Raw genomic sequence first — 72,089 nt, forward strand, 5'->3', positions numbered from 1 at the left:
CTTCCTTTCAAATTGCATTTTTCCTTCTTATGTGCTCTATAACCTATTTCCAGAAAGAATATTTATTACACCAGTCTTTACTAGTTAAGCGTTACTTTTTCTAGCCAGCTGTTTTTGTTCTGTTTTCCTTTTAGCAGAAAGATGGACCAATTAAAAATGAGTCAATCCACATTGTACTTTTTTTGCATCTTTTCCAGAAATGTTTAGTAGGTGTTGCTATAGGAGGCAGAATGCTGGACTCAGATCTGATTGTGTCAGGGCATTTCTGCTTCTGTAAGATAGTTTCCAGTGCCCACTATTGGATAACACCAATGTCATCCTAAATACTAGGATGTATTTCTAGGAATACTAGGAAAATACTTCTCTGTGTAAAGGAATCATGCAGTAATGAAACAAGCATGCATTTGGAGGTGCTCTGATACATCATAAGCAAATGGGAAATCCCGTTTGTTTCCACTCAGATTCCAGTATGTTTGATACTACCTGAAACTGGTAGAAGGATAGTAATGGTATAGTTTGCAAATTTCCCTAGCAGTGGCTTTTATTTAATCACTTTCATTATTTTCAAAGGCTTGATTACATTCTTAATTATTAGTGCACACACTTCCTCCAACTTTCCATCTGATAAGATCAGCAATATTCGTTAGTGTGGAAATTTCAACAGGTAATGTTAAAATGCTAAAAAAGCCCAGCTCCCCCCTTCCTCTTTGTTTTTGTGTATCTCAGCCTACACTGCTTTCCAATCTGTGATGAGTCATTGCATCTACTTTGTACTGATACTTTTCACATTTCATGCCTGAGCAGTGATTTTGATTTCCTTGTTTTCTGATCAGAGAAAGCACCATTTTTTTCCTGTAGGTAATGCTGGATTTTTGCCAGATCAGAGAAACCCTCTTTTCCGAGTTATGATTGCACAGGATGTTGTGAAAATGGCATGCAGGTGTCTCTGGTCACTTTTTAAGATCTTGATGCTGTTTTCTTAGTGGCAGTCCAGGTCCCGAGGGGATGTTGCTTTATAATGAAGCTGAATATTATAAGATCTAAAACATTAACAGTATAAAATAGAACAATCAACTATGAGGATATAAATGAACATTTCAAATACCAGAGACTCCCAACTATGCAAATTTAAATTCCCTTCTACTCCTTGTCATGGCCATAGGGTGGCACAGAGTATTGCCAAGCATTGATGTACATCCTAGGAGTAGTACAACCCAGTATTTCAAGTTTAGCAGGCCATTTTTAGAGGCTAGGGTTCACAAACTGGCCCATGGTTTGTTCACTCCTGCAAGCAAATAAAACAGTGGCTTTCACCTCCAGATAAAGGACTGTGATAGTACCAGCTCCAGCTCTCCACCCTGCTCCTCAGCCAACTACTGCCACTCATGGCAGAGAGAGTGGGAAGAGATTTCCTTCTGCACCTTCTCTGACCTCTTCCTCCTGCTCTGCTGCCTGCCTTGCTACCAGCGAAGGGAAGCGTCAGGCAGCTGTAAGATGAGCGTGATCTCATGCCCTGCAGCTTCCTCCTCTGGGTGGTGATGGGTTACCCCATACCTCTTCTTAGCGATCTCACCAGCTATCAGACAGTGACACCCCCTCGACCTGTGTTTCAGCCTTGCCAGTGAAGCAGCCTCAGGAGGAGCAGTGTGTTGGTGAAGGGGATGTTGTCTTTACCCACCTGCTGCTGCTACTTGTTTAAAAAGGAAAAAGAAAAACCCCTACATCTTTTTATTTCTGAGTTTTCTTTTCTTGGGGAGCTCAGCCTCCAGAGGTGGATAATTAAAACCTGCTGAGCCAGCAGACTTGGCACAAAACCAAGTAGAACCTCGAAATTTTGAACGGCGTTGTAAAAAATTGGAAAGCTTTAACCTCAGATGATTTTTTGTGATTATGAAAAGATGAAAGTTGGAAACATGTAACTGAATTATCATTTGGAGAGATGTGGCACTTCTGAAGTTAAATCAAAGTATCGTGTTTGCGGTACTTGAAGTAGTTAATATTTGCCAGATTAGCTTGAGGTATTTTGATGTAGTGTGAAGATAACAGTGGCACAGTGTGCTTGCACAGATGAAATGAGGCATACGCACATCCAACTCTTTTTACAGAAGTACACCATCAGCACGGTTCCTGTTTAACCTGCAGAATCTTATGCTGCATTTTACTAATACCTTCTACAGATGCTGTTGTAACAGTGCAGAAAGTGATTTATTTTAGACATAAAATGTAGTTATGCTTTGAATTGTCTTATCACTTGCCTGTTTCAACTTTACGTACTGGGTAACTGGGTAAAAGTTCAACAAGTATTTAGCTGTATGAATTAACCTCATGGATTATGCCTGCTGTGGCAACAGAATTATTTGTCAGCATAATTTCTTTTCACAGCCTCCCCTTATCAGAAGACAGCCACAATTACTAAGCTAAATTGGTATGTGAAACCATATGGTGTTTTGGAGCTGCTTGGTTACTGTGGAGGATAAATAGCTCCTGACCCTAAACAGGATCTTTTTAAGAAAAAAAAGCGGTGTCCCTATGCCTTATAAGGCATGGGCAGGCTTACTCCAGTGCTGAAGAAGGGGCGGTAACGGGTTCATGCTGCTGAGTTTTCTCGGGCAGCGGTCGCAGGCGACTGAAGAAGTTGCGCTGAAATTGCAAACGCTTCGTCCCCGGCACTTAGCAGCGAAACTCAGTGAAGAGAGGAGGCAGCAGGTGAAACTAAAAAAAACCAAACACCACTTGATCATGGGAAAATCAGGTGAGCAAATGCCTTCGTGCAGTTGGCTGCGTATTCTTACAATGTCCGTGCCTGGTTTTGGGCTCAGACAGCATTGCTAAAGCGTTAGTGGCTTTCCTCAGAGAAAACTGCTTTCATTTGTGCATGGTACAGCCTGGGAGGAGCTTTCTCTCTGACACAGGGTTAGATTTAAAAAAGCAAAAAAGCCGACCCCCCCTCCTCAACCTGAACAATGTAGAGGTAGTTGTATCATATACGGTTTACATTTTGTAATTGATAAGAGCTTTGCTTTGCGGGGTGAAATAATTATAAGCCCTATAGCTTTAAAACTGTCTTGTGTCTAGCTGTCTGACAAAACTTACCTGCGTTGCAGATAGGCAGCAGGATGCTTTGAGGGGGGAAGCTTTTTATCATCCTTCCTGTCGGGAGGGTTTAGATTTAAGATTTGTTTACTGTTTAACCAAGGATAGCCTTGCTCAGCTCCTAAGTCTCTCGCCAGCTGTGCAGATGTCTGTGAAGCCTCTCTCTGCTGCTGGCTGCATTGTTGGTCCTTTCCCCACCGCCGCCAGCTGCCTGCGTGCCGTGCTCTGACAGCCTCGGCTGCGGGAGACTCCGCCGAAGCTGCCAAGGAGCCGGAGACCTTAAGAAGAGAGAACTCGTGCCCGGGGCTTTCTCCATCTTTGTCCTGTTACAGTCACGAGCGAAAATCTGTGCCAATCTTCTGAAACGGCTGTGAAACTGGATGGTTTATTTTTGTTCTTGTGGTGAGGATGTTATTTCTGTGAGCCTGGCAGCGTATCGTCTGTCTGTCCTGTGCATAAACAGCACAAATGGGACACGCTCAGCAAAACCTAGTACTTGATTCACTCAAAACCATAGGCCTCTTCCAGAGAAACTTGAGGAGGATCTTTGTGCGGGTAACACTTTGGGCCTCAGCATGGGTGTGTTGAGTTTTTTTCCTTTTTCTTTTTTAAAGGTCAGCATCCTAGATGAGATCAGAGCTGCCTGCAAATGTGACTGTAAAGGGCTTACTGGTATGACACCCAGTCCAGGCAGAGCACCATATAGCTGTCAGTGGGTGGTTTTGGCCCCGTGTCCTGGAAGCTGTGTGGGTTTTCAAGTGGATTGGGATTTAGTAAATAACCTTACAACAATTTAAATAACTGTAGTCGCTCAGAAGTATCAAGTTCAGCATTTTCTTGTTAACAGCATTAAAATCACAAATACCAGAAAAGTCTAGCAGCTGTACATTACATTAGCAAAGTTAATTGGACAAAAGCAGTAGAGATGTTCCAGTGTGCTCCTCCCAGTCCCAAAATGATGAAAATCTCCTCTTGTTTTAATATATGCAAATTGCTAATACAGTCATAAGGCAATTACTGTCTTTGTTATTTCCTGCCCATTTCGTTCTCCACATTAGTTGGTTGTTCCAAGCTTAGGAGCAACGACAGACCAGAAACTGCTTTTGCCAAGGCTTGGGTATTGCTCGCGTCCCTAAGTAGTTACACAAATAGAGCTTGAGATCTAAGTACAGGTTAAAAATGTTTTGTCACTTGTGTCATGCTTTTCAAATCAATGGTAAACGGGGTCCAGGTTACTGTCTTTGAGCTGCATGCGGTATGTTCCGATGAATCATAAAACTGAGATCCTGTCCTGACAATTGGTTTATTGACTAAATCCCATCTGCCCTTTCCAGTGCATTGAAGTCTTTAAATTGCTGTCTGAGATCATTCAGTGTGGTTTGCCTTTGAATGAGAGCAGCTATTTTTTTAAAGAGTACTGCTTCCTCTGTGTTTTGTGTAAAATACCTCATGTTCCTGCTGTAGTACTCTTGAGGACACAACGCGGGCAGGTTTCTCTATACTAGGATGTATGAAATTTAACAGGCTGGGATCTGTCTGACCTCCACACAGAGTGCTTACTCCTCTCCTGGGTCAGAAAGATTAAGGTGGAGATTACCTGAAGGTATAAATTTCGGGTGCTCTAGTTCATGTAAAGTGGGGCCACTATTTTAGAATAAACATCTTTAGTTTCTTTAAGTTTTTATCTTCGGTAAATGTACCTTGAGGCCTAAGTATACCCAGGCAAAGAAATCCTGCTGTTGAAAATCTCAGTTCTTTGATAAAAGCTCCCTAATAATGTGTTGTTACTAGCTGTTGGATTATTATGGATACTAGCAATGTTCACTGCAAGTATCAGAGCTGGAGACTTAGCATTGGTTTTGCTTCACTGAGTAGAGCTGAGTGTTGGAAGACATCAGTACGTCTGACTCAGCTTTCTTCCTTGGAAGCTGCAGGCTGCTAAAACCAAATTCATACTGAAACTCCCTCATCAGATCTAGAAAAACGCCTCCCAGGGCCCTAACACCTGCAAATACTTAAGCCAAACACGGGGACCCCCTCTGTCCTCCCCCGGTCTTCTCTGTTCGGACAGCATTTGGATTAGCGGGTGGCGCAGGCTCCCCGCCCTGCAGAGCCCGAACCAAGGAGCCTGGGGTAAGCATCTCCTGCGGGAAATGAGGCGAGGCTGAGCTGGCGGCTCTTTGTTGCCCTGTTGCTGAGAGTGCCGTGTCGGCAGGCTGTGACCCCCTCGCAGCTGTGCGCGGAGGGTCGGAGGCCGGGGTCCTGCGGCCAGCCCTCGCCCCAGAGGGGATATCCATGCGAGCAGCTGCGGGAGATGCTCGGGGAAGCGGCTGGCTGCCAGCTCCGCTCTTCCGCCCTGGAGCACGGGGATTTCTCCTGCGTGGTGGGAGTCTCCGAAAAGGCCGAGACGGTGGCAGAAAAAGGCTGCTAAAAGTCTCATTTCTTCCACTTCCCCCCCGGCCCTGCCTGTTGGGGGAAGGGAGCTCGCCCCGCTCGCTCCCTAAAAACCAGGCGGAGGTGACGGCAGGGGAATAGCCCTGTTTATTCTGGCTGGTGGGTGCGGATGCTATCAGACAGAGACAAGGACGGGCTCAGTAAATATTGGCTATCTTTTTACAGTGTTTCTTTTTCTTTCTTTTTCTTTTTTTCCCTTCTGCAAATGTGGGTGGGACTCCAGAGAAAGGGCTGGGAGTTCCCACTGTGCTGCTTGTTGAGTCAGTACAAAAATAAGGGCCGAGAAAGGGCTTTGACGAAAAGAAAAGAGACAGGAACCAAACTCGGTGCAGTTTTCCGTGCTGTTTTTAATCTTCCTTAGAAGCGTGTGCCAGTTTTAACTCTTAAGATGCACCTTCGGAGCACAGTAAAAAGGGCTGTTGTGTTTTCTGCGGAGCGAGCTACATCTTCAGCTGATCTGAAGGGCAAACTTGTACTCTAGCATCTCGGTAGGAGACAGCCATAGCAGGTTATAACAAAAGTACAGGTATACTAGAGAAGTGACCTGTTTGCTTTCTGAGAAATGCGATACTCACAAGCTGCCAAAATTACAACGTGTTTCGTGCTGGCTGGTTTTACAGGACCGGTGAGAAGAGAGGAAATCAATTAATCTAAACTGCTAGGAACTGAGCATTCGTGTTTGGTAACAGCAGGGTATTCGCAGAACTTGTTGTTAATACAAGTTACTGGCTGTTTCTCTTTACACCAGAACTGAACTGGAGGTGTGGTAGGAAAAGGGCCTTTCAAAAATCAAGTTAATTCAATTAAAACCCCCACACTTCTCCAGTTTTTGTGTGTAGAAGACACTGATTACTTGGTTCAAGTTCAATAAATGGCAAATAGAGAAGAATCTGCCAGGAAGGCGTCAGGCTTTGGCAAACAGTATTCTGGGCCCAATTTTTACCTGTCTGTTGAACTATCAGGGTTTCGGTGTGGGAGAGGAGGAGAATGCAGCAGCCATCCCATGCAACAGTGGTTACTCCTGTTGACTGTTAGATTAGTAGCCTTAGCTCCTCGTGTTCAAGGCAGATAAATACCAAAACAAGGGAAGGGCTCACAAAGAATAAGATGGAATGTGATGGTCTGTAGTAACCCAGATACCTACCAAGGTTTCCCATGCCATAGAGCTGCACATCAGAAAACGTCAGCTCTCCTTTCTGAATCCTCCCAAGAAATCTTTCTCAAAAAAAAAAAAAATTAAGTAGGAAGAAAGCTTTTATTACTGGAATTCAGTGAAAACATTCAAACCCTTAGTTTCTTCTCAGTGCACTCGATAGTATCTATCTTGTCTAGATTTGAATTTGCCTTAGTTGCTGCTCTATGTGCAAGGACAGAAAGTATGAGAAAATTAGTCTCTTGATTGTAACTGCTTTGTTGTTTATTACATATCTCAACAGACCAGAAAGCTATTTCAGATCGCTATTTTGGTAGAGGCCGCGCTGTTCTCCAAAAGATTAGCTGGAGCATATCTATGTTATGTTTTTACAGGCGGATGTAAGCAAGTTCTGCCGAGTCTCTGAAGGTCTGAACAGCAGCTCTGCTAGAGCTGGGCTGGGTGGCCCTGCAGAGGAGGGCAAGGTGAGGCCAGGCGGGTGGGCAACCGCTCTGTGCAGGCAGGTATGAGGAAACGGTAGCAGTCTGGGGTGTTGTGGAGGAAGACAATATGGGCCTGCTTAAGGCCACCACAAACATTATTTAATACCATTTAACGTTGACTGAACTGAGTTACCAGAGCGAATCTCAGCTTTGAACAGAAATCACGTGGGCTTTGCCCGGTCTCAGCTTTAAGCGTGATTGCTGCAGAGCTGCATGAAATGCTAAGTTAGCTGTCCTTCTGAAGCTTTGCCGTGCCACCATTGTAGCGGTGGGGTTTGGGAGCCAATTTAGATTGTGAGGGCTGTCCCTGGATACACACCTGTGCGTCACAAAGCTGAAATGGGGTTGCACATGTTGCTGAAGTCTCCATGCCCTGTTGTAAACACAAATAGGGGGGGCAGGCGGGCTCTTTTCCATGAGACAGCTCTAATGATAGTTTGTGATAGGCAGGTGTTAAGAAGTTATTGAATACATGCTTAATTATGCCCTATGTGTTTGTTTGTCATACTTGTAAATTCTGTGGGCCATTGGCACGTGTTGGGCACTTAATAAGTGATCCTCAAAAAGTGGTTTGGGGTGAACTATGGTAGGGTATAACCTGTTCTTGAATTTGCCCTTATGAAGGCCCATTACTAAAACAGGCCTCTCAGCTTGGAATCACAGAATGGTTGAGGTTGGAAGGGACCTCTGGAGGTCATGTGGTCCAACCCCCCTGCTCAAGCAGGGCCACCTAGAGCTGGTTGCCCAGGACCATGTCCAGATGGCTTTTGAATATCTCCAAGGGTGGAGACTCCACAACCTCTCTGGGCAACCTGTGCCAGTGCTCCGTCACCCTAACAATGAAAAAGTGTTTCCTGACGTTCAGACTTTGATAGTTCTTCTATAGCTTCTACAGCTCCACTGTATGAGGACTTAGAACTGTGAGGAGTTTATTCCCCTGAAGTGCCCCCATGGCAGGTCACAGGATGGGATGTCCATGACACAATGTTGTAGGTGTGGCACTGGCTTTCTGGAGAGATGCAAAGGGCTTCCCTTTGGAACTGTAGTCCCTGGGTGCAGGCATGTACGTCCCTTGCATATACTGCATATATCTCTTTTTTTTCTTTGGCTGCCGAGCGCTGGGCCAGTGCATAAGCAACAGGAGCTGCAGAAGGAACATTGAAATCAAGAGGTTTAAAGATTTTGGGGTTTAGGTGGAATTTTACCTTGCAGGGGGTGGTGTGGGGGCAATATGCCTATTTGATCCTTTAAATATATTATATTCAGACTAGGTAATAAGGAAGAAATTTTTTACAATGAGGGTGGTGAAACACTGGCACGGGTTGCCCAGAGAGGTGGTAGATGCCCCATCCCTGGAAACATTCAAGGTCAGGTTGGACGGGGCTCTGAGCAACCTGATGTAGTTGAAGACGTCCCTGCTTTTTGCAGGGGGGTTGGACTGGATGACCTGTAAAGGTCCCTTCCAACCCAAACCATTCTATGATTCTATGAAATAAAGACCATGTTTTTCAAGATTTTGAGTTCTGAGAACTGGGGTTTAGCCTGTTCAGGAGGGGGATGAGAATGAGATGATGTAATTGATAGTAAATACAGGTAAAGAAAGCTTCCTGTGTCTCCCTGCCTGGTCTGGGCTACTGGATAGGTGAGTTTACACATCAGTGATCAGAAGAAATGTGCATGTCTCTATTTCCATGCCTCAGGGAGGTGCATAAATAAACATACTTTGAGCATTGCCCCAGCTAGCTTGGATGTCCTTGGCAGAAAAGCAAGGTGGGAGGGTATTGGAGCTAATGAGATGAAAGCTAGTTCAGGTATGGCTACCCCAAGCAATGGCAGAACATAAATGGTAGAGGTATAAAATGGCAGAGCATATCCCAGCAGAAGTAGGATAGTTCTTCTACCTTTCTTCAGTTCTTCTTTGCAAAATTATTCACTTTGCAAAGACTTGGGTTGGCACCAGACAGCTAACAGTGCTATGTAAAATGAACTTGGCACTGGGAACCAACAGGGTTCTCTCTGTTTGCTGCCCTTCGAAGCACCACATCCACAGAGCACAAGAATATGCAGCATCCAAAATATGAATAAGTGACCAGCAAGAATTACTCAAACTAAACATGCAAATGACTTACAGAGGGCTTAGAAGAGTTGTTACTTGCTGAAGAGTATAGTATCGTGCTGCTGTCATGCAAACATTGTTATAAGGTGGAATCACAACCTAATGGCTGAAGCTCAGATTTGGTAGTAGGGGAGTTCTGATTTCTGGTGTTACTCATTAGTGAATACAATTGCACATTATTTTCTTCATTAATAACTGTAATTAGAAACTCTAAGCAGATATGATGTTGGGGAGGGAGGAAGAGAAGAAATGGAGAAGATTGCTTCACTTTCTCCTCCTGCATAGCGTGGCCAGTTCTAACACATTCAGGTTGCTTGGGGCTTTGTATTTTGAAGTGTATATACCCTAGGAATTGTGTGGTGATTAGATTTAAGAATACAAGGCCTTACTAATGAGAGGGTATCCTTAGCCTTTTTAAAAGGGTTAGCAGCTTACTCACTGTCTGCCAGGGTTATCTGTGTGGGTGTGGGGCATGATTACAATATTTAGTTGTCCTCCATGGCAGAATAGTAATAAAAATAATGCTTTTGATTGTCTCTCATGCAAAGCCAACTCTGGCTTCTCTAGATATGATGAGCAGTCAGTTCCAACCTTATGCAAGATGACCACTCCGGGGTAGTCACTACTTGTTGACAGGCTTGCTGGTCTGATTGTTTGGAGGAGAGAGGGGCTGCAAGCAGAGGACTTCTGCCCCCACCCTTGCCTCCAGTGAAAGTGAGAACTTGGTTGTGTCAGTGCTCAAGACTGCTGATGAGTGTTGCTTGGTTTTTTAAATGCTTGTATCACCGAAGGCTCTGCTGCCTCTCAGAGCTGTGCAGTTTCTAGTTTACCAGGTGTTCCTTTTTAATCAGGGCAGTCAATTGCCTAACAGTTTATAAAAGGCCTTAAGTGAGGAAGTAATCAACACTGTCTATTATAGCAAGAATAGGATTTGCAATCAAATAGTGACATGACTAATGTCATTGAAACATTATTACACTGGTGGCTTCATATTCTCAGGCAATATGCCTCAAATTGGGTATGGGGGAAAATAGTGTGTTACGTCATATGGCACAGATAATGCAAGGTTATTAAGTTGCTGGTTTGCTGTAGAGAAAACCCACACAATAAAATGAGTGGGGACTTAGTCCATCAGATTCAATTAATTCAGACATCTTACTGTTGTCCTGAACCTCACCCCAGCAATAAGCAGGTGTGTAAGAAAAGTTCAGGCAAGACTGAATGCTGGAAGACATCAGAGAATCTCCTCCCTGAAGAGGGATCTCCTGAGCTGAAGGGAAAGCTATTTTGAGTAGCCTGATAAACACAAGAACATTCCAGGAAACTACTCCCATTCAAACTTGTGTCTAGTTATAGCCCCCAATTCTTTTCATTCCCATAAGGAATACTTCTAACTTTTAGTAGGGTCATAGGATAATTAAGGTTGGAAGGGAAATAGGGTACCAACAATTATGATATCTCCCATAAATGCCTATTGTATGGGATGGAGGTGTTGCCCCTTTATTGAATTCTTGGTTCAAAGGTGTAAAAGAAGACAAAGAAACCCCATCCAGCATACAATGCTTTCTGAATATAGTATAATTTTATCTTTTTATCATAGTATCACCTTCCCTCCAGGATGTATATGTGATTTAATTTCTTCTGTATGTTTCCAAGTAATCAGCCAGTTTTGTTAGAGTACAGGGGAATTTAGCACTGAAGGAAGTCAGTTTTTATGGCTGGAAGTGATTCACAAATTGGAGCATCAGATCCATGCTCCCAAATGACATATTTGGGAATAGCATTAAGGGCCAGTCTTTGAAGATGTTACTATTCCAAACGGGGAGCAAGAAGGTGCAGTCAAATACATAGAGAAAGACATTCCTTGTGGCACTGCAGAGGCCAGCCTGTATAAGACCATCCTGGAGTGTTTGTGACTTCAAACCAAAGTGCTGAGTCAAAATGCAGTAGAGGCATAACTGTCCTCTTGACGATTCTCATATCAGTTAAATGTCCGTTACTTCTCCATTGAAGGAACTTTATTCTCAGAGTGTGAAAGATTCAGCTGGGGCTAGTTTCCAGGGAATTACATTTCAAGTGAGGATAAAGATTATTAATAAGGATTATTAATAATAAATATGTCAGGTCTCTTAGAAAGGTCTAGATGAAAACGTGGTCATTAGAAGCTGGGATGTCTTTTACTCAAGATTTTTTTTTGTTTCCAATCTATTAATATACTTTGAGAAGTTTGTCGAAATAGAGGCATCTTCAGTTATCTGGGACAGTAGTAACGGACTTCTTGATGTAATTGCTTTGCAGTTCCCTGAAGCCTCTAATGAATTTTTTCACAAAGCTGTTGGGCATATTAAAAGTTGTATTTGCTGCATTCTCATTCCACGCCCCATTGCTGCTATCAGAGTAGGGTAGAGCAATTCTGCAGAGTCAAGGGAGACTGACGGGATTTCAGTATTAAAGCAGAGCTAAACTCAGTGTTTAAACGGTTACCTCGTTACCTTTTTATGTGTTTTCTGTCCACTTTGCATTTGTGTCCTCTCCATATATTCTGGCGCTTGGCTTCTTTCTGCCTGGGTAACTAATGTTCCTCCCTGGGTTCTGGGCAGGAAAGAGTGTGGAAGTAACATGCAGGATCCTGGGTAATATGAGTCACATTGCCAAGGTTGTTGGTATCAGGCTTTTGCGTTTCTCTCTTTCCAAAAGGGTGGGTCCTTTAAAGTGTATTTTGTAGCTTTCTTCAGATGCGTTGCTCTAGCCATCATATGAGGACATTTCTAATTATTTATTTTGGGGCAGAATTGAAAGGTGAGGTCATTATCTCCACTTACCTGTAATGCACACATTGGGTGAAGAGTTGAGGCCTATGGCATGGTTCAAAGAGGGACTGAGACAAACGCAATGGTATACTTCTGTGTAGGATTCTACATCAGGTCCATTTCTTGTTGACTGCATTATATGTTAATTATGTGAAGGCTACACAGAAAAAAATAGTATATATGGAAAATACAGAATTGCCAGTGAAGATTAATCCGTAAACAATAGGACAGAGAATACTGAGAAGACAATGGTACTTCTAGAAATTTATACTGTGCTCTTTCCTGAATCACTGGGGTGGATACTTAGTCATAAAAAAAGTATGCCTTTTTTGTTAGTCAAGTTAGTCGAGTGCCCGGTATAACGTTGTGCGTCCTGAGTGGTGACTTAAGGGCTGCCCACAGCATTTCTGTTGTGTCAGTATTGGGTGGAGAGGTTTCATGTTTGGTTTTTGTGGAATATTTTACTGTTACTCTTTCCGCATATCATCTTGGAGCTCTGCAAGACCAGTGGAGTAGGTCCAGTTGACGGCTGCAAAGATGATGTAGAGCAGCTAGTATTGTGGAAGACATGTTCAGATAACTTGCTTCTGTTTTGATGTCCGAACTAAGGGAAGAACAGAGCAGGAGAAGACAGGGTTCGAAGAAGATGCAGGAAGGATTCAGGCATGAAGAGCTCTTCACTTGAGAAAGACTGAATAGATTGGTACTGTTTAGAGAGAGTAAGAGAACAGAGAAATAGAATACTCAGAAAAACAAATCTGATGGGAAAAGGCAACCTAGATGCCTCTGCTTACTTTTCCATGGTCACACAAAGTTGATCAATGAAACTGAAAGTCCAAAAACATAACAACTGTAAGGTGTGCTCTGTACCACATCATAGCCTGGAAATTCATTGTCATGTGCTGTCATTATCTTAGCCAATGTTCCAGAAGAATCCAAAATAGAGGTAAATAGTTGAATAATGAGAAGCAAGCAACTGTATCTAATACCTTTAGTTGTTTTACTTATAAAGCTGTGTAATGATTCATGACCAAACCTAACTTCCTGGCAGTAGGAAATACTTTTTTCTGGCAGCTTAAGCAGCCTACATGAAGGGAAAAAAGTACGTCTCCAAAGCTGTTTGGGAAGCTGTTCCCATTTGGGTGGGAGCCTGAAAACTCCCCTTAACTCTCACTTTTAATGTCTGGCTTCTCAGTGTATGGAACATTGGTAAAATGGAAAAACTTAACATGTCTTCCAAAACAAATCTGAAATACATTTGGCAGTTGGGCGTCCCTCTCCACACGTCAGCATGCACGGGGAAGCTGTGCAGAGGGAGGCGGTTAGCACATGAGCTTGAGTCACAGTAGATAAGTGTTTCTATAGCAGCCACCTTTGAGGGAAGGGGAGGATGGAGATTCTCTAGGGACAGCATAGTGGTGCCTGCTGTGGCTAGAAGAAACTCAATTTTGTCCATGTCTTGTTGGTCTTTGTAAGTCAAAATGTTAGTACAGAGCTGGATTATGCAATACTTCTGTTAATGGATGGGCTGACAATTGACAAAGCCTGTATTTCAGTTGACTTAATTTTTTTTTTTTAGAATTTCAATTTGTTATTGTCATTGAGAGCAAATAATTTGAATAGAAACTTTCACACTTGCAGGTCAGATATTGTTTATCTACTATTTAATGCTGAGCGGATGAGATAGTAAGTCTAAGTTATAACAGCCACAAGCTTTAACATGGTCTCATGCAGAAAAATGCAGCCTGGAGTATGTGATGCAACTTCCAAAGCCGTGCATTTCAACTTTTTTGATTTGCAGGCTGTCTTAAAATTTCCCTACTGGAAGCATGGACCCTTGCATCAGTGAAGTTAAGTGAACTGGCTGTAGGCTTGCTTTCCTCAGTAGCCTATGATAGATGCCTTAGAAACAGGCCATGACTCACATGATGCAGCAGATGAGAGGTTTAGGACTCTGGCCTGACAGAATCAGTGAGCTGTGAGCAACGGTAATAAGAGTGATGGGACAGGTTTCTTAGCAAAATGGGCTGTGGGTGCTTAAACACCAGACTGGAGGTGCCTGTTTTGTTTGATGATATGCAACTTGTGACATGCAAAATTGAAGGAAGCCCTAAGAGGAGGAAGGTGGTGGGCAGATCTCATCTCACTCTCAACAGGGTTCCTGTTGCTGTCTTAAGCCAACAATTTTATACCAAAAAAATTGAGCCTGAAGGCATGTTGATGGAGAATATATTAGATATATGTCCACAATGACACTTTGGTCTGGAAAAGGTCAACCCAACTTCAGACTGTGTTCAAAAGGTTTAAGGTACTGCGTGAAACAGTAATGGCTTTCCATGTGCATTGGATATTGAGATTATTTTAAGCTGCCATATTACCCTAAAGCTGTTGGGGAAACTGGAGAGAACTCTAAGAACAGCTTAAAGCATGAGCGTGGGTTGGGTAATCACTTCAGGAAAAAGTTACGAGAGCAGTATGTGCAAACTGACAGCTCTACTGTGGGAAAATGCATCATTACAAACAGCAGAATAGTATACACGCTAATAAAAGAGTGAATGATTGATTATGGTTGTTAGGATCGAGTAGTGAGAGGAAGATGAGAAAGCTAAGCTTAGTAACAGGAAACACTTTCTAGTCATGAGGTCTATTTGTGCTTCAGAAGTGTCTTACAAGGAAAATGATGATAGTCATGCTAATTAGGATATTCAGAAATAAAGCTGATGAATCATTAATAAATGTAGAAACCTGTGTCATGGTAGAAGTGGAGTAAATATTCAAAGATGTCTTGGCCTGTTCAGAAGCTTCAGCAAAACAGAGAAAGTGAAAACTGTCTTTCTGTTTTGAAGATGCTATCCATACCTCTCTAACTGCCCCAATACCCTGTTTCAGGTTCCAAATTTCTCTTAAAGCAGGAAATTCTACAGAGTGACCAGTGCGAGGGAAGATTTTATTTTTTTTTCCCTGTGATTCTTGGGTTAAAAATCAGCAAAGTCGTAAAAGGAGGTAACATGAAATTGCCATCAAGGTGAATTGCACTGTGACTTGTCGCTTGTCCTCTGCCTTGTGCTGCTGAAAGTCTCAAGTTTATCAGGGTACATACAGGAACTTTTTTAAAGCTTTGCAGTATCTTTGGAATTCAGATATTTACCGAATGTACTCTAGCACAGGGGAAAAAAGTCATCCCCAGCAGTTGTTTCTTTCCTTACCACTTGCTGTTTGTGAACAATTATTTGTCTTGAGCCAAATAAAGGTGCATTTTGAGATTTCTATGAATTTGTACTATATAATGAATAAAAAGAATGATGCACATTTCAAAGTATTTGCATAGTTCTACACATTTTAGTATCTCTGTTTTCTTTAGGTGGTGTCTTGACTAATACAGAAAATTCTTGCATGCAGTGACATTAATTTGCATTTTTAGTGCCTCTCCTCAAGGGACCTATTTGCTGCTTACTCTGAGACTTCTTTGCAATGGTGATGCAGTGCGCTGAAATCTTAAAATGAAAGTCAGCCAAACTAACCTTAAATCACCTTGCTATTGAGGAAAGGAAGAAGTTTCACATTTTTCTTCAACCTTTAATGAGTCTGTACTATCCCAATGGGATTGTCTCTTAGAGTTAGTTCGTGGATGGAAGGCATTAACGGTTCATTTCATCTTACTCCCAGGTAATGAGGAGCGTAATTCTTCTGTTCTTCAGTCCAGCCTGCACCAGTGTCTTAGCTACAGGGTATGCTTTTTCTGTCTTCACTAATGTCTGTATTTGACAGACCTTTCCAATTTTTTTGATGTGATTTCAGCTTCCAAACAATTTGCTGAAGAAGTCTTGAAAGCACACAATGACTACAGGAAGAAACACGGAGTCCCCCCCTTAAAACTCTGCAAGAAGTTAAACAGAGGAGCCCAACAGTGAGTTCAGTCCTTTCTTTTCTCTAATGAGATTTGTGACACTTTTATCCGTTAGGTTTGACTGTGCATACTGCAAAAATATTTGCCTTTTGACATGCTGACATTCAGTGAGGACTTACTGGGTGGAAAGTGAGGGACTCTACTCTTTCTGTCTCCCTACCCAACCCTTTTCGTCCCTTCTTTCTCCACATAGCGCCAGCTGGTCACATGGACACTTCTGTGGTCACAACTGTAGAAATCTTTCTTGCACCCTTTTCCAGACGTGGGCTGCATCTGTCTACACTGGTATGTCTCCTCTGCAGAGGGTAGTTGCCTAAAACATGCTTCACCACCACCTCTGTCAGACGATGTCATCTGCAGCAGAATATCCACTGCTGCTGAAATAGTGAGAAAAGAACTTTTTCATGGTAGGAAGTGATGACTGGTCTAAGATCAATGGAATCGGAAGGAAGTAATTTCAGATCAAATTGTCTATCTCCCTGACCCAAAAGCAAAATCAGTATACGTTGTTCTCAAGACTGTCAGGAGGGACACATCTTACCTCTTCTCCAGTGTTAGTTAGTTCTTGTCAGTCTAACGAAGAGTGGATCCATCTTCCTGCTGTCTGTCTTAAGTCTTCCTTACAGAAATTTGAGTCCAATACTGCTTGTCCTCTTTGCTGTAGACACAACAACCAGATTATTTTCTTTCCCTTTACAGCAACCTTTTTCAAAGTAGATTTGAAAATCTTCAGTTTTTTCAGGCGATCCTCACAGTACAAAGGAGATACCTGAAGGAGTAAATGCTGATTAGACTATTCAGAAAATAAATGTCTTTCCATAATAGCTAAATAGTGGCCAGTTTGATCCCTGCAGACATGAGATCTCATCTCCCGTTAGGCTTTCTACCATAACCTTGCAGACTTTTCCGTGCCGGCTGGCTGGGAGCCAGAGAGGCTGTAGCCTTTCCAGAAACTGATTTACTGTCCCAGCATGGTGCCACACTGTCACACAGATACACCAGCTCCCACACACCTAGACCAGAATCTCCACCAGGTGTTGTGCTGTACAATGCACCATGTACATAGCATGTAGACATGCCCTCTGGCAGCAAGCAAAATCTGATTCTGTCTTTTTTTTTTTTTTCACAATTTTTTTTCTTGAGACACCATGATAACTGGATACAGTATTTTGAAGAGATGGAATGACAGTGACTCATCCACATACCTTTGAAATCAGCTGGGGTTTTCCTTCTGTTCTTCAAAGGGTCATTTTGTTTCTGTTTTACATGATGCCTCACAACGAGGAAGAAATTTCATTGACTTGTCAATAACACTTGTTGTGTCTCCAAAGTGCTACAGTTGGTTTGAACAAGTCAACTTGTATGAATAGTTCAGATTATTTTGTCAAGTATGCGTTGCTCCACATTTATCTCTAAGTGTGCTATTGCCCTTGCTGAGTATTTTTAGGTCCTTCTGGAATTCCTCACAGTCCTCTCTGGTCTCAGCTGACTTTTCCCGCTGTGATGAATAACAATAGGAAACCTTTGGTTGTGGTCTGTAACTTAACTTGTAAGAATTAAAAGATACATGTTCAGAGACGGGTGAAACTGGTTGATAGCAAAACCCAGAAATTGTTTGATCTGAATAGAAGACATGAAATATAATAAATCTCTTATTTGTCAGGAGAGATTTTGCATAATCTTAAATTCGAAGAAGAACTTCACCTTTTCTTTAGGTATATCTGATATCTTTGTTGGTATATATCTGGTGTATCTCTGGGTACTTTTCCATGCTTCTCTATCTGTGTTGAAAATGATCTGTTTCCTACTATTTTCAGTTCCAATAATTGCGACAGGTTAGATGAACTGACTATTGGATCCCTGCTTTAGCATGAGATGAGTCACCCTCAGCAGGTGTCTGTTTATCTCTGACTGTAATGAAGCATAGGGTGATGATCTCAGATGCAAATTGCATGCTTTCAACTGCCTGAGCTAGAGCGAATTAATCACCCTTTGTCTCAAATCCTTGGCAACTTTGTCCGTGTGCAATGGGTACTTTGTTCCAGTCTTGTCTCTTGCTTGGGATGTGGGAATTCTTGAAGAGAAAAATTTCAGGACTGTAGTGATATTGGGCATGAAGGAACATCTACAGATCCTCTAGTTCAGGATCTAGCAGACTGACAACTGACAAATTTTTGGGATTTCTAAATTAATGGAGGTAATTAAATGCCCTTTTTTTTTTTTTTTTTTGAAAGGAGTAGGACAGAAGGAAATGAGAACCTGATGACTGAAGTACTAGCTTGGGCCAAAATGTTCAGGTGGACAAACTTCCTGTCTGGCAGATGCCAGTAATTCATGATTAGGGAAGGAGTAACAGGACAAAACAAATGTGGTGATCCTTCCCCCATTATCTTCTCCCGGAAATTACAGATTTCTCCTGGAAATTATGTTTTTCCTAAGCAGTAGGTTGTATCCTCATTTTTTTGTTGCTGTTTGTTGTTTAATAACTCCTGAAGATTTCCCACACACAATGTAAATTTGTCTAGCTCTTTTTCAAACCCACATGTGCTTTGATGTCTGCATTGTCCTGTGGCGATGACTTCTGCTGCACAGTGTGGAAAAAGTGCTTTGTCTTACTTGACTTTTAAATCTGTGACCTGATGATTTTGTGTGTTGCCTCCTATTTCCTGCACTGTGAGAAACAGCAAATAGTCTTTCCAATTTCAGTCTCTGTACGGAAGCCTCTCCAATGTTGAATAAAGAGAATAATTGTTTTACACATTATGTTCTTCTTAACCCTATTGTTGTAAGACAATAAAATACATCCCACGCTCTCCTACATGTCAACTTCTATAGAAACAGTGCTGCTTATCCCTGTGTTGGTATACACAGTTGTTGCCTCAGATTCACTGTGTGGTCCCCTTCTCCTCCATACTGTTGCCTGGCACATTGCTTTTGTTTTGCATTTGGCTTTTTTTTTTTCATTTGTAAATGTAGGCTTTTTACACTTGCTTTGACTGAATCCCCACTTTGGTCTTCTTTCCATCTCATCAAGAACATTGAAGTTACTCCCGTGAGGGGCCTAGAAATGTCAGGAGGTGACACCTGTAGCGATTGCTGCAGGTACCTCCCTTTCGCCCAGCAGCTGCAGCTAAGGATGCCCGGTGGATTTCCAGGTGCTGGGCAGAACACGGTGGGAGGAGATCTGCCCTTTGGTTTCTTCTAGGCCCTTCTCAGCAGTGACACAGATGCTCATGAAAGACAGGGGAAATGGCCTCTAGGCCTTCCCTTTGCCTCACTCCTAGATCTATGTAAGCGTAAAGCATCTGTGACTTCAGGGCTTTGCAGCTGAGTAATTAGCTTAAACCGTCACCTTCCAGCAAAATTCCTTGCTTGCATCTCCTCCTCTTCCTCCTGCTCCTCCTCCTCTCTACTCGGTGTGGCTGTGGTCCATGACTCAATGTGTGGATTCCTTTGCTAGGTATGCAGAAGAACTGGCTACCACGAGGGTCCTCAAACACAGCTCCGAGTCTGCTAATGGAAAATGTGGAGAAAACCTAGCATGGGCATCTTATGACCAACCAGGTAAGCTTTCTTCTCTTGTTGTCTCATAGACACTGGATAAATGGCTTGTCTCATGTACTTTGGGCTCAGAGTGTCTGGTTGCAAGACTACTGGCATTTCCTCTGCTTCGAAATTGCGTCCACCACAGCCCAGCCCAGCCCAGCCCAGGCTCCATGGGGACAGGATGGTGGGGTTTGCAGTCACCCACCTGTACTGAGAGCAAGGAGCACGTGTAGGCACAGAGGGGGTAAGGGACTGTGCTAGTGTGCTCTGTCCCTTTGGAGGTAGGACTTGGCAGCTAGGCTGCTCCATATGTCCCGGCTGTGGAGCTGTCTTGAGTGCTACTTGTATGTCCCTAGGAGGAGAGAAGGCAGCCGTCAATGCCCTGTACTTCACCTTTATCCTTAGTTTGTCCCAGCCAAAGAGAGGGCTGACCACAGGCCAGCTCTGGTGAGGAAGGTGGAAAATGGCAACTGCTACACACCAGTTCCTGTTTGTGCGAGCAAAAACGGGGGAGGCGGACACCAAAGTGACAGAGGCTAATGTGTTCGACATCTAGTCTCTTCTGCTCTGTCAGCAAACAGGCTTTGAGCCCTTTTCCATGCCTTCACTTCTGAAGACAAAAATACTCCATATATTTTCTGATCATAAATGTTAACACGTAAATGTCAGCCTTTGGTTTGGATGCCCAAAGAGATGAATTTTGGCCAGGCTGACAGCCTGCAGTGAGCCTGTCGTGGTTTAACCCCAGCTGGCAACGAAGCCCCACACAGCCGCTCGCTCACTCCCCCCTGGTGGGATGGGGGAGAGAATTGGAAGAGTAAAAGGGAGAAAACTCATGGGATGAGATAAAGACAGTTTAATAGGGAAAGCCGCATACGCAATCAAAGCAAAGCAAGGAATTCATTCACTGCTTCCCATGGGCAGGCAGGTGTTCAGCCATCTCCAGGCAAACAGGGCTCCATCACACGTAATGGTTACTTGGGAAGACAAACGCCATCGCTCCGAACGTCCCCCCCTTCCTTCTCCTTCCTCCAGCTCTATATGCTGAGCATGACGCCATATAGTATGGAATAGCCCTTTGGTCACTTGGGGTCAGCTGTCCCGGCTGTGTCCCCTCCCAGCTTCTTGTGCACCCCCAGCCTACTCGCTGGTGGGGTGGGGTGAGAAGCAGAAGAGGCCATGACTCTGTGTAAGCGCTGCTCAGCAGTAACGAAAACATCCCTGTGTTATCAACACTGTTCCCAGCACAAATCCAAAACACAGCCCCATACTAGCTACTGTGACGAAAATTAACTCTACCCCAGCCAAAACCAGCACACAGCCCTCAGTCGGAGCGACGTTTAGCAGGCTCTTTCCTCCTGCCTCCTCCAGCGGGCAGGGCTCATGCCTTAGCCTGCTGAGACAGCAGGTGGGATGTATTAAAAGTAACCACTTGCTTGTTTTATTCCCATCTACCCCTGGAATTTCCAGCACAGTCTGAGGGAGACAGAAGTTCATTTCTGCAGGCTGGAGGCCCTGTTTGAAGAACCTGGAAATTTTAGACCCAGGGACACTGCTCAGTTCCTCTGCAAGTGCCAACTCTAGTCCCTAATGGGTATTTTTTCATGTTGAAAAAGAAACCTGGGGTGGAAAAATACAATTTGGTCTACTCATATTTGGCATTCTGTCCATTGCAAGAGTCTGAGGCAAGGGTTCAGAGCAGCATGGGAAAACACAGATGTACGGCAAAGTTTGCATAGTGGCTATGACTCACTGACTGAGCTTACTTCTTCCTTCTTGTTTTTGTTAATGGCCTGTGCTCTTTCCCCCAAGGTTAAAGTCACAGAATCCCAATTTAGAGAGCTGGAAACAAAACACAAATGCCTGTCTTTTTCTGGATCCCATTTGTTGTCTTCAATGCACTGTTTCCATACATAACTTGCCAGATTTGAGCAATTTTGTTGCTATTTTTTTATCCACAGGATTGAATGTCCTGCTGAGAAAATTAAGCTACATCCTCTTTTGTTCTGTAAAACACTTCTACAGGATCATTCAAAGTACCAGAATGAGAAAACTAGTTCTTCAAATAAAGTTATTCTCTTGCCTGGGCTTAGTCTTCATCTCTGTGGAGCTGGTTCATTCATCCTCTTTTTCTCATATAGTTCCCTTTGGATAGTTAATTTGCACCCTGCTCAGTGAGGCTGAAATTTATATTAAAGCGTCCTTTCAAGGGCTTAACAAAGGCAGGCAGTGTCTTCCGGTTTCTTTCCCAGATAAAGCAAAACTCAATAAACCTCCAGCATACTCTGTATTCTCTCTAAAAAAGTGATTCTATTGTTTATTTTGGCTCTTACTGAGTTCTGTAGTAATGCCAGAAGATGTATTTCTTGTTTCAGAGAAGAAACATGCTTTGAACTATAAGAGCCTTCTAGTTTGACCCCTCTCCTGGTACAAGAATACTTTGAATTGTATTTAGGATTTGAGAGTTACATAGCCTAAAGCTGTCGCTGGAAATATGTTTATCCATGTAATCCAAGAAATAGTTGTCAGCTGTTTCCTCCCTCCAGTCCTGCAGGAACTGCTCTGTGGCAGACTTCTCTTTGTGTTCAAATAAGTGAGCTGTCATCTGCCACTAATGCGAGAGACCGCAGCCTGCCTTGGCAGCTGTAGTATGTCAGGCTTCTCAGGATGCCCTGTCTCATTTCTCATGTGTCGGGAGGCTGAAGGCAAGCACTGGATGACTAAATTCTGGTTGGGACGGCTGGTGTGGCGTGAAGAACGTGCCATGTTGCTGGTGAAAACACTGCAGCTTATGAACTCTAGAGTTCGTAAGAGAAATTTACTGTATGTTATCACCCAAATCTGTTATGGGAGGAACCTGGGTCTGCCTACAGATGGGGATGAGTGGGCAGAGCAGCACAGACACCCTCTGCCCCAGCCCTGGAGGAGCATGCCCTAACTGAGAGCCTGCCTTGATGCATCTCTTGCTGTCTAACACCAGGCTTATACAGTATTGTTACATAAAGTCAAGTAAAATAAAATAAGGACCTGCATGAGAAACACTGGAAGTAGAGGATTACTTCCTAAAACCATTACTGTGACTTCAGTCTAGGGAGATATTTTATTTCTGAGGCAAATTTAAATCTACTTTACCTTTTTTCCCCTCAGACTGGTGGAAGGAAGGTTGTGATAACAAAACCTAGAAAAACATTTGAGGAAAATTCTGAGGTTTGGGGTACCTAGTTTTTAAGTAGATTGCCATGGTGCTGCCCATTCTTGCACAGAAATATGTCCTGAGTGATTTTATTCAAATGTTTTTAGCAACTAACTTAGTGGGATTACTTGAAGATTTAAGGATTCTTTAGTATGAGGAGAAACAGTAAGGCTGGGCCCAGAGAAATTAAACGTTAGGGGGAGCTGAATACAGTAGTAGGGCTGCCACAGCTTTGTCCCCAGTAGTGAGGCTGAGAGTGTATTCCCAGGCTGGCACGCACAAACATGCATATACAGCATGTACATGTGTTTATATGCAGGTGGCCACACAGATCAGCACAGACAGATGCAGTTAGCGTTCACATAAACAGCACCAGTGGCCTCATCCTGTTCCCCTTTCTGGCTGATCACGATGAAGTCTGTTATTGCAATATATAAAAATAAAATAATATATATATATAGAAAGTATTTTTTCCAGTAACGTATTCATATATATAAAAATTTATATTTTATGACATAAAATAATATATCTAATATAGATATTTCAGTAATGAAAGCAAAATTCCAGTGTGGATCCCTGCAGCAGCTGGGCTCAGACACTCAGTCTGCTCAGTAGCTGCCCCTGTATCCGAGTCTCCCCAGCTGCTGGCACCTGGACATACAAACCCCTGAGGCTGCATTTCCGCTCCCGTTGCTGCTACAGCGCATCTCACGCACACGCAGCTCCCTGGCTGTCGGCCAGGACCCCCTTGTCCCTGCGGTGGCCACTCACTTCTGTAGCGACTCCTCCCAGGCCACTTCACCTGCTTACCAGCTAGTCCAGCTCGTGCTGTGCTAGTGCTGACACACTCGCACCCGCACTAGTGCTCCAGTTGCTGGCACCACAGACACCCAGGTCCCTGCAACCCTTGGTCTGATACAAGTTGTTGGCACTCAGGCCCACCCCCCATCCACACAGAATAGAGCTCCTCACCCAGCAGAACACTTAGAAATGAAATTTAATGAGGCAAAAGGACAACTGATGAGATGCAGGGCATGGCCAGGCAAGAGTACTGACACCTGTTTACATGAAGTGGCCCCTTTTTCTCTCTCTACCCTTCAAAGAGTGGTATCAGCAGAAGAACTTTACACCAGGACTGTTAGTCCTACGTACGGACTGACCTCATATGGTCAGTGCTCTGACCATATGAGGCAGCTTGAGGCACAGTCAGTGTGGCCACATTACTAGCTCATAGCTTGGGTAAATAAAATAAAATCACTATGCTGATTCTGGACCTAGTCTTGGGCAGAACTATACTTGGGTACTAATTCAAGGATTGTTTTGCCAAGTTTTTGTGCGATGTAGATATGTCGAGAGAGTCATGGTACTGCTGAAACTCATTAGAGCAAGATTCAGCCTCTTCCAAAATGAACAGCTAGTAAGTCTAACCAAGCAGGTCGTCAGTCAGCTATCACTAGGAGAAGGGTGGAGTCAAACTGTTTCCATAGAGAAAGTGTTGAAACTGTGAATGTGGTTTACAGCAATGCAAACAGGAAGGATATTTTAAAAAAATAGCAATCTAGTAATGGGTTCTGCAAAGGGAGCAACAGAAGAGAAGCTGCAGTGCTGACTGTAAGACAGATCTGCATGCTTTTTGATAGAAGTAAACTTCAATCATTTCTGCTACAATCGGAAATGAGGGGTGGGAGTGAGATTTCTTTTTTTTCTTTCCTTCTGATTGAAATGCATTTTAAACAATAACCAACATCTGTTTTGGGGGGGCCTTTGCGGGGAGTGGGAACTGTTTTCAATGAAACATTCAAATGCAAGGGAAACTGACACTAATTGCATCACTTATTCTGTAATAATTTGAAATGGAAATACTGTGGTCAGTTCTCTGAACCAGCAAATCTGAGCATACAAGTTGCTGCTAAAGCAGGTGGGCTCAGTGCTCTGCTGACCCCTCTGCTGTTCTCTCTCAGGTCATTTTCTGTAGGCCCTGGGAAGCCCAAGGGTCACTGGGCTCAAAACAGAGTTTTCCCTTAGTCCCCTGTGTATCAGCTGTCACTTTCAACACTGGTTTGGCTTGTGTCCCACCACTGCATTGTTTCCTGCTCCCCAAGGGGCAAACAATCAGAAGAAAAGTATTTCAGAAGAAAGAGAGCATGTTTAATCACTAGGTACCTACCTGTCTTCTCACATGGTAATAACTTCCATGTAGGAACCCCCTCATCTCCTGTGGCATATGACAGATACAATTCATTCCCTTCACTTCCAGGACACTTCTTTAACTTCTTTAACATTTCAAGACAGAGTCTGTCAAAAGTTGCCTGAGTTGCCTAGTCCTTTGGTCACCTTGTGTTTTGCCAGGAACAAGTCAGTCTTTAATTTCTCACAGCCTATGATGCAATGACTCCTAATTCAAGGAGGATGACAGCAATGCCATATAATGATAACCTGATTCTGCACATACATAAATGGAGCATAGCTATCAGCTTCTAGGCTTTCACTGCCTGGCTGCAGTAAGTTGCAAGCTTTCATCCCTGAGGGCTGGGAATTAACACATCATGGATTGTGCTACCCAACTATGCCTGTTGTCTTTCATGTACAGGATCGAGGTATTCTTATCTGATGCCATTGCCACCCCCCTTCAATTAAAGTGTTATGAAGTTTTCATATGATGGTATTCTTTAAATTAAAAAAAAAATATGAAGAGATACTGTGTTTGTCAAGAATTCCATGTGTCTTGCAACATTTCCATTTACGGAGATTTTAAGTTCTTGTCATGTGGAGCCTAGGTACACTTCTTAGAGCTACAGTAAGCAGAGTGGGGATGATTTTCTCTTGAACTGCTCTTTATGCTATGTCACACTGATAGATAGATGGAGGGAATGAAGTGCTGGCAGCAGTGGGAATGCAGTCCTACATCTGTAAAAATACTACTTACATAGTACAGTCACTTAAGCACTTGTACACACAAAATACATGTGCTTCATAAGATCTCACGTGTCTGCAGTCACATTCTCACCGCCCAGCTTGCCACAAACACATCTAAATCCTTCATAGCTTTGAAGTCTAGGGTGGGACAGGACGATGTTTGTTTGTTTGTTTTTTTTTTTGTGCTATGTGCTTTTTCTTTTCCCTTTGAATTGCATAAAGATTGCTCTCTGCACGTTTTTCAGTCTTCATTTTAGCTTTAGTTTGAGTAACAAATGAACAGATATTTTATTTGCATTACAGACTTCAGCCGTAAAACAAGTCTACAGGGTTTGTTGTTTGGTGCAGGGAGAGCAGGGAAAGAAGGAACCTATTGTTATTCCTGAAACATTTACTTTGGGAAGCAAGAGAAGTTTTGCTACCTTTTTATGTAGAAAATGTAAACTGACTCTACTAGGAGAGCACCATTCCTAACAAGCAGTGTGGCACAGGTAAGTTCATAGTACTTTCAGTTCACAGACCTCTCAAGAGATGGCATTTCATTCAATATTTTCTTTTCAGTGACAGCTCTGACAGCCAGCCTGCCAGGCTAACAATGCCATCCTTTTAGCAGACTGCACTCATAAAGCAACTGAAGTTTCAAGGAGTTAACAGCTCAGTGTCTGACTTCTAGAACAGTGCAAGTTTAAGACATGAGTCATTGCTGTTCTGCAGCCAACGGTCCACCAGGGACCAGCGTTCTTCATGACGGTAGGCTTAACAGCATTGGCAGCTTGCTATGAAATCAGCTAGCCTTGCGTTATACTTCCTGGAATGCTAAGCAGAAATTTCATTATTCATATAGCTCAGGGAAAAACCTGCCCCCTTTTCCCTCCCCAGTGTTTGACACAAGAATTTCCTAACAACCAGTAATGGAAAAGAAGTAACATTTGACTTTTTAGTACATAGCATCTGCAAGTTCTGGTCTAAGCTCCTGCCCTCTGCACTGCCTGTTCCACCGGATCCACTGCAGATTATCAGAATCTCCTCCTTTCTATCAGGTTCCTTAATGGTTCAACAGAAAACAACGAAGGATTGTTTCTTTGGCGAACATCAACCTTAGAGACCCACAGGCATGTAGTGCTACATCACTGGCCGTAGTCATAGTCCTTATACAGCTGTGGTCAGTGAAAGCCTTTGATTAATGTGCTGGACACAAAGACTTCCACATAGAAGCAGCTCCTTGGCATGTATATTTGAGGTGTCTGACTGTAGTACCCCGAGTTAGAATGCCTCAAAGTGGACATCCACAATGGCTCAAGGGCTAAGTAAGAATCACTAAAAATAAATGCACTCAGAAATTTGAAGTATTAAAGGCTGATGCGAACATGGAAAACTAGAGGATGTCAGAAGTGTCATTTTTCTTTGGTTTGCTTGGAGCTCTAAGGGGATATCTTCATATACCTGCATCCACAGGTGGGAGGCCTCCCTGTAGAAAAGGCCCCTGTGCCCTTTGCTCAGAAAATCTGCCAAGGCTTACTTAAGTCTTTTCAAACACGTTCCAAGAGGGAGGGAGCTGCTGAAAGCTGTATGTAGAAGCCTCATGACAGGAGCACTCATCCAAGGTGAGGGAGATGTGTCTTCACTGCCTTCCAGGCTGAAAGTTCCAGGAGGTTGTGGGCAAAAAAAAAATGTAAACTCAATGTGTTAAATTGCCAGATGATTTCTTTGAGGACTAAAGGGATTTCTTCCCCAACTCAATCCAAATGCTGTGCCACACAGACCTCACTTGTTCAAAGTTTTTTCTGATTTCAACGTTGTAAAGTTTTAACCGCAGGCGAGAATTGGTGGGTGGTTCTGTTTCTTGATCTGTTGGTGATAGTATAGTGCTCTTCATCAGCTCTGTCCTACCAGATGAGCACCTTGCTGCAGAGATCTTCCCTGAATGGGATGAACTCTACCTGGTTCTACAGCTGTTTCATGGGTTGCCTGCCCAGGCTTTGAGCCAGGCTGTGCTGGCAGCACAGTCCCTGGCACTCCAGTGGAAGAACTGATGGACTGTTTGCGTCGAACAGAACTCAAGTCATTGATGGCATTGATGGCATGAGATGCTTAACAAAAAGCATCGGACTACTTAGTAACTGAGTAGCAACAGCTATTGCAAAACAATAAATATTTGGTAAGTTACATGTACTACCATGTTACCTACATTTCAAAAACTTTTCAGTAAAAAGACTGTTTCTCCATGTTTCTAGAAGTTCTTGCCAGCTATTCACAGAAGATCTTGCTGGCCAGGCTATAAGTGAGCCACACTTCTGTGTTTATGTCATGATTCCACAATAGATTTCTTTTGTCTTTCAGGAAAGGATGTGGCTGACAGATGGTACAGTGAAATAAAAAATTACAGCTTTCAAAACCCAGGGTTTTCTTCTGGGACAGGTAAGTTCAGACTGGGCACTGTTTCTTCAACAACGCAGCTTTTATTTTAAGAAATTGGCTAGAGAACTTGTTTAGGTATTTTTCAAAAAACTACCTTTATTTCTTAGGAAAAAAATTAGAGGGGAAAAAATTAGAATTTCCTCAAAGTTTTATGTTAGAAACTCACAAAAGGGTAAAAGGAAACTGAGAAATGAAGAAGTAAGCAAAATTTGTGGGTTTTTTTTAATATTGTATTTTTCCTCTGACTCCAAAGTTTTTAAAAGGCAACTTAGTTTTAAGGGAATTTAATTTGTAGAAAATACTAAATTGGAATCATATAGGTGTCTTACTAACTATGCTGTTGTTTACATTGACATGTGTCTTCTACCAAGTTATATCACTCCAGTCACAGAGATAACTTCAGACATAATTTGGAGATGAGCCACAGGCCATTGGCTGCATATTGACAATCCGGTGTTGAATGAACATAAGAACATTGTTCCTTGAATAATGCTCAAGCAAGAGATATACCCAAGCTTGTTTCAGATGAAGAAAATAATGTTTTTCTCTCATGGGGTCTGTCTGTGCATAGGGGGTACAACTGACGGAGCAGCACAATGCAGGGGTGACTACTACAACTAGGCAGAAGGAGCCACAAAACCAGTGTTATTTTGAATAGTTGCACATGCAGACACATGGGGGAGTCTGCACGGTCAAAGCAAATGATGGTCAAAGCAAACGAATCATTGTCACTGTCAGAACTGCTATTCACACTGCGGGGAGTGAAGACCATGATTTCTTTGTCCAATTTTATATCAGCTACTCCTCAAACTACTTCTTCCATGATTCCCTTACTAGGTATTCTTATTTGGATATAGGACATGGAAATGGGAATAGTAGTGTGGAACCAGATCAGATCAGGCTTTTTCAAGACAAAATGCTAAATGTAGTTTTATTTTTGTGTCCTTAGCTTGTTCTCCTGTTAGAAAAAGAAACAGTTTTGTATTTTTCTTTCTTCCTCCCCCTCACATGTTAAAGGGAATGGTATAGTTTTAGTACCTAAAATGAGTGCATATGTTTATCTTTCTTTCTTCAGGTCACTTCACAGCAATGGTTTGGAAGAACACAAAAAAGATGGGAGTTGGAAAAGCATCTGCTAGTGATGGCTCAACATTTGTGGTGGCTAGATATGATCCAGCTGGAAATGTAGTAAATCCAGGCTATTATGAAGAAAATGTTCTTCCTCCAAGAAAATAACTTTTTTTTTTAAAGGTAGTCTTACTGATTAATGACAAATGAACCTGGATTTGGACTTAACAGTGTTTGAAATGAAGTACGATTCAATGAAAATTCCTGTTTGATACTGCTGTTCACTTCTCATTACAGAGGAAGCAATTACATGTTCCTTGTGTCGATCTGCACATGAGGTCCTTGTTGTTTCTGAGGGGGCTTCAGTTTATTTGAGGATGAGTTATATGCAGCATTTCTGAAGGGCAAAATTTATAACTTTTTTTTTAATAGTTTGCATGAACTCTGTGTCAGCATGTGAGTAAGCACATTTTGGATGTCTCTTTTTAAACAAGTAAATTTATAGCTTTCTGTAAACTGAAGATACCAGCTTGTAATTATATCACATACTCCCAGTTTTCCAGTATTTTTTAATAACTGTAACTTCTTTGCTCTATCTATACCTCCTCCTACTGTGCGGCCTGCTCTGCAGATGGGACATATGCAAAACGTCCCGTATGAAATGTACATGTGTAAAATGTAGTGGCATTCAGACCTATATGTGTTTATTAAGAGGATCTCACAGAACACTAAAATGTTGCTGGCAAAATTGTATCTGTCAAGCAAGTTATAACTAATGCATGACCTGAAAGCTACTAAAAATTTTTAAATCCTAGCGTTATATTTTAGGTGCTAATATTTAAAATCTGTGTTGAGATGAGTGTATTTCATGTTGAACCCCCATTTTACAGTTTACAGTATGTACATTGTCTTACAATCAAATCATTCACTTCTGTTACAGGAAAGCAAGGTACTGCCTTTTCTCTTAGATACTTACGCACAAAGAAAATTTCTTTGATGGAGCACATTGGATTTTATTTCTCAATAACTTATTTCCTAGGGAATATCTTCTGCAGGTGTCATGCTATACAGACAATAACATTCCCAAATCATCTCTTGTCTCCTTTAATAATGGCACAGTAGGAGGTATTGACATGGTCATAATTAAGAGATGTTTACTTTTTGTTCATATCATTCAATAATAGTAAAAATATTTCATGTACTGGATTGATGCCTTGAAAAAAGCCAGACTGAATTTCCTTAAAAGCAAGCAAGCAAAAATTCTGAGGACACTTTTTTCTCTTATGAAATGTGGATTGGTCCATTTTGGCCAGGTTCGTATCCTGTGCTTCAGTTTGGGGTTTTCTTTTCTTTGTAAATGTTTCTTTTGACTTCTGCTGAGATTCTGTATGCCAGAATTTGGTTCATGAAGAGTGCCATTACAGAAACACTTACTTTTGTTTACACAGTTGTAATAAACTGCACCATTACGGCTTGATTATATGTCACTGTGATGCTGTATGTTACAATCTTTTTGCTGAATTTGACACATATAATGAATATCTGAAAATTAAATATTTTTGAATATGAATTACTCAAGCCTTTGCTGTTACCTGAGTCTTTGTTAAATACTCTTCAGATCTTATTTCCAGGACATTAACATGTGACATTATTACTTTTGCAACATGGAGCAAAAAAAGCAGCAAGTATTCTGGTCCAGGAAAGAAAGAAGAGACCTTCTAAGAAATGATAAATCATAACCTTTATACAAAGATTGAGCTACCACTTGAATCTGAAGGCGAAGAGGCGTACCTCTTTCTCTGTTGAATTCCTGCTTTGTTTCTCATTTCATTTCTGCTGCTCCCTCTCTCGGTTGACATGTGCTCACTAAAGAATACCCACTCCACTCCCACTCAGACGTGTGTGTTTCAGTAACTGCAGTCTTGGGGCCTTCCCCTCTTCAATCCTCAGCTGACAAATGTTGCACCTCCAAACATGTTTTATGTGCAGCACATTATCATCCCTGAGAATGAAAACGGGACTTTCTAAAAAAAAAGGCTTGCTGCAACTGACGTAAAGGTACAAGCTGATGTTAAGTAAATTAATGGTATTAAAATACTCTGTTTTTTCCTAATGACATTGCTGCTATTGGCCCTACAATTCCTTGAATGGCTGGTGTAAAACTGTGTATGTTCTAGTCAAGGGAGTCAAGTCAGAATTTTTCTCTGCTGACACCTAGGTTTTATTTTAATATCAGAGAGAACTGGGAAGGTAGGTAAAGAGAGGACAAAACAAAACAAAACGTGTTGTTACCATTACTTAAAATGATAGTGGCAAGTGAACTTCCAGAGCTTTTCAGACAGAGCATTTTGAGGAGGCATGAGAGATAATCAGACCTGGAAGAAGCACAAAGCCACTCAAATAGACCCGATGCACGCTTCGTGCACTCTACAGAGCATCCATGCAGGTAAGTATCATTGTAACAATTAAAAAACCCCTGTCAATTTAGTTCTTCATAACCCAGGATCATGATGTCGATGCCTTCTGCAAATGAACTCTGGCTGCACGGTAAACCACAGCATATGTAGGAGTCCAAATGCAAAGGGAAGGGTAACACTGCTGACGTGACTCACCCAAAAGCCATATGATTTTTGGGAAGTGTACACTGAAACTTGACTTACCAGCCATCTCTATTAAAAGACTCACTGTAGGTGTATTGCTCCACTGCCCACCACATCTTGGAGAGTTGTGGAGATTGGGAGGTGGCAAAGAAAGGTTATCTCGTGTCATGTTAGAGTAGAATAAGGTGTTGGAGAGCTTCCTCAGCCAGGGTTGTACACATAGAAGTCACGTTTGCCCTGGGAATAAAGAAAAGGCTGATCTGACAGCTCTGGTACCAGAGAAAAATACCTATCTTTAGAGGCCTACAGATGGTTTCTAAGGTCTTTTTGCAGCAGCAGCAGGAGGAGGAGGAGGAATTCTAGCTGGTCTGAGGCTTCATTTCCAGTCTTCTGGATTAAATAACACTTAGGGAAGAATGGGGACTGGTCTTAAAAAAGCGCTAAAAAGGGAAGCCTGCATTTAGGCATTTTAATTTGCCAACTTCCCTCCTTTATCTTCCCAAAGGACAAAACTCAGGCAACTCCTCCTCCAAAAAGTGTAAGATGACATTGAGAAGTGGCAGAAGTACCGTTAGAAGACCACAGATCAGACAGAAAGCCACATCACACAAACAATAATAATAATAAGCCCATGGGCAACAAAGAGGTGAGCACTTGGCTGAAGTCTTGCAAATTGTACTTGGAAATGCTTTGCTTTTTGGGGGCTCAGTTTTCTGTGCTGGTTTTGGCTGGGGTAGAGTTAATTTTCTTCACAGTAGCTAGTATGGGGCTGTGTTTTGGATTTGTGCTGGGAACAGTGTTGATAACACAGGGATGTTTTCGTTACTGCTGAGCAGCGCTTACACAGAGTCATGGCCTCTTCTGCCTCTCACCCCACCCCACCAGCGAGTAGGCTGGGGGTGCACAAGAAGTTGGGAGGGGACACGGCTGGGACAGCTGACCCCAAGTGATTGAAGGGTTATTCCATACCATATGGCGTCTTGCTTAGCATATACAGCTGGGGGAAGAAGAAGGAAGGGGGGGACGTTCGGACTGATGGCGTTTGTCTTCCCAAGTAACCGTTACGCGTGATGGAGCCCTGTTTGCCTGGAGATGGCTGAACACCTGCCTGCCCATGGGAAGGAGTGAATGAATTCCTTGCTTTGCTTGTGTGTGCAGCTTTTGCTTTCCCTATTAAATATCTTTATCTCAACCCATGAGTTTTCTCCCTTTTACCCTTCCGATTCTCTCCCCATGCCACCAGGGGGGACTGAGTGAGCGGCTGTGTGGGGCTTCGTTGCTGGCTGGGGTTAAACCATGACACTCAGCCACTCTACTTGTCTTCAGCTTTAATTTTTCAGGTGGATTTGCCTTCAATAAAGTGGTTGACTTTATTGGGTGGATTGCAGAGAAGTCATGTTAGACTGGTGGACTGCTGACCTGCAAGCTTTTGCAGAGTGTCACACATGCCTTAAGAATGTTTTTAGTTTTTGTGGGTATCTGTAACTTTGATAGCCTTTTTTTCTCTCTCTCTTATTCAGTATTTAAAGGCACTTTTCCATGTGACTGGTTTTAATGCTAACTTGAGCTGTCTTTTCAGAATCTGCTTTCTTATGTTCCTACGATATCCAAGCAGCCTGCAAAAAAAGTCAGGTATGACTTCAGCTGAGGTATTGGACATCTTAAGCTTAAGAAAATAAAGCTTTTAAGAAGGCTAAGTGCTCATTGGCATTTTGTTTGCCCCAGGGTATGATAGGTATTTTGATCTGTATCAGAAAGCCCAGAACATGGTAATGTGAACAGAGCCACAGACCATCCTGGTCTGTTGATGACAAACACCAAAGCTGCTGGCCTTGTGATCACAGTACACGCCAGTGCCACATCTTCTCTTCCCCAGAGGCTTTGTGAGGGAAGGGCTATGTGTAAGATGGCAACTGGAGGCTGTTTGACCCCAAGCAGAGTGGAAAAGGGACTTGAGATGGCACAAAGAAACACAGTGAGCCAAAGCCACCTCCCTCCCTAGTTGAACCTGGCACTAGAAATCTCAGAAAACTGCATCTGTAGGGAGAACACAGGAAAAAGTCAGGGGGTAGGCTTCTCCGGTTATTGCATGGTACAAAAGTGAAATTTGAAAATGACATAATTATTTCTGTCTCCTTCACACAACCTAAAGACTGTGAGCCTCCACAGTGAGCTGTTGCATCCATGTATCACCTTTCCCAAACCATAGCAGAAGGAGATGGCGGGACTGAGTTTTAGTGCCTTTCAGCTCTCTCTTTGCCTCTCTGGGGGACATCACAGGTTAATTTCTGCTCCCCAAAGCCCTGCACACCAGACTGTGGGTGAAGATTCCACTTCTTGTGGCAGGAACACAGAACAGGAGTTGCACTAAGCCTGGGTTTTCCTATATGATCAGCCCAAAGCAAGTCACAAGCCAGAAAATAATCTGCTGCTTTAAGCTGCTAAGGAAGCCCTTTGTGAAATGTATTAAATGCTGAAAGCCAAGGAGTGCCTGAGAGTCTCCAGCAGTGCCTGGGTTTAGCCTCCACCTTCCCCCTCTCTGGAGGCATGGTCTGATGACAGCTGCCCCTGCCACCCTCCTGGGTGGAGTGCCATCCCTGCATACACGCACATGCCCCAAACAGCGGTCTGGGGGCTGATTGACCCCCTCTCTGCTGCACTCCTCCCCATACACTTCATAGTTCCTCTGCTCCTTCACAGAGTAGGGTCTTCTACCTGAGTTTACCCTTGTACGACCTAGCAGCCACTGTAAATCTACCGACAAGGTTCCTCTTCCTAGATGGTTTAATTTCTTGAGCAGTGCTGTCAGGGTCCTCCACATCCTCTAACAAGAAGTCTTCAGTTCTCTCCTTTTGCTCAAAAATTAATTCCTCTGGCTCTCCTGCCTAGGAGGATGCTGAGCAAGACATAGGATTGCCAGAATCTTGTCATCGGTGCGATGAAATGCAGTTGGCTTTTGGTTATACCAGGTGAACTGTAAAGAAATAACACAGAAGAAGCAGACATGGATTGCATGGACAACATGCAGACTAGAATCTGAGACCTTATTTAACAGCAACCTAGGAAAAGCTGTAAAGAGGGACAGCAAGAGCACATTAAAGCACAGCCAGGATGCAGAGCCTGCTCATCTACCATGGCGGGGGGGCAGCCCGCCTGGGCAAAGCTGTGCTGAGAGGTCATAAAAATCCAGACTAGGGTTCATAGCCCAAAAGGCTGTGAACTTTCAGCACAACTTGTCCCCCATCCATCAGCTCTGGGGTGCTCACTGATGTGTCAGGAAGGAAGTCTAGCTGGTTGTCCATTTTTTGGAGACAATCATGAAGGCCTGAGCTGTCTCTGTAGGGCTGCAGTCTCCCCTTTCTTCCTCGCCCTCTGGTGTCAAGTTGGCAGGGTAGCTGCAGAGAGAGCTGGAGCACTTGGGAAACCCAGTCTCTAGTCCCACGCCTGATAGCCCTGCTGCAAGGCCCAGCAAGGCCCGTAAAGCCCAGGGGCAGGCTATCGCAGGCTTACAACAACAAATGCCGAGGCATTAAATATCCCCTCTCTCCGTTAAGGCAAGCACAGCTGTAAAATGTGGTTAATACAGTGTGTGCTGGAAAAGAAGAAGAAATAGCACGTTGCTACTCCATCATCTTGGAGCATGGAAAGATGCAGGCAGAGAGGGGGAAGTGGCGATCACCCTGCGGCTGTGCGCGGGGGCTCTCTGACAGATCTCTGTCACGGTCTTTTCTCCACTTCTGCTTCACCCCGGGCGTTTTGTCAGGGACTTGATTTGCCTTTTTTGATCATTGCCTGCCAAAACCATTTGAAGGGACGGCCGCTTACAATTTTCACACACACCCCACACCCCCGCCCCTCAAGCCTTGGGCAGGCTGCCTGCGTCCGCTGGTGCCGTTCTGCCGGGAAGGGCCGGCTGCGGCGGCTGTGGCGGCTGTGGCGGCTGTGGCGGGCGGTAGGTGGCAGCGTCGCTCCGCGGTTCCCGCCGGCCTCGGCCCCCGCGGCCTGCCTGAGGGAGACCCCCAGCTTCTGCGGTGCCCTGCCACCTAGGCCACCTCAGCTTTTGCTCTAAGCCTGATTTTTAACGTTCTTAATCCCACGGCTCGATTATTGGATATATTAAAAATAATCACAGCGGAATAAAGACAGGCTGGGTTGAGGGGGGTTTTTTCCTTGCTGCATGAAATTGGCTGGAAATGTAATTTGGAAGGGATTTAGCTAAGCCCATACAAATATAGAGTCAGGCAAAGTGCTGGGACCAGTGAGTGGATTTCTGTTCTGTCCTGTCCTTTTTCAGTGAGCCCAGAGCCTCCAGCTACGGCTGCCTCAAACACTGCAGCTGGGGGGCTGCTGCTCTATCCCTACCTGCATCCAATGTTCACGTTAAACATTGACTTCAGAAAACAAAGTAATAACAAGGAAATTTATGATGTGAAAAGCTTGCATTTATTAAAGTGTCCTGTCTGATACAGTTCTCAATGTTTTTTGGTAGTACTGACCGAAATACCCTCACTGGCCTTGGGCACGGAGAGAAGGTGCTGGAGTCCCGTAAGTGTACTGACTGGCGCGTATGAAGGTGTTGGGAGTGGGAGAAGACAGAGGAGGAGATCTGTGGCCACAGCTCTGGGGGAATTGGGGCTGGAAGGCTGCTCCAGAGCGGCTTGGCTGTGTGCGCTCTGGACCTGTAGCGCTTGCTCCCATCTGAGAGGAAGCCATGTCCTGCCTGGCCACATAGGGGATGTAGGTGACTTCCCCTCTCCTTCTGCCTCCACTTTTCTTCATTCCCCCACATTTACTTAGGCTTTCTGCAAAATAGAGAAGAAATCCCCTGCAACAGTGAGTTGGCTGTTAGTGGGGCATTGCCAAGAAGGGGTTCATGTGCCTTATGACTGTGGCAAATCACTGCATACAGGTATCTATCCCATATGTTTCTTCCAAGAACCGAATAGCTTACAGTGCCTTGCACTCTTTGTGCACAGGGCTGTCTCCTCTTGGAAGTGTCAATACAAAAGCTCTGCCAGTTTAAGAAGTATGGGAGAGGATTTTCCCCCTGTCCTTCCATCACAGGTACATTACCAAATGCCTCACTCCAGAGAGCGTTAACACTGTGGAAAATGTGCTTTTACTGAATGCTGCCAATGTTACAGCATCTATACTAGAAAGTAAAGAGAAAGCTTTACATGAATTGTTTCTCCAACAAGCAGGCTATTTCTCTCCTGTAGCTGAAAATTAGTGATATATCATGTCCCTTTTGGCTGCTTGCCCACTTCTCTTGGCAAGTGCAGAGCTTGCATATAAAGCTCAAAGAGTCTTATTCAATTATTTTGGTTTGTCCTCTCTCTCCCTTTCTTGGTTGGGAATTGCTAGTGAACACAGTGCCTTCAGGCTGTAATTTCCTGTTGCATATTTTTTGAAACCATGTGAGAGATGATTGTTCTTGATGAGCTTTCCAGGAGCCTGCTACAACTGAACTTGTCTCATTACCAGCCAGATATAGCCTTCAGCTTCTTGCCATCCTTTTTGTCTTGCAGTTCAGGATTGTTTTGTTTTCCCCTCCTGGGGTTTGAATGCTAATATGGGTCATGGAGTCTCTGAAGGTAGGTGGCACAAGTTGATCTGGGCTAACACAGAAGAGAGGGCAGGAAGAGAGGGCTCTGAGCACTACGGATGCTTCAAAAAGGTTTTATATGATGCCTTGACCAAGGGCTACCAAGCAATGGTCTAGGAGGCAGTGATGACTGTTCATGAGTGTGTACCACCCTTACGCTACTCTCAGTAAAGAGATTATTTGGTAGACAGAAGTTATTGAGAAATTCCTGGGCTTGAAGGTGGAGGTGGCCCAAAGAATATGGGAGGATTGAAAAAAATGTCAGCAAACCTGCAAAGGATCATTCTGTGCATGTCTGGCTCAGGCAGTGGAGCACACTGAGGAGACTGCCAAGCTGTACCTGAACTGAGTCGAGGACTCTAACTTCAAGGCCAGAAAGAACATTCAGCAACGCAGAGTTGATTTTGGCAGACCTGTGTACCAATACACCCTGCCTACCGCACAGACAGCTGAAAGGTACATCGTTTCAGGGAACATGATCATACTTTCTGGAGTCTGCCTTATACCTTAATGAAGCAGTGTTCACTGCAGAGTATGCAGGTGTGTTTCTATGAGCTTCTCTCTTAGTGAGCTGAGCTGCTTATTCTCCCACCCTCCTGGGTGCACTGCTTCAGACATTTGTGGGGCCCTGCTCTGGCTTGTAGAAGACTCACTAGGAAAAGTCAGGCTGAAGGCGATGCTTTCCTTCTTTTCTGAGGACTAGGTTAGAAAAAGGCAATTTATGACCATGCTTGTGAAGCTGGGCAGCTATCTGAAGGCCGACACCGAGATCCTTGCCCTGGTTTCATGTGGTGTAAATGGCCTGGAGTGGTCTATATGAGCTTTGGAATCCCCTCCCTGAAACTGCAATAGGCACTGTAGCACTGTCAGGGTCTGCAGTCAGTCCGGGTAAGAAGAGGTATTGTCATGAATTCCCACAACCACCACGGTCTCCTGGATGCTCTGAGGGAGGTGATGATATTCAGAGCTTTGAAAGATCAGAGGCAGCTTGAACACTCATGCTTTTATTCAGCCCCTGGACTGCAAGCTTTGTGCTGTCTCAAGGCACAGCTTAATGTTGCTGTGCCTCTACGAGCTAAAACAGGGTCTGTTCTCCGGCATGCTACCTTTCATGCAGCATCTCTGTCCCTCTCCACTTTCAAAGAATAGGATTAATGAGCAGAACTGAGTATTTGTGTTTATGTATAAAATCACCCATGCATTTATCAAGGATGTGTCCAAAAGCTTTAGAAAAAGAAGAAGAAAAAAAATTTCTTGCCTCTCTCTGTCTTGTAAACTTCTATAAAATTGAACGCAAAAAAACCTCAGTGATTGTTTCCATCTCACTGTAACTTGTGGTTCAGTATGTCACTGTACTCAGTGAAATATATTATAAATGTTAGTAATTGTTTCTCTATGCCCATCACAATAGCGGAAGAGTTAAAATTGCTAATGATCTTTCTGACAGCCTAGCTATTTTTCAGCTGCTCACTGAGGCCATTAATCAACATACCCAAGACTGCTTGAGCAACATTTACTAGCAATTAACCTATGGTTATGGGAATATTCTTGTCTGCACATCAAATAAAAGATGTATCCTAATGCTGCTTTTGCTAATTGAAAAGGCTGGAAAACAAAAGTTCTCAGACCTACATGGACCAGTTTGATAGGACAAAAGAGGGTATCCAATATGCTGGAAATATGTTACATTAAAGCCTCTCCCAGACTGCTGAACATTAACTGAGCCTCTTCCTTTCCACTTGCTCCTCCTAAAACTATATAGATGATAGAACAGACATCTGAGGTGTGTTGCAGCGAGTTAACATTTATTTTAAAAGACTTATTGAAAGAATCCCTTGGGAAAAAAAGGAAATGTGTATGTGTTCTCCTGACCTTTACACTTTTTCTCTGTTCTCATTCCTCAAGCACTGAATAGTTGTATCACCTCAATTTTCACCAGCAAGATGCAGGACCGAAATATTTCTGAAGTTACTTCAGTGGTGTCGGTGAAGTTATACCCAGGGTGATCTCCACCTCTAATATTTTCTACTGTCTACAAAGTTTATCTGACTGGTAAATATTACTGTGTGGTTTAATAGAGCTTCTTTACGTCACAGAAGAAAGCAAACAGGAAAGTTAGTGAGAAATTGAAGAAACAGTTTGCCTCCAAAATTATTGCAGGGGACTTTTCTGGTTTGTAGGACTTGGCAAGATGGCAAATTAAAAACGTTAAAAGGAATGAACATACACCATAAGCAGCGTTGGTACAGTAGCCTAGATGTATTGATATGACTGCACAGGACTGGTATCTCCCATCCCAGCAGCCAGCTAGCAGCTCTGTATGAAGATGGTCTAGAAGCCTTAATGTTGCCTAAAGCTAGAGGAATGCCAAGTCCTGTAACTGTGATCAGAAGATAAAGTAGGACATGCACCAATGGCCAGTTTGCACCAGCACACCCACGGCTATTAGCCTTAGTGAAAAGGCTGAGCCTAGAGCAAAGAAGGGAGACTTGTCTACATGGAAAGGAGCTGTTTTCATGTGTGCATCCTTCCGCTGTCTGTATTTCAGGAGTGCAAGAGGAAATAGTGCAGTCCTCTAGTACAGCTAGTAGTAGCTTTGGATCCTAGAAGTAGAGGAAGGGCTTGTAAAAGAAATGGATTACCTGTCATGCTTTACAGCCTGTTTGCATCACTAATATAATATCTTCTTTTGTTTGATATTGAAGATAGGAAGATAGTAATAAACTTACTACTAAAGTACCAACAGCAGCATTATTTTATTTTCTTGTGAACCCAAAGTTTCATGTTTGCTGTCCATTTTCCTTCACTCCAGACTCTGCAGTGAATGTCTTCATGCTGTGTCTCAGGTTAGACTGAAATTCGGCATTGCCAATTTTTGCAGCATTTGTCATTCAGCCATGCAATTCTAGTAGGCAGCACTGTAAGAGGAAGCTAAATATAGCAATTGTCTTGGCCCTCATTTATTTAAGAGACAATGCCAGTTTCTAGCCCACGTCGTTGTGGGGGAAGGAGACTTCAACATGTGACACAAAAGCAAACAAAAAAAGATGTCTCCAAACACACTTAACATAACTCTCTTGCTTTCTTTTGGAGTATGACTCATAAGTTTTAAGTGATTAGTAGAGCCTCGCCTTCATTAAACCCCCACACAGAATAGTCCTGTTACCTCTGATAAGAGAGGAGGATGTCACTTTATTAAGCGTGGTGGCCCTTCTCATCTAGGCTGGAGTCAAAAAGCAGGCAAAATGTGGGCAGGCCCCGTGCATTGAAAAGGAGCAGTTTAGTTCCCCTGTTACATTTGCTGAGCTCATTTAATATCTCTAATTCTGGCAAGTGTGATCATCAAAAGCATTTATAATGTGGTTGGAGATTTCGGGCTGAGGGGCAGACCTTTCCGAGAGAGTGGTACAAGGTGAGTTACAGAAACAGAAGCTGACACCAGGTCTGAGTGTAATGCAACCTAATTAAAATTAAGAATGGTTGGAAGCGTGCTTGGTTCTATTCTGCAGGCAATGAAAGGCTATTTTCCTAAAAATGCTATCTTGATGATTTGCCCCATTTATATTCTTGTCTTTTCATTTATTAGTTACCTAAACCTTATAAAGCAGAGCTTTCTCCATCCTCATGAGGCAGGTATGTATACAAATGGCAGGTACTGATGAAATGTTTACTGAAAAGATTAGCTTGTCAATGAGGCAAAGGATGGATATTGATCCCCCTTCTATGTTTGTCAACCTGTAACCTGTTTAAGAAATGGCCTACAGCAATGAAATCCAATCAAGCACTCTGCAGCTCCAGTTTTCTTGTAATATAGGGAGGGGATTCAATCACAATAAAGGAAATGAACCACTTATCATATAAATGAGGGTAAGGCAATTAACAGGTTACAGGTTCCAAGTAAGGAGAGTTCTGACTGCAATGCAGGATTAAAAGATGGATATTCTGTACACCTGAGCTTTTCTGTGGTCTTTCTACAGGGAGAGGTTGTTATGTAGCACAATATGTTGCAATGCTGAGTTAACAGGGTTAACAGAACCAAGCGCAGTATGTGCCTCCCCTAACTAAACCCTTGCTTGATAACTTTGTAATGGAATTGTTTTCAAAGAGGTGACCAAAATAGTTTTCTAAGTAATTAATACCACTTGTCAGTCCCTAGGGCCACCTGAAAAACAATTTTTTAGTTTTATGAGAGATGTGAGAGATCGTAGAATTTTTATTTGATTCAAGATCAGAAGAAAATTGAGCCTTTTCTAATATGATCCTCCTACGCTCACCTCCCCCCAGTAATATAAGTCTCAGGTCCAAGTTGTGTTTAAGACAAGTGCTGCAACTGCCAGGCTGCAGATACAGTCTTCAATTGCTTGTCTTGAAACAGTTTTTGTTTGCATGAACAAGTAAGAGGACAGCTGGACTTACAGGTAGGCTGATGTGGACCCTCTCTTCTCTCAGGCAGAATGGATACCCATGTACAATGTCCAATTTGTAGGTTCAGATCCCTGCCCTAAACCAGAGAAAACAGCAGCTGATATTGAAGCATTTGCCATCTGAGACAAGTGATCAAACCATTTGCTTTCTTAGGTATGGGTTTCCTTCTCCAGAAATACAACCCTGGACCCTGTTGGGAAAATATGAAGTCAAGTAATTTTTCCATTAAAGGTTTAGGTCTTAGCACTTGTGGTGAGTTGACTTTGGCTGGCTGCCAGGTTCCCACCAAGCCACTCTCTCACTCACCAATTACCATCTTGGGCAAAACAGACTTGACTTGAGGAAATTAATTTAATTTATTACCAATTAATAACAGAGAAGGATAGTGAGAACTAAAAACAAAACTAAAAACACCTTCTCCCCACCCCCACCCTTCTTCCCAGGCTCAACTTCACTCCCAGCTCCTCTACCTCCCCTCCCCGAGCAGTGCAGGGGCATGGGGAATGGGGGCTGTGGTCAGTCCATCACACTTCGTCTTTGCCGCTCCTTCCTCCTCACGCTATTCCCCTGCTCCAACGTGGGTCCTTCCCACAGGCTGCAGTTTTTCATGAACAGCTCCAGCGTGGGTCCTTCCCACGGGTCACAGTCCTGCAGGCGCAGACTGCTCCAGCATGGGTCCCCCATGGGGCCACAAGTCCTGCCAGAAAACCTGCTCCTGCATGGACTCCTCTCCATGGGCCGCAGCTCCTGCCAGGAGCCTGCTCCAACGTGGGCTCTCCATGGGCTGCAGCTTCCTTCAGTGCATATCCACCTGCACTGGCGTGGGGTCCTCCATGGGCTGCAAGTGGATGTCTGCTCCACCATGAACTTCCATGGGCTGCAGGTGGACAGCCTGCCTCACCATGGTCTTCACCATGGGCTGCAGAGGAATCTCTGCACAGGCTCCGGCGCCTGGAGCACCTTCTCCCCCTCCTTCTTCACTGACCTTGGTGTCTGCAGAGCTGTTTCTTTCACATCTTCTCACCCCTCTGTCACAGCTGCTGCCCAGCACCTTTTACCCTTTCTTAAGTATGTTATTACAGAGGCACCACCAGTGTGGTGGTGATGGGTTGATGGGCTCAGCTTTGGCCAGTGTTGGGTCTGTCTTGGAGCTGGCTGGAACTGGCTCTGTCCAACATGGGGGCAGCTCCTGGTGTCTTCTCACAGAAGCCACCCTGCAGCTCCCCCGCCACCAGAACCCTGCCACGTAAACCCAATACGGTACTTCAGTGTTTTCCAGCTAAAAAACTATGTCACTGCAAGCATCTGATCAGTGCTTAACCTAGAGAAGTGAGTTTTCTTTTTAATCTTGCATCTCCGGTGCATTTTTTTCCTTTTCTAAATATTATTCTTCCTAATGGATGCCTTTATTGCTTCAAATGTGCATCGAAATAGACTTCATTAGATAGGCAGCATTCAGAGCAGAGATCATTGGAAGATTATGCACGACAGTCAGTAAAAAGTGAGAATTCAGTGAATTCATCGACTTGGGGTAGGCAAGGAGATACACAGCTGTCAATCCCCGCTCCCAGTGTGAGCTAGACCACCAGTGAAGGCAGCAGCCTGTCCTGCCTGACGCCTGTCTCATGCCCCTGACACGAGTCTCTAAGTTCAACCCAACAGTCTGTACCCATGTTGACCCAAACTCCCCTTTTGGGACGGTGATTTCTGTGCTCAGCTGAACACCCAAGAACCAAACAAGCATGGAGGCTCCCCTCTCCCCTCAGCTGAAGGTGCAGAGACCACAGCTGATGTAAAAGTCTTTGTGAAAATGTGGCTTGCGTTGACCTGCCTGGGCGGCCCCTGGACGGGGAGCAGAACATGTTCTTGTGGAGGGTTAGTGGTTTACCTTGCTCAGGTAAATTGTGTTTTAAATGCTAGGAGCTGTTGTAGGTGTACAGGTACTGTGCCTCTTAGCTGCATCCACCCTTCCAGTGATGGCTACTGCCACATTTACCCTCTTCCAGGTCCAACCTCATCCATCTCTTTCCAGTGGAGTTAAGAGTCCTGGAACATTGTTATCTTCTTTCAATGCAATTACAAGCAAAATAATAATTTAATTATTAAAATGAGGAAAATAAATGCCTGGAGCTATTTCTCATGAGCTTGAAACCTTAGTTTTGCGACTTGGACTGACTCAGACAACAGGAATGGGATCTGAATCAGAAGTAAATTTGAGAAGTTTGAAGTAAAGGAAGGGGCTACATCTTTCAAATGCAATAATGCTAAATCTTTCATAAGTAATTTAATTAATGTGAAATAAAATGCTGAAATAAAGCTGTGACATGGTGGTTCATGTTCCAAAAACCCTAGGTACAATAACTATGCACAAAAACTAGTATAGACACTGAAACACTCGGGACAGAGTCGAACCCTTGAAGGGTGTTACGGCATCATCTTGCTATGTAGATACCTTGCTGGTACCACTACCATCTGGTCCAGTGTTCCCAGTTGGAGGTGCCTGCCACTCATTTATAGGAGAGGAGAATCCTACGGCTGGTTCCTTCTCTTCTCCCGATACCGTGTCCCCCAGAGACTTACTGTCTGCTCTGTTAATGATTAAGAACTAACTACAGAAGGGCACGTATCAAGTATGGACATATTATATTGTGTCAGAATTGAGGAGGAAGCCTCAGGCTTGTGTCCCCTGTGCCTCTGTCCAGTATTAATCTTCTCAGTACATGAAACATTTTTCACCAATTCATAACCTCACTTATTACTTCCTGCCATTAAGTGCAGCAAATACTCAGACACTGTTCTGGAACATTTCCAAATGAAATCTCAGAGTCATTACATTAACCTTTTCCATTATAGAGCAGAAGGAAATTAGCTATTGGCACACACAGAAATACATAGAAAGTGGTACGATATTTCGCATAATTGTGTTTTTATACTTTTCGACAATGCAAAGAGTTAAACAAAAATGTTAAAAATCCTGCATGCTTCATTAAAAAACTCTCTATTTCTCTATTTTCAGCAAAATAAGCCATCAGTGTTAGATTCTATAATTGACACCATTGCTTAGGGAACAAACCTATGAATCTTATTAGAGACAAATTCATTACTTTAAGTCCACCCTTAGGATGCAGAGCTCATAAAAGAAACCTCTGGAGGATTCAGCTTAGGGGATGAGATGATTTCAGGCTGCAAATCTACAGATTTGCTGTAATTAACCTGAACTAATTATTGTCAGGCGATGGGTCAGACATCCTGGATAAAAGCCCCTGACTGGTTTTGTGGTCTACTGGGTTTTCAGTAAGAGAGCTTCTTGTTAAACAAAGAAGAAGTACTGAAAGCACAGCCCTATATATTCTTAAAGTAAAATAAATCTTTCCACTGGGAGCGTATAGCAGACTCTATTTAAAATGCACAGTCAATAGGCACAACTGAAATATATTAATGTTTAATACTTTTGCTAGCTAGTTCACTACAGGTAACGATCAGTAGCAATGATCTAAAACAATTCCTGCGTGGGCTAAGCTGGCCACCACAGGTAGTGAACAACTGCTTTTGCAAATCTCACGAGAAGGGATCCATTTAAACTATTCTTTATGCACTGCAGATACACTGTTATAGTCCTGCAATGTTATAGTCCTGCAATTTGTCCTGTCACTAGTCTTCTACTGCTTACAAGGGATAAGACAGTTGCATGGGGGCACCTACAGAAGCCTCTATGGCTCACATAGGGAAGAAGGAGTAAGCTAGCCTGTACAAGATATGCTGATACTCCTGTAACACACCTTACATAAATTTAATGATCACAGGTTCAAAAAGCAGTGACTTTTTTTACCACTAGTGGAAGAACTGTTCAGCTTTATGGTTTTACACACAGATTTTTGTATGTGTTTAAATTTCCAAATTCTGTTGAAATCAGTGGCAATGACGTGCATGAAAACTTTTCAAGATACCTCCATCCTTTGAGGTTTTCAAGACTCAGCTGGACAGTTGACATGATCCAGTGCAGGCAGCAGTCCCACTTTGAGTGGGAGATGACCTCCAGAGGTCCCTTCTGGCCAGCATGTCTATGTCCCATCGTTGTTAAGAAGTGGTTACAAGGAGAACTGTGGGCTAAGGTGTTGTCCTTACCCTCTCATCTAGAGATGCTTATGGCTGCTCCTTACTTAGGTTTTTTCCCTTCAGTCCAGAGGTTCGCTGCCATTGCTTTTACCCTCGTTAACGTGCATCGTACCTTCCATTTCATTTCTTCTCCTCTTTATTCTACTGGTGTTTGTTCACCGGTGGTCACATATTTTTACTGTATGTTTCACTGATATTGGGCAATTTGTTCTCCGTTTCCTCTGTGTGCCTCTGATGCTGTGGGACCGAGTTTCTGACAGATGCCTCTGAACAAGGGAAGCCTGCCTATGAGTGGAAGGGAACTGCAGCACAGCTGGAGCTGATTTTGGCAGGGGATCACATATGGACCCTGGAATACACCAGCAGGGGAGCAGAGGGTCGAGAAGTGGGGATAGTCAGTGGCTCTTGTCATGTGAGCGACTTAAAAGGTGTATTTTGGTGTATTTTGAGCCTGGCTCCCGGGAGGGGGGAGGGGGGAAGGTCTGTACCAGTGTCATCTAGGAAGTCCCAGGTTCCCTCCTCTGCTGCATGGCCATGGACAGCTTCTTCAGGTTCCTCGTGCCCTCAGTTGCTCCTGGATAATGTTTTCTGCCTCAGGGTACTGCCACAGGGCTACTGTGAGTGTAAAGTAGGCTCACATCTGCTAACCTAATGGGGTTCATCGAACTGCAGAGGTCTTGAAATTGAGAGAAATTGTGACTTAGACCCTAGTCCTTTTTTTTCTGTCTTCTATGTATTACATTGATGGGTTTGTTATTGGTTTTCACTCTTTGAGTCATTATCCCTTTTACATCATTAACTGTTTTCCTATTGGTATAAAGACATGCCCTAGCAAGCAAAGGAGTCAAAATTACTGTGTAAAAATAGGTGGAAATCTGAACAGTTGAACTGAATGAAAGTATGGAGGGGATCAATACTGAGCATGACACTACTTTTAAGTGGATGCAGTACATGAGATCCTCTGTGGATCTGAATTTTCTAGGTGAAATGCATAAGTTGTTGGTTCAAAACTCCACATTACCTGAAAGGTAGAGTTTAAAATGCACAAATAACAGCATTTAAATCCCACTAACGTTCTGTGGGAAGCAGTCCTTGAAGTACATACAATTCTCAAGCTTTGTGTTTTGTGAGGACATCCTGCAAACTGAGATTATTAAAATATCCCCCCTCAAATGATTATGAAGATATATAGGGTTTTGCTAGCCTACTTTTCTAACTTAAGTACTTTTGTTTTGCTCACCAAAAATACAATGCTCTCCTAGCTTTCACTCACTCAAGCCTGCATACAAGCCGCGAGATTCACGTGTCGACAAGGTGTGGGTAGAAGTCCTTCTGTGCGACCTGGAGGACAAGGGGCTCTGGCTGCAGAGTCCTCACGGCACTCCTGGGGCTGGCAGGGACTGGTCGTCATGAAGTGGTTTGTTGGACGGGTCTGTTTTGACCTTCTAAGGATCGGTATTTAGTATGAGATAATCTGTAAATATTAAGCATAATTTACTTCCCGTTGGGAGAGCAGGAGGAGCAATGCCAGGTACAAAGTGCCTTTTTGCCATCCTCCCATCTAGGTCCTCTGCTGACCTAGCTGTACTTTGGCCTTATTGAAGCATAGGCCTTTTGATCTTGATGTAAAGAACACCTTCTTCGATGTTTACGAGCTTGCCTGCTGTTGACTGTGCCCTTGTTTACAAATAAAAGCCGGTTCTGTAGCCTTTGCTCTGCTGTGTCCTTGGGTCCTTTTCCACTTGCACTTCAGTCATGCTACCTTAATGCTTTGGTTACAAACTCCCGCAACAGGAGGAAAGCATCCACAACCCTCACGTCACTGCCCTGATGAGCTGTGACTGCTGTTTCAGGTGTGGCTTGGTTAGGCAATCATATGTGACAGCAGAACCGAATTACCCTGTCATCCCAGACAGAATGGCAATTTGGGATGGAGGAGACCAACTCCTTTCACATGGATACATTTAATTAGCAAAACGAGGAGGAAAAAATTATAGATTTAGATGATAGTATGGCAGGAGCTGCCATTCCCTTTGTCCTTCTGTCCTGCAGCCAGCACAACACCCATCACCTCTGGCCACCCTGGGCTACAACAGGCTCCCCTAAAGAGACTGTGCAATATCACCAGTCCAGGAGCGTAGTAGAATTGAGAGCAGATTTTTTTTGCAATTCTGCTGACTGGAAGAAAAGCAAATGAATCTTTCCTTGTGCATTTGGATCAGTATGGGACCCTTTGAGAACTGGTCTCTCCCTGACCAGCATCAGCTTAGGGCAAGAGCATTGCAAGCTTGCTCTGTGCCTGTTTATGACAGGTATTACAAATAAAAAATAGTTATGGGTGAATGGAAAACCCTAACTGCAGCAGGAAAAAGCTGCAGTTGTCATGCATCACCACTGTATGCCACTACAGACTAATTACTCTAGTGTATCCCAGAGATGAGACACTGCTACAGCAGACCCCCAAGAAACAGTTAGGTAATATTAAATTGTAATCCTATTACCTTTAGGTGTTCTCAGTGCTATTAATCTCACAGTTACCAAGTCAGCAGTTTAAAAACAGATTATCTGAAAATCATAATGCCATTAACCTCTTTGTGTGGATACCATTTTTAAGCACCAGAGCCAACAGGAGTCAAAATGATAATACATTTATATTTTCAGTATCTCTCTTCTTAAGAATATTCTGTACGTAATTTAAAATTCATCAGAAAAGCACCAGCCACGGAACAGAGTATTTTCATAATCTATTTAAGGTAAAGATAAACATGAATAATCAGAAATGAATTATCTCGTCCACTGTCTTTTGTAAGTCCTCTGTTGGACTGGTACAAAATTACTGTCAGATTTATATCCTTGCATCAAAAGGAATAAATAAAATGCACTACAGAAGAATTATTAGTTTTATATCTTGAAACAGATTTCTAGAGTTAATTTACATCCTAATAAAATTTTTGTTGGAATTTCACTAGTGATATTGCAAAAAATCTTTGCAACACAAAATACCAGGCCCAAGTAAGAACTAACTTCATGATGGCAGAACATGAAGCACTTCTTAACCATTTGTGTATAAATGCTTAAGTAAGCTTATAAGTGTTTAAGTAAGCATTTACATGCTTTTTGAACCATAACCTGAATTAAGTCTCCATTTCTATTGCTTTTTCCCACACGGATGGAATCTGCAAAAATATTTTCCTTTTTGGTCTCTTCAATTTTCTAATCATTCTCATTCGTTGCTTCTTTATCTGGTTATTAAGAGATTTAAGCGACTGCTCATTTCTATCTCTTTATACCTCTCTTCTTCTGCTTTCTTCAGTTTTTATTCTGTCTGCAGTTTAAATTATTATTTGCTCTAGAAAAATCCTTATAAGATGGGTGGGAGAGGGAGGATGGCCAGGGCAAGGACTCCCAATGAGTAATTACAGAAATTATTACTTTGACAAAATCATTTATTCCTAGAATTTTTAGCATCTCTTACGGAAATTGTAGGGAATGTCTCCTCCATCTCCAGGGCAAAAGCCAAGTATCCTGAAACTGCAGTCTCACCACAAGCAGGCACTGCGACGTTTAAGTTCAAAACTTCACAACAAATTTCTCTTGTACAGGCTGCATCATCACCTAGCCCGGGGAAATTACAGACCTTCTTGGATCGCATCCTTTCCATTCCCCAGTCAGTGAGGAAGATGGGTCACGGTACACGTGGGACGTGTTTCCTTTTATTGCTGGGGTGCCTGCTCATCTTCAAGAAGTGGTAACAACAAGATAAAAAGAGAGCAACCCAGAGCTGTCTTTCCTTTTCCTTGGAGATGTGTGACATTAAATTACCTGTTTACAAAATATATTAATATAGAAAGCTGTATTAAAGAGCTGAAATGGCTGGGGGAAAAAAAAAAAAGAAAATGAAATCTTCTCCCTTGAAAGCATATGCTTAGAAGGCTGTGAGCTGTACTGTGTCACTAAAGTTACAGCTATGAATTGTTTCAGTGCTGGAGATCTTTTCAGCTGATTTTAAACGAGCTACTGGTAGAGCTTGATGATGCTACTTCTGCAGTAATGCAACAGCAGTTGCATGGAGATGGTACAACTTGATGTATTTTTTTCGAAGAACCCTTCCTTGTCCTCTGGGGTTTCTCGAGGCAATGTGACCCATGATTGCTACCAGCAAACTGGAGCCAATCCAAATATTTAGATCTCGATGTGACTTCAATCATCTACTGAGTTATGTGTGTCTAATAATTAGGAACTACGGGTATGTTTGACAGGGTATTTTACACTTCTGTAACAATTCCTATATCTAACTGCAGTGTGATAGTTGAGCTCTGTAAGGGGTTATTCCAATCCCATAAGTGAATGAATCCCTTCCACAAGAGTTACCCGCTTAAAATAATTATTGGGAAAAATGAAAGTGTAATCATTAGTCCAATAATGGCTCTAGTGGAAGGAAACCTAAATTAAGTAATATTGGATCTCCGAAACATTACATTAGGCAAATTAGGCATTTTAGTTTTCTTTAAAAACCTAAGTCTATAGTAGGACTAAAACAGTGCTGTGCTGGGTGTGAAAGGGAAATAACTATCAGTTGTGAAATATCTTTGGATTGTTTAGTAACATTACCATTCACAGCCACGGAATACATTATATTTTATTGTAAACTTTGTTCCTTAGAGAAGTATAAATCTTGAAAGTGTGTCAATACTTGGCAAAGTAAATAGTCTCTGGAGGCAAAAAATGTTTAAGACCATCTATCAAGACACAAGTATAAGAAGTTGATAGCAATTAAAATCAGAGCTGTTTATGTATAAACATAAATTGCAGAGGTAACTTAAAACTGGCCAGTAAAAATCTTGGCTGGGTGGAAATTCCAAGTGCAAAAGACTGCAGAAAAGCAACATCTGAATTTTAAGAACTGTTTTTGTAGCATACACTTTTTTTCCTTAGGGACAATATTTTCTATGAAATTTTGTGACATTAGGGGAAATCTATTTATTTATTTATTTCCACATTCAGGCATTCTTTAAAAAAAAAAAACAACAACAAACCAAACAATGAGTAAAAACAAGATAGCTTAGATAAAATATTGCTTGTATTAGAAGAGAACTAAACCAGATTATATTTCAATGCTCACTTTTCCCCCAAAGTGATACAGAGACGGATGGGGAACTATTTTAATTTAATTACTGTAATCATTAATGATGAATATTTTTATAAGGGAATGTACTTACAATCTTTTGTATTACTGTGTATTTGAATGGAATTATTAATTGTGTCTCTTTAACGTGTGAGGCCCTCAGGAAATGGACCATTGTGGGCAGCCTGCACAATTTTACTGTTTTCAGCATGGTTACAACACTCAGAACTTCAGCGGAACGAAAGCCCAGAGAAAGAGCATTGGGGTCTCCTTCTCTCCAGAAGACGAAATGGGCTAACCTGCTTAACCCAGCTACTGGGTACCTAGTTGCTGGTTTGAAAGGAATGTGTTGGTCTTGCTCCAGGCAGACTGTCAGATCTTCTGAGATGTGGAGGTCTGCCTTGACGTACCCTTGCACCGTGTCCAGCAGAACAGGTCTGCCACTGGCTGTCCTGCATAGTGTCCAGTACAACTACAAATAAGCACTGTATCAACACGAAGATGTGCACGTTTCCTATTTTTGGTCTGATGGACGCTCTCAGATTTTTGGGATTTGGTCAGTCCTTGGGGAGATGCAAAGAGTGCTGCTAGAGCACTGGTTAATGTGGGAGTGGAGAGGATGTTGTGCTGGGCTGTCAGTGGACCCTGCCTCTTCTACCAAGGCTTCCATGACTTTAGGGATCTGTTCATAGGCACCCTGCAGCACCACATCATATGCTAAATGGAGTCAGAGAGGCTATCTCCTTCCTTAAATACGGGGAGGTGTGAAGAGGACACCAACTTCAAATGTGACAGTCCTGAAGAAGCTTGAAGCATAGAGGTGCTCTGCCCACAGGGAGTTTTGCTGCAGCAGGCAATGAGGAGTGACCCTTCCAGCCAATGCCACAGACACAGGGAACCTCGCTCGCAGCAGGAACGGTGCCAAGCTGCTGGGTGGAAGGGAGAGGCTGTGGCTGGGAATCTTTGAAAGGAATGATTCAAAAGCCATGCTCGAAAATGGAATAAAGCTACAAAAAACGAGATTGGATGCTGTTAAACAGAGCATAATGTACAATGTTTATTTGAAATTAATGGTGCTTGCATGCCTTCAAACTGCATTTTAATATTTAAATTGATGCAAATGTAAATTATTAAAATAAAGTGTCCATGAATTATCACCCCCAATCTTCCAAGTTACAGTGCTAGAAAATGAGAGGGAAGGAGTGCCTAGGTCAGCTAAGTAAAGGAAAGACTCTCCCCTTCTCATGTTGAATTTCTTCCACTGCAAGAGAACCTCTTTTCCCTCCTGTTCAGCTGTGGGAAAGATATCTCAGGGAAGGAAATCTTAGAATGGGATCTAAATGAGGCGCTGGTATGTAACTGAGAGATTTTGGTGTTCTAGACATGAATACTGACCACTGAGGGGACTGAGTGAACCCACTCAGGAGCGGATTAATTCTGGCATTAGGCAGAGGAGAAACACCCATGTCAGGAGTTTCCTCTCATCTTCCTTACTTTCAGAGGAAGATCTGTCCAGCAACTATTTCTACACCTCCCTCAGAATGGTGAAGGAGATGAGGGCTTTGTTAAGTGCTCCCAGCTTTCTAGAGCAAAAGAGAGACTAGGCTTCCTCCCAGGGTCGCAGCACGCGCTGTGATGAAACCATAACCCAAGTCAGACGGTGAGACACCATTCCACTGCAGATATAGATAGCTGCTATACCTTGGGTCGCTCCTCTGCTTTGTTGGAGGAGTCCTTGGGCAAGGGAGTAGTCTTCATTCTTTGGCTTCCAAGGGCAGGGCTACCGGTGGGTCCCTTAATAACGCAAGAGGTAAAGGGGAGCCGTGGGAAATAAAAGTATGCTGGTGTTTTTAAACTTAGACTTTGTCTTACAGTCTCTCCACCAAGAATTAGTGAGAATTTTGCAAAATAAGACATGAATGAATCAATAGAGGAAACAGCATCTGAAGCACAATGCAGGCATTTATTGTCTCCTTGTGCATTAAATTACCCAATTAATGTTTCCTGTTGCCTTAGCCTGTTCTAATAAGGCTTGACTGTCGCTTATCAGCCCCTAATCTTCTAAATGATGAGCAAGAACTGCAGCTGGATTTACAAGAGCCTTTGGGGCACAATACCAAACTCCCAGAGCGCCAAAGATCCATCCTTGGAATTATGCTTGTTAGGGGTTCTCATTCATTACCATTTCCTTCACACAGATATCCCCTAATAAGATCAGCTCAGCTTTATTATTTATTACTTATTAAGTACTATTAAAATAGATACACTGGACAACCAATCTCTGTGTATAATGCATTCCTCAAAAAATAAGCTCTTTTTTGCATAAAAATGTCATTTCATATACCAATACTCCTTCGAGTCAACTGAATTTGCCTGCTTTTTGGGCTTATTTTTCCTGAAAGGGTGACCTTTCAGGAAAAGGGTGACCAGTTTAAAATGTTTGGGGTAATAAAAATGTTTCCGGAGTAACTGAAAGTGATTTTTATGGTCTGCGTGCGTGAGTTAACTAATTAGAATAACAATGTTGGGAAAGAGTTGCGGGTAATGAGCAACTAACAGGGATAAATGATTTTTAATAGACAATGGCAGTGTCTTCAGAATGATAAATACTTTCCTGTTGTATGATAAAAAATAAATAAATCTATTTTACTAAGAGAGCCTTCTTATGAACTGTGCGGCCAGTGGGGGGGAGGATTAGATTCATTTAGATAAAATGCTATTAAATTGCCTGTATACTGTCCTGTCAGACAACTATCGACCCCATCCCATGGGAGACATTGATTTCCGTGCAGAGAGCTATGTGCTTTCTGCAGTGTATTGCTTCAGTGCTATTGCTCTGGTAATCACACACGGCTGCCTCTTTCCCTTTCTCTCTCTCTCTGTCTGTTTGTTGTGGAAAGATTGATTGAGAGACATGAGGGACTTAGATTGCCATATTTGTTGTTATTTGACCTTTTCAATTATATTCTGTTAAAAATGTAAATACTTCATTTGTAATAATGTACATATGAATTTGCTTAAGTGGTCTGCCAGTAAGGCTTTCAGGAGGAAGCATTTACCTTTGTTCTCCTGCAGACCTATTAGAGCTCACTCAGTGGAGTGAATTCAAAGGCAGCTGAGGATGCTCCCTGCCTCAGTAAAGCTATCTAGGATAGTTCTCTACACCACAAGACCTACAGAGGGGAAAAATAACCCAAACTAGTAAGGCCAGAATCACATAAGTGCTGAAAAGTGAAATGATATGGGATTAAGGATGCTTGCTTTGGTTTGGATTGGTTTTCCTTCTTTTAGGCATAAATACCTTCTGTCAGCTTGCACTAATGATAGTCATTTTTTAATAAGACAAATGCACTTGAAGTCAAGAAATGCCAACGTTAAAGTGGAAACCCAGTTTTAAATCCTCCCCCTCTGCAGGAAAATAAGAAACAAGGTCTTTAATCGTCATGAAATGGTCACACATTGTTTCTCGGATAATACAGCTTCAGTTTACAAAACTGTCCGATGAGTTAAGTATGTGCTTGACTTCTTCTACTGTTTCTTGTCATTCTTACATTAGTTTCATTGTTACGACTCACTTTAGCATCATTATAGCTAAAGCAGGTGTTTGAATGCCTGCTTGTGGGAATCTAGGTCCTTGCTGCTCTCTGGCAGCGTACCTTGGCATTTGCACATGGGGGAATCTCTGAATGGGAAACAGCCAGGTAGGCCTTCTTGCTGTACCTCATGCCAGTGCTAAGGGCATAGAAGGGAATAAAGATCTGCTGGTAGATCACAGCTACATTTTAGCAGTCTGCATTAGGCCTTGGGAGGAAAGTGTAGGATGGCTTAATTAGAGCCCAGACTTGAAGACCAGCGAACTGCTGAGTCCATCTTTGCACATATGCACCGAGGCTATGCCAAATATCCAGAGTTTCAATGCTTTTATTTTTATTAGACTGGATGGACAAGGCTGCAAAAGCAGAATCACTGGTGATCTGTAAAAATTGATAAAGACAGGAGCAGCTTCTCCCTTGCCTTTTACTTGCCCACGTCCTTTAATCTGCAGTAAACAGACATAAAATGCTGTTCAGTCAAAATCACATTGCCTCACACTGACCTTATGCTCCCTCCTCCTGTGTAAGGAGATGGCAGAACTGTGATGAAGCAGCCACGAGCGGAGAACATTAAGTGCCTTAGAAAAATTTACCTGTGCTCTTGGCCACGTAGCCAGCTTTCTCTACCTATACCCTGGTAGCTGTTTGACAGAGCTGCTGCAGCCTTTTTTAGAGGTGACATGAGGCCACGGGGCAGAGCCCAAGCCAGCACAAGTGCTCCAACACAGCTCTCGCAGAGGGTGAGCCGAGGCGGGAGAGGAAAGTAGCAGGACCCTGCTGATGTCCTGCAGCGGTTGTGAGGTTGCTGCCGTAAAACGGACTGAGGATGACTATGGAACAGGCTTGAAAGTGAGAGGGAAAGGGAACTGCTTAACTGGAGGCTGTTTTTGTGGGGACAGTGGGAAAGCCAGGCCTGTTATAAGCAGGGACAAGTGGAACAGAAGAACCAGACACAAACTTTGTCAGAGTAAACCCAGCAGCCTCCCCCTCCCTTCCCTCTCCAGGGGTTGGTGACACCGGTTTCCAGATCCTATCGTTTATGTCCAGCCAAACTTTTTGCCTTGTGCTTAATGGTGACTGGGGCATGTGTGAAAATCGTTGTTGCAGAGAGGTCTCTCAGATCTAGAGAGATGCTAGAGGAAAATAGAGACAGGCTGGGAGAAAGGCTGAAAATTACACCTAAAATACCATTTCAGAGACCATGCCCCACATTTCTCAGTCAGATTTGCAGGCTGCTTGCTGTCTGTGAGTCCTGAATACTTCATTTTTTCCCCCCCATAACAGCTTAAATTTTTTTTTTTCTTTTCTTTCATTTCACCTGGTCATGGTGTTCTTCATTCTTTGTCTTTATTTGTTACAGAATACAACAGCAATATTACAATTAGATATTTATGGCAGTGGTAACAATTTAGCAGTAGATAGCCAGCATGCAGGCAATGAGCAGGGAAGCTTTCACATGCATGTCAGCATGTAAACTACCACTCAAGTCAAGTTAAAAGGTGTCTGACCATAAAAAAACCAACCCACGTGTGATTATGTTGCTGCATTTCCTTTGCAGTGAACAAACCAGTTTGGGATCCTTAAATATGAAAGCTAACATATAAATATAAGCTATTACTATTGTGCGAAGAAATCTCTACATTTGTAATTGTACAGAAAGTATGGGGAGAGAGAAAACATCCATTCCTGTTGATGTGACAGTGCGTGATTTGCAAAGTGTGTCCGTTCTCAGCAATGGCAGAGAGGCACTGAGCTCTGCAAAGGATGTTTCTAGTCCCATTTTCACCACTTTTAGGCTTAGGTGCCAGTTCAGGAAAGCATATTTATTGGTGAATCTTTAAAGTGGAAAACTCTAAAATACATCGTTATTAAGTATGCACTTAATGATCCATTGGAGTAAGTGCGACTTTGCAACAAAGGAAATTCTGTTTCAACATATGGAAAAAGATGTCAGCTGTGAGAGTGGTGAAACTTTTGAGCAGGTTGCCTAGAGAAGCTGTGACACCTCCGTTGAAAATTTTCAGAACCTGACTGGACAAAGCCCTGAGCAAATACGTTTAACATTAAGGTTAACCCTGCTTCGAGCAGGAGTTTGGCCTAGAGAACTGCCCCCATTCTCCTCACACCAAGGTCTCTTTGAAACTAAATCTTTCTGTGTACAAACACGTCTCCCAGCTGTGAAGAGACACACCACAAACCCAACATCTCTTAACTTCTAGCCTGAAGAAGGTGTAGATTCTCTCCCTTCATCTTGGGGTGGGGAGAGGAAAGGAGAAGCTGCTCTGTGTGGTTTTATTAGAAATTCAGAGGGAGGGAGGTGATAGGGGAGGGAGGGTGGGGAGCCAGAAAAACAGGAGGAAGATGGAACTGTAGAGGAGTATGTATGCGGGAATTTGTATAGGAAACGGACAATGTTACCTGGATCTGGGGAAACATCATTGTATGAGTACATATGAATGAAAGTAGTCAGGCGTGTGGGGAACAGCAAGAGACCTATACCAGCGAAGATGGGCTCCCTTCCTTACCTGTTCTCGGGTATCGCATGAAGTTCACAGGAGTAGTTTTGGTTCAAATGTGACAAAGCTGACACCTCTCAATAAACAAACAGGGACTTGAAATATTAAGGTGAAAGGGACCTTAGAAATAGTAGAGGGATACAAATATCAGTTGCATCTCTGAGGTATGAAAGTTCTTGGGACCTGTTCTCATTTTCTTATGTGTATTTTTAATGAAGTAGAATTTAATTTGATAGCCCATTAGAATTGCATCCAAAGGGAACTGCTGGATGCCCCTTATCAAGTGTTTCTATGCTCCTCTCTCACAACAGGTCTGCACTGTGATGACCTTTTGTAAAGTAAATAAAGCTACCTGTAATTGGAGAGTCCAGTGTTGCTAACCCTGGGATTTTTGTAAGGCACCCTTGCAGTCCAAAGTACCTTAGCTTCCATTTATTGGCTTGTGTTTCTGTGCCTGTGCTTCAGAGAATGTTTAACCAAGGAAGAAACTGCCCCTCATCCCCGTCTCCACTAATTTCATGCAAGAATCCATCATTTTAATAGAAACTTTATTTGTGCATGTGAAAAAGGCTTTGCCTTTCATGTCAGGGACAGGGAGAGCAAAGAAGGGGAGAAGTTGTCAAATGACTGTGTTGGTAAAGGATGAACTGCTTGCAGAGTTTACTTCTGGACTGATGTTTTTCTTCTATTCAGCGCCTTCCTCCTTTGCCACCCATTGCTAAAGACAAATACAAAGAAAGGTGCGAGAACAACTTAAAGCAAAGTTGCAGTACAGGGAAACATACAGAATATCTGAGCACTGGTAACAAATGTTCCCAGGTGAGAGACCAAAGTCTGTGTTACACTTTGAAAGACACTTTTTGAAAGTGAAAACTTCAATCCTGTCTCCAATTCTCTTCCAAACCCCGTAGGATCCCACTACGATAATCAGCATCCCTACCGATGCATTCAGGTATAGACTAGGCTTCCTCATACCTTGGTTTGATTTATCTAGGTGTGGGCTGCATTAACTTGGCAGGGTGATGAGGAAAACTTGTGCTGTTCTCTGCTTGGAGCTGGTAAGTGCAGGTAGATCCCTCTGCTTTTGACCCAATGAATTTCCTTTAAAGGAAAGAAAGCGAAGCTGTTCTAAAAGGCCACGAGAAGTGGACTAATGATTCCTGTCTGCCAGCCTGATAACTCCATTCCCATATTTCACTGTTTCCTCCCACTTAATCTGTTTTGTATGTTCAAATGTGAAGCTCTTGGTTTGGTCCTTAATTTGTCTTTGAAAAATATTTAATGAACTCCCACTGTGGTGCTGATGAAAGCATAACCTAAACTGCCACTGGCCTTTTTTCTGTCACGATGTGTTTCAGATTTCTGTCTCTTCTATCCATCCATATCTTTGCAAATTTATGGCATAGTTATTTCCACTAATTCCCTAGTTTCGGCTTCCCACCAAGTATAAAGCAACAAACAGAGGAAATGTTGCTTCAGGTACAATGCAGCCACTTCTCTTATTTACATCCCTTCACCTAGTAAATGTATGCTTGAGCTGAAATACTGCTGACTTCTCAGAAGTCATTTGTTAGTTTATCTTTATTAGGAGGATTCTCACTTAGAGATGGACTGGACAGTGGAAGTTGTACCGCCCCTGGGAGTTCCACCTCCGTGGGATCTGGCCTCCCGGGACATCACCTGGGAGGGCTGGGATCCACCGGAGATCCCGCTGCTGGTAAAGCCTGATGAATGGGTTGAGCCTCTGGCACCTAGAACAGTTACAAAGGAGATGTTACTGTGCTTTCCTGCCTGGAAGGAACCTTATGGGATAATTATAAACTACTATGTTTTTTTATGAAAAAATTCAAGGCTAGCAAATGTAGCAAAATACAAGGAGACTGCTGATTACTTGACTTGTTCCATCAGTATACTGCTTTTTAGCTGCCACCTTGGGGAAAGGACATTTGCAGTGTTTTGTGGATGTTCCAGAACACAAAGAAAATCTACTACTCTTGTGCAGACTGTTTTTGATAAATTTGGAGCTCCAAAACAGTTTCAGCACAGTTTGTCTCTGCTGAAATCGCAATTTTCTGAGGAGCTGCCTGAGGACTGTGGAACTAAGGATTGTTGCAGACCTCACCACTTACTGTTCCAGGTGGTGGATATGTTCCTTTCACTTCACTTTCCATAGCATAAACGTATGCGTAATAGATGCCTGTAGAATTCAAACACAGCAAGCTGTGGCAGCCAGTGGCCAATTTATATGTATGTCTCCATCTCATTACAAATAAGCTCCAAACAAAGTCTTCCGTTGCAAACTCTTCTTCTCCTGGGAGAGGAGTAAAGCATTAGCAATGACAAATGTTAGTGATAATGCTTAAAGCGTTCCTGGAGGATGCTCAAATATTTTGGTGATGAGCTTGTTATAACATCTTCTGTAAAGTGATACTGAACAATACTCATGCCCTGCTGCAGAATCAGCCGCTCCTTCGAGCATGTTTGTTCTGGGGGGAAGGAGGGGTTACAGTCTGAATGAAAAGGTTAAGAAGAAGATGTGTTTGAAGAGCGAGAGATTTCAGTGAGCACCTGCGGAAATGAAATCAGGCCCTTTTAGCTCTCAATCAGGCAAAGAATGTGTGGCAAGCTCTCCTGCTGCAGGGAGCCAAAGCTCACACCTGCCTTGGCAATGTTACAGAGCTAGCATTTTTCACATGGATAAAAGCTCTTTTGGAATATCTCCTCTATGTATGGCTAAGGTTTCCTTGAGCCATGCAGATTTCTCTTCACCAAAACCAGTGGTTTTCATAAAAGTGCATAGTTGATACAGACATGGAAAGAATAAAACCAGGCATTGCTAAATGTTTACTTTGCTTCTCTTTTCTAAAGATTCTCAGCATGGGGAGGGATACAAGCCTTCAGTCTTTTATTTTAGAAACTGCAACTTCATGCTCTCTATAAGGCATCACCACTGAAGAGTTTGCCACTGGTTATGGGTGCACTGAGTACTGCTGTACCACCCTTATCTGTAACAGAAAGCAAGATTGTGCAGCTGACTCTGCTCTAGTGTACGATGAGATTAACTGGCATCTCCTGAGTACCAGGATCTCTGGTGCTAATGCAGCGTGGTGTCTGAGAGCAGCTCTGCCTGCTCTTCACTCTCGGTCCTCCTCCTCTCCTGGCTGTCTCACGTATTCTTTCCCTCTGCTGCTACCATCCCTTAAGCTCTTTGCTATTGAATATTCAGTAAACAGTAACCTAAACTCACTGATCAAATCATAGAGAGTAAAAATTAAAAAATGCCTCACAGGAGTCACATGCAGTATCTCTCTAAATGACCCTTATATCACTTATTCCCTGACTGTCTAGAGAGCCTCACACTATGAATAATATTGGCAGCGATGTAAATCCTATCTTAAAAAAAAACCCTTCCTTCCTCTCAGTCAAGCTTACTGTATTTTTTACTATTAAAAGATGCCCCAAATCTGGACCCCAGCCAGCTCATCTGCTCAGCACACTCCTGACACGTGGAAGATGTGGGTCCCAGACCCCTAAGGGTTTTGAAGCCTTTATCCAAGGTCAGCCTGCTAACTACTGTGCTGTTGGGTAAAGCAGGATTACATGGGGCACTCTCTTCTGTGGGGTTATGCCTGCTTAGAGGATGCCTGCTGAATCAGGTCACACAGGCAGGACAGGCAGGGAGAATACCTTGTGCATGAATCCCACGGGATCTGGGGTTAAACAAGTGCCAAGCTGCTTAGAGTCGTCAGGTCAGGGATTGCTCTGTGCATGCAACAGAAAAGCAAGCACCTGCAGGGTTAGCTCATGTGAAAGCCAGCTATGCCTAATTTTAGTACTTAGATACGTGCTGTCAAGGATGTGTATATATTCCCTTCGTGAATTCAGCTCTTGGACTGCAGCTAATTTCCCTCTGCTATAGCGTTTGCATAAGGTTTTATGGGTTCTCCCTGTATGGATGTGTGTGAGTAAAGTGCAAGGGAAATCTGATAATTTATATGAAATGTAGGTACACGGATCATGTTCTTGCATAAGTGTATCGTTGCTTATTGCTACCATGACTTTCCATATTATTGATGATTTCTAGCAGAATGGAGAGACAGCACAAACTTCAAATAAACACTGTCCTGAATCTCATGAATACCACATACGTATGTGTACATTCATGCATATGTACATACACAGAAAACACCCTTAATAGCATCCCACTTATGCAGTTAAATACAGGAATCTTTTGTCTTCACTGCAATACAGGAATGTAGGAGAGAAAAGAGATAGTTGGCAAGCTTCTTTTCAAGGAAGAAAAATTGTTTGGCCCTATGTACTAAACCACAAAACCACATACACACAAAATTGCTATTCCCATTTCTTGGAGAGTAACAGTAGGGCCTCCAGAATGGATGCCTCCCCAGACTCTTGCTTCCCGGGACATCATCGATGAAGCAAGCGATCCTCCTGTGATCCCAGAGGAAGTGAAACCAGCGTTGCAGACATTTTGGTCGGACATTTCTCTTTCTGATGGTGTGGAATTCACTGAAGCATTGCAAGGCTCAGCCAATCTTTTCATACACATGCAATGAAATGAAACTGCTACCACGATCAGAAAGAAAAGAACCCAAAACTTATCCTCATCCAGGAAATGAAACTAAACTTTATGAACATGCCTTTTTATTGCTGTTGTCAGGGTGAAGGTTAGGCAAACCAACTAATTTCCTCTTGTGATACTAAAACAAATTAGTAGCATATGAATCACTGATTGGCAACTGATGGGGCTGAGAACTTCACTTCTTTATTCTTTTGCATTGCACTCTATTGTACTGAATTGCACCTGTAGAAGATAGCCCCTCATTTTAAGAATTAATGCAACTCTGAGTAAAGACAATAGACAAAAAGGCAGCAAAGTGGTGGTCATGTGGAAACTGCAACTTGAGTTGGTTATAGCACCCAGAGTTCAGCTGTGGTACAGCTACCCCCGAAAAAACTGGTTTACAGAGAGCTGGAAATCAGAACTCAATTAACAACGGATGCTTGAAATTAATTTCTTTATGGAAGGAACTGTTAAGGGACCTTGCGTCATATGAGCAGATTGACACAGATGTTTTGTTCTTCCTTATGCAAATCCTGCTAAAGCAAAGCCTCCATCTTTAATGAACAGGCCTTTGCAAATGGCACATACTCCTTTATCGCTGTTTTTCTTAGCCAGTAGTTTAAAGAAGGCTGTTTAAAAATCCATGGGTCTCCTCCCTTAGGTAAAGACGAATATCTGCTTCAGTCACACTACCACAGGGATTTACACTCAAAGTGTAAATATACAGAATAAAAATATAGCATTTTCATGGTTGTATAATATCCATACCTTGTACGTGGTGGGTTATAGAACAAAGGATACGAGGTCCGTTCCTCTCTTCTTATATATGCTATTTATCTGAGCAGTGGGATATCTGGCCCATGTACCCCTCAGCAGCACTGCTCTTTTAACTCTTTTCTTTCATTCAATTTTTCTTTAATTCATGTATGTTAGTTTCTTTAATTTTAATGTTTGTTATTTTTATTTTCTATTCTGCTTGCATTAGGGCTTCTGCAATTATGATGCATCTTTATCCTCATAATTTCTCAAGTCTCTCATTTATCATTTTGAATTGCTTAATGTTATAAAATATCTAAAGTTGCAGCTTAAATGCAAGTAAAATTCCATATAAGAATAGGACATTTAATACTACAGGTCCTCTTCAAAGTGACAATAAAACCAAAAATACCACTTTCTTTGTACATATTGCTACAGATCCTTCCTTCAAAACTGCTAAAATCTTCTGGTGCTTTGTTAATATCATTTATTTAATATTCCAAACAGCCCATCAGGAAATGATGATGAAGTCTGGCAAAGCCACGGGGAATGAAGGCTTCACAAAGTTGCAGAGATTCTATATGTGATGACCTTTTACTCAGTCCTAAAACACAATTCATAATGGACACACACAAAGTTGTTTAACTAAAAATAGTTAACATTAGATAAAATAACTTTTATTGCAAGCAAAGTGCCTCAAGGCAATTCATGATTGGCAGAGACATCAGTGAATAAGCAGGGAAAGGAGAAATTAATAGTAGTCTCATAAAAACAAGGCAAAGAAGCTCAATGTAATAAGGAGAGGGAAGCCACCGAAAGGATTCAAGGGAAGCCCCTGTTTACAAGTGTGCCATGGACCTAGTCAGCAAGGAGGTGGCTCTAAAATCTGCTATGTGGTTGCAGTGAGTTGGATGAGGAACATGTGAGTAGGCACAGATGACACGGTGCTAAAAACAGCTGAGCTCTGCCTCCCTTCATGCTCTTGTTACTGTAGTGGCATGGCAAATGTAAGCTATGGAGAAGTTCTGACTTGGAAGGGGTTTGCTTTTACTTGTTTTCAGCTTATTATGAAAACTTGGGACAACCTCTTGTATGAAAATGAATGAAAACAAGGTCAATCTCTTGTACCTGTGTTAGTGCTGAGTCTGCTATAAGGTCTTAACAGCCCTGGCCAGCCTCCCCCGGGCCTTCAGTCCCTGCCTGAGCAATGCTGTAGGTGCGCCTGTCTGCATCTCCATCACAGCCATACCTCATTGATCCAGACTGAGCCGCAGCCTGTCTTCATGGCCTGACTTTTGACCTGCCTGGTTAGCAAGGATAGACTTGCCCAGCAATCACTGGACTGTCACTGACCCTGGCTACCATCACCAGATCTGAACCTGATTTGTTGACTCATGTTCTGGGTTGACCTTGGACTTGCCTCATCACTACAAACTTGGCTGATGGTTTGGACTTTTGGTTCAACCTGCCTATCATCTCTGGGTTTGCTGTGCTCACCTTGCTTGGGGTGGTGGGACAGGGCCACGCTGTGCCCTGGCAACATGTGACATGACTAACATCACAGCCTCCAGCTTAAAAAGACCCAGTGTCACTGCTGAAGTGGGATCGGGAACAAGAACTCAGTCCCTGAGCCCGCAGCTTCCAGAGGTCCTCTCCCTTCACCGGTTCATCCAGGAAGATGTGCTTCTCCTCTCACCTGCCGGCTTTGTGTGGGACGTTTTCCTAAATGGTCCCCTACCTTTTTTTGCTTTGTTTTACTGGCGTTTCTGGTTAGAAAGTGTAACTTCCAAGATGTTAGGCAAGTGTAGTTGATGTCCAGCTGAGTTTGCAGGGAGCCTGGCACAGAAGCACTAATGCAGCTGTAAGTTTTTGTGGATTGTTTGCCAAAAATCCAAGCAGTGATAATTTAAGAGGCAAACTGATGCAACTTCTAGTTAAAGTATGGAAGGAAAGAGAAAATAATTCATTTGTATCACTGAGCATGACATTATAACAGTAAATTGGATCTGGGAGAGTATCTGAGTAATTTCCCTGCTCCAGAAGCTAAAGATCTGAGGAGAAGAGATGGGTGGTGTGAGCTGACCTGAAAAGCATCCAGTGGCACTTCTAAGCCTCAGAGAACAGAGAGTCAAAGCCATGAATACTGAGAGTACGACTGCCTTTATTTTCAGTGTCACTACAATTTCAGTAGCCTTAGGTGCTGAAGCATTTATACATGTAGCTAACATAGTCTGATCTTTAACTCTTTGAGTTTCAGGTTCAAATGAAATTCTTAAGTGTCAAAAACTGTCTAGACTGTGTGTTCTTTGAAAGGAATTGGAAAACCAGAGGCTTCATTGGAAGCACTCTGAAAATTTGAGCCGTGGGCATCCTTCCCTTCTTCAGTTAAAAAAAGAAAAGAAAAAAAGTGTGCCAAGCTGAGAAAACCAAACAAACCAACACAACCAGATGTACGTGCAACTCTTCTATATTTTGCTCGGGAATGACCTTACTTATTTGTGCCTGTGGATATAAACTGCTGTGTCTCTTCAGTACGTTCTCCTTGAAGGCCTCACTAGTGTGCCACTTAGAGGTATTTTCCTCGTAGCAAAGCTGGGCAGCTGATCACAGACATTAATCTCTGCATAGCCTGCTTTTGGTAGTCACCTTTTTCATTCCAATAACATGTTCATTGAAGTCACTTTTTCATAAGCATTTTCCCATAAACCTCTGTTTCAAAAGAGATTATTCAAAAAGCTTTTAAACAATTACTCTTTTGAAGGGTCTAATTGAAGGAAATAAACCTGTAGAGAATCTGACTGAACCAAAGATCTTCAGCATCCAAGATTATCTATCTGTCACCCTGTGACCTATTTCCTTCACACTACTTTTTAATTTTTGTAGCAATTATAGTGTATATGGATAATACCTATTAGCATATTTATGGTCATTGCTTCATATTTATTGTCTGCACAACTCATTAATCTTCATCTAGTGTGCGAGGCTGACAGCTCAATCTATTTTGCAATCTCTGGGCAGCAGCCATATCCAAAAAGCTTTTGTTTCCCTGTAAATAAACTGTGTTCAGGACCAGAGGACAATGGTACATCATGCAGTGATTGACACAAGCCATGGCTGCTAATCAAAAGTAGATTTTATTACCAGCTGAGTCAAGTGCATTATGGGGCCATTGTTCTAGTGCTGTCAGGGCAAGAGCATACGTAGTCAGTCACCTTCTCAAGATGGGTTGATTGTTCTCCAAGATTAGACAGAGTTGCCTTATTATCCATCCCAGACAACAAGGCATCTCACCCAAACAGACGCCTTTACAGAAACTGCCTGTACATTGAATTGATTTGAATTGCTAATGCATAATCTGTCCAGCACAGATGTGCAATGAATATTTGGATGTTGTTTTGCATGTCAGTTGAGAAGGCTGAATGATGAGGTGATGATCATTCAGTGATGGGTACTGGACATTTGCCAACAATTGAGTTTGAGCACTTTCCCTGACAGTAATCAGATCAGCTTCCAAAACGTCTTTTCTTCAATTCACTGACAATTTATGTTAGAAGATAATGCAACTCTCTCACAGTTAACACAGTTGGCAGCAATTTGCATTTTTTTCATATAATTAAATTTTTCATTTCACCCAAGAAGAAATACATACAAGCTGCATATAACCGGTATACATATTCCAAGACACTTCCAAAGTAACTCTACTTGAATAAGAGGCCATCTAGATAAGTCAAAAACATTGAAACCCTCCATAATACAGGCAGCACTAGTTTTATTAGTTATAAAGCTACATTTGCTGTGAAAAATTAGGAATATCGTTATGAAGCTGTATTAGGTAAGCTCTCCAAAAAAAGCAATTAACGTAATAAGCATTTAACATATGACCATGGTCATGCTTAGAGTAGGTCAGCAAACACAATGTTCTGATTTAAAAATTTTCAGTCTCTGTCAGGATTGACATAGTATAAAACAGGAGCAGAAATGAACCCCACAAGACTGATATTATGACATCAAGGGACTGATATGAGCTCACACAGTGACATCATATGATTCATGTGAGTGTGAAAGAGGTCTTTATGTAGTCATAATCATAGAATCATACAAAAATTTAGGTTGGAAGGAAGCTCTGGAGATCATCCAGTTCAGCCAGGGACTTACCCCGTTACTTGCTCAGAGACACACTTGGTTGAGTTCTAAGTATCTGCAAGGATGGAGATTCCACATCCTCTCTGGGGAAATTGCTCCAGTATTTGACCACCTTTATAGTGATATTTTTTCCCTGTATATCTAGTCAGAATTCTGCAGCTTATGTCTGTTGTCAGTTGTCCTTTCTCTGTGCACCTCTGAGGAGATTCTCCATCTTCCTTAGGTATTTCAGACCTAAAAAGCACAGTTAACACCCTACCTTTAGGACGTAAGTAGCTAAAGAGCTACTGATAGCTTAGAAAATCAGTGGCTCATGCGGACACTTCTGATACCTAAAAAATTTTATCTTCTAACATTATTTAGGTTTGTGTCTAGTGTATCTCTAATCACATAGCGAAACGCTTTCCCTCAGAAATAAACAATAATGCTTCTCAAGAACTTCTAGAGCTCTTTTTAGAATATACATTAATTAATGCAGGTTTGTTATCTGTCTTTCTAAGGTAAAGATGAGTACTCATGAGTGTGTGGTAGAGAGAAGAATCACTTCCTTTAACTTGCCCATCTTCCTCCTAGTGAAATTTACTACAGCTAGGAAAAGAGTGGGAAGTGATTGAGCCAGAAGTTTTACAACCAAGGTCAAAAAGGAGTTTACAGGTAAGGCTGATTTTTCCATATGTCAGCCTTGTTCAGGGTTAGGCTAAGTGGGTCTCATTTGGATTTTTATTATCATTTTCATCTGTCAAAAGCAAGACATCATTATCCCTGCGTTACAGATGAAACAAATCATGAAGTTGCACTGGTGGCTTTTTGGGGGAAGAAGGTTCCAATTTTGGATGCTTTAATTTTGTGTGCTATTAAAAAGAGAACTGTAGACTTGTGTAACATCTGTACACACTGCATACTCATAATATCAGCTGAAATTCCATGGATTTTCCATCTAGAAATCCAGAAACAAAACCTTTGAATACGTAGCCTGAGAAGACTAAGTTTAGACCTCAAATGGAGTTAGATGGCAAAAATCTTACCAGATGTCCACTTCACACATCTGAATTCCAGCCTGTACTCCCCAGAGCTCCCCCCAGCTGGATCCTACCCCACACTGGCACCTCTGCTTTTGACCTTAATATTACATTGCTGAGCACAGTCAGTCTTGATGTTGTAGTTTATGCCAGAACTTTGCTCCATAATCCAAACATATCAGATGAGGCCCTGCTCAAAACAGACTCTGCAAAAGAGGGAGCAGTCTTGCCTTGAATGCTCAAGCTCAGAGGATTCACCCAGATCAGGACTCAGCCCTTTGAGAGCAGCACCATGGGAACCGGGAGAAGAAGCACCACTCAGCCATGGAGTCATGTTCCCATTTGCTCTCTGTGTCCAAGGAAGTCTTCATGATTTCATTGGGTTTCCCGCTGAACCTTTCATTTCCCATCCTGAGCTATCACATGCTTTTGAGACACTGAAATGAAAGTCTGGGCAGCATTCTCAAGGCTGTTAGTTTCTGCTGCAAGGAGAGCGGTACCTGAAAGATGTCATGGAATAGCCAGTGCTTAATGTTCTTAGTGAAGTAATTTTTTATCCCAAAGACGTTTAACACAAGCCATTATTCCTGCACTGAAGGATCCTTCCCTTAGGGCTAAAAGTCTTATTTTCCAAAGCATGGAAAGTTACTTCAGCTGACAAATAAATGTCAGCAGCATGGTCTTTTATTTTTTGAGCCTGAAAATGGAGGTAAAGATAAAGACGAATTGTTCCCTTATATATTATTCTGTTAAAGAAACACATAGATAAGTGGTAAAACTGTGTCATCTGCTGAGTAAAAGTTCCATTCAATCTTGAGGTTGCACTCTTCCCATGTACGGTTTTATTAACAAAACCTCAGAATACAGCAATACAGACTATTCTAGACTGTAGGAAGGAAAAGAGTATTAGCCAGTTCATGCAGTCTTCAAGATGTATAGATGTGAGGGAAAATTCTAAGTGCTTCTGGAACCTAGAAAGTAGATTCATGAAGGCAACAGACCAAGTTTATAAGCCACTAAATGGTTGTACCTCTCCCTTAAGAGAATATAAGGTGCTTTTTTCCTGGAAGAAAGGTGGTGAAAACAAAAATAAAAGGTGAAGAAATTTAATTAATGGTCAAAGTGCTATTTTTAACAACACTGAGCTCCCACTGCTATTCAAATGTAATCACAATTGCTGGCTTAATAAAGCCATTTCAAAATACACCATCTACAAACATTAAGTAAGCATATATAAGCATAGGAACCTTTTCTAGTTCATGGGCACCACATGGGTAAGCCCATGGCACAGTATGTGCTCCAGGGTATGTGCTGAGCAGTTCAGAATGGCTCAGGTCCCTCAGGGCAGCTGCTTCCTCAGCCAGGGAACCTGATCCAGCAGATGCTCCTAGGGCAGGCCTGGTGGGTCCAGTTCCACATAGAAGCAGCTGGCAGAAAAGGAGGCTGTGATGCCTCCCATCTACAGCCCAAGTCAGGGGACATGAGTTCACCTGTGGTCTCTGCTATGTGGGTTGTCAGCTCTCTTCCTCATCCCCCATACCGCAGCTTCTGCATCCAAGGACTGCACTCCAATCATCTGTGTCTGTGATCAGCGTTGCAGAGTCCAAGGAACTGAAACGAAGCCCTGTTTTCAGAAATGAAAGGGCAAGTCTTGTCAGAAGATGAAAGCTGAGCACAGACAGCTTAAAACATATGGACCTCTCCTTGCCTGTAGGTTGAAGGTGATATTATTTTTCCTATTCCCAGGAGATTTCTGAGGCCATATATATTACGTTACACAGGTATTATGGTACTAAGCATGGTACAAACGTTTAATGTAGATAAAGGTTTCAAATGCTAATAGAAGTGAGTATCTATGAAAGCATAAGTGGTGGAAGTGCCTCTATGAGTGCTTTGAAAGCTATTAATGACGAAGTGGCTAATCCGTTACATGGGCAAGGGGTCTGAAGACGAGATGGCCTGATTCACTTCTCAGCTCCAGCTGCAAGATGTGTGGATAGGTTTCAGGCCATGCTTAGAAAGGACTGAGAGGTTTCCTTGGAAGAGCAGTAAGAGTGCTGGTTCTTTTAGACTCTTCTAGGCACTAACAGCCTGTTTCAATGAGGACAAATCTCTTATTTTATGTTTCTTGGTAAGTTTTTGCATCTGAAGGATGTTTGGATTTGGCATTAGTCTTTCCTGTTTTGAGAATGCAGGCTAGATGTTTCTATGATTGACACTGTTATGCTGGAGATTGAGTGCCATCTGACTGAAGGTGGTGAGTCTGCTTACTGTCATTGTTACCAATAAATGTAATACAGCATCTGAGATATTGTAAAGGGTAGACAATTATAGCAGCATGAGTAAGGATGAAGTACAGTGAGAAAAGCACACAGTGAAAGCCCTCCCTGGAAAGATCATGGAGCATGTCCTTTTGGCATCCATACCTGAGCATGTGAAGGACAAGAAACAATCATCAGCAATACTCAACACGGATTTGCCAAGGGCACATTGTGCATGGCCAACCTGACTGCCCGATGTCAAAATGCCTGGTATCCCAAGCGCTGTGGACGCTTTCATAACAGAAAGAAAATAAAATTTCACAGAAAAAGTTGTTTGTAAAGAAGTTTGCAACTGTAAACAAAAGAAACAACTTCCTCCTCTCTACAGTATTTAGGGGAACATGTCTGCCTGTGAAGGCTGGACATTGATAGATGCCTTGAAGCAATAGTGCCTTCAGCAATTAGGTAACTTTCCTCAAAACAGAGGTGCCTGTAAACTTTTGAACATCACCCACTTATGACAACAGAATGCAAGCCTTACAAAAAGGTTCATCAAGCAGCTCTGAATCCTTGTGGCTAGTTCTTAAATGGGAAAGAAAGTGCTTCTCTATTTATAATGCTAAAGCTGCTGGCCAAGACACAGTGGAAGACTTAAATTAAATGTCAGCTCATGAGGTGCTAACAATAAATAATGGAGAGATTTCTGTTGCCTTTGGTGGCTGCAGATAAGCCACTGGATAAACTATTTACTGCAGGTAGGTTGTACGGTCCTAGATGGATCATTCTGTCCTAGATGAATCATCTATGTGTTTTGTTACTTGGATGAGAGAGCAAACTGGTGTGAGCCTGTGCTGCCCACATCTCAGGGCCTTTATGGTCCCAGGCCCTGTCTGTACTGTAAAATAGTTGGGAACATACCAAAGCTTCAAGAGTAATCCTCTCTCATTTCTTCTGCTCATGCAACATAGACCTGTCTAGTGTACTAGCCTTCCCTACTTGCCTGCATCATGTGCAAGCTGTGGTGGTGGCAGCATGCTCTGCAGGTGGATGTACTTTTTGCAGGATGCCTAGTAGGAAGGGATGCTGATTCATGATCCAGCAGGGCATTAGCAGACAGAGAGGGGATATGAGATGACTTAGAGGCAGTGATGTGATCCATTCACAGTGCCCATGATGTCTTCCTGCAGGAACTAACTGCTATTCTGTCCCTCGGGGGGACACTGACATGTTCAATATTTGGCTGCCCTTCTGCATCACGGCACTGAGGCTGCCTGACCCCCTGGGATGTGTAGCCGCAGTCAGAGGGTGTTCAGGGGTCTCAGTGAGGCCCTGAACTCCTGCCTGGCAGAACCTAAGACTCATCTTCAGATCGTTTACTGCAAGGACAAGCTAAATGCCAACAAGTCTTACAACATCCTTACATGTGCAAACCGTTGTGTCCTCTGGAGTTTCTGCAGAGCCTTGGGGAAACTCTTTCACCAGATATGGAGATAACATGACTATCATTTTTCAGGGTGCTGCACATGTGCAGATGGCACCAGTGCGTGAAAAAGCATTAATCAGGGGTTTATAGAGCTGTGGATTCCTTTATCAAGTCTCTCAAATGCCTTCCCTCCTTTGACACCTTATTGATTCAGAACTCATTTACTTCAGCCTTATGATATTCCCTTTCCTCCACCATTTCTCCTCCTCTCCAAAAGTTCCCAGACACGTGTGAGGCAGTCATAGGCTGGAGAACTTTTTTTTTCCCCTCAGTCAGACCTGCTCTGTAGAACACTTCATCAATCCTACAAGCAAATTTTTCCCCTCAGGAAGATGTTTGCTGTGTGTTGCAGAGCCCTCCCTTGCCAGGGAGGCTTCTTTTGTACTGTCCCTGCTCACTGCATATTGCACATCTTTCTGTGGACCTTGGCTTGACTCCTCAAGGGAGTGCTTGCTCTATCGAGTAGCTGGAGGGTGAAGAGGAATTAGCCGGAAAAAGGACTGCAGCACAAACAATGGAAGCAGAAGGGGACAGTCATCTTACTTTCGCTGTTGTAAGGGAGCTAGTACTAATGGCCCCTTGATCTTAGTTTATAGCCTACTTTGCAGAGAAACCTGAAATGCATTAGCATCCACTCTGAAGGTGCGTGTGAATTTTGAGACCAGCAGTGAACTGTCCACTCTGTCTGTTGAGCAGATGATGCAGT

At 42.8% G+C, this 72,089-nt stretch overlaps 1 protein-coding gene across 2 annotated transcripts; it reads left to right on the forward strand.

Moving 5' to 3' along the window:
* The first annotated feature begins 2,555 nt into the window (after positions 1 to 2,555).
* On the forward strand, positions 2,556 to 31,214 carry GLIPR2 (GLI pathogenesis related 2). 2 transcript variants are annotated; one of them, XM_072852870.1, is made up of 5 exons: positions 2,562 to 2,752; positions 15,907 to 16,015; positions 19,476 to 19,579; positions 28,011 to 28,088; positions 29,164 to 31,214. In XM_072852870.1, the coding sequence occupies exons 1-5, from the start codon at positions 2,590 to 2,592 to the stop codon at positions 29,322 to 29,324; spliced, it is 615 nt and encodes a 204-aa protein (XP_072708971.1). In that variant the 5' UTR covers positions 2,562 to 2,589; the 3' UTR covers positions 29,325 to 31,214. The 2 variants fall into 2 exon arrangements, with proteins under 2 accessions (XP_072708972.1, XP_072708971.1); XM_072852871.1 differs by lacking the exons at positions 28,011 to 28,088; positions 29,164 to 31,214 and adding an exon at positions 21,523 to 21,857 and having other exon boundaries at positions 2,556 to 2,752.
* The last annotated feature ends 40,875 nt before the right edge of the window (positions 31,215 to 72,089 follow it).

This window comes from Ciconia boyciana, chromosome 2 (assembly GCF_034638445.1).
Source record: "Ciconia boyciana chromosome 2, ASM3463844v1, whole genome shotgun sequence".
In the NCBI taxonomy this organism is placed as follows: domain Eukaryota; kingdom Metazoa; phylum Chordata; class Aves; order Ciconiiformes; family Ciconiidae; genus Ciconia; species Ciconia boyciana.

Bases quoted from the DNA above. Each gene is read 5' to 3' on its own strand.
- GLIPR2 (XM_072852870.1), top strand. From the start codon at position 2,590: ATGCTGCTGAGTTTTCTCGGGCAGCGGTCGCAGGCGACTGAAGAAGTT. The intron at 16,016-19,475 runs GTGAGTTCAGTC...TTCCTTTGCTAG, and splicing joins TTAAACAGAGGAGCCCAACA to GTATGCAGAAGAACTGGCTA. The intron at 19,580-28,010 runs GTAAGCTTTCTT...TTTGTCTTTCAG, and splicing joins GGCATCTTATGACCAACCAG to GAAAGGATGTGGCTGACAGA.